This window comes from Pinus tabuliformis, chromosome 2_2 (assembly GCF_031772625.1).
Source record: "Pinus tabuliformis cultivar Carrire ecotype Pingquan chromosome 2_2, CPIR1, whole genome shotgun sequence".
NCBI lineage: Eukaryota > Viridiplantae > Streptophyta > Pinopsida > Pinales > Pinaceae > Pinus > Pinus tabuliformis.
The window spans coordinates 471,278,079-471,350,167 of NC_142300.1; positions in this window are offsets into that span (position 1 = coordinate 471,278,079).

Sequence of the window (72,089 nt, forward strand, 5' to 3'; positions counted from 1 at the left end):
CAGCTGTTGTGAATCGCGGAACTGCTGCGACATGCCGTGAGGTCAACACCTGTGCTCCAGAATCTATGGTCATAACATGTTTTAGTGGTTCACATAGGAAAAAACCTCATGACTCTACTTCATTAATTAAATATCCCAAGAGACGAAGAAAGGGAAATTACCTCATAGTTTTACATAGTAAATATACATGAATGTATACAAAAGGGATGAAAAGAGGAGTGGAAATGAAGGAAAAAGATAGGCCGATTTGGTGCCCAAAATATATGCTTGTAATTCCCTTTAAGATTCCATTTCCCAAGCTATAATAAGTTTGTTTATTATGAATGGGAGTGTGTTTTGGCCTTATTTTAAATCTAGTTTCTTTGGGCTTCCCTTGGATAGGTAATTAATAAACCTAAAAAACATGAATAGTTTTTGAAAATAATGTGAAACAACTCTAGAGTTGGTAACTTGATTACTTGGGAGCATTCTCTAATTCACTAAGAACAATTCCAAATGTGTGCCACACACTTTTACTGGTACTTTTTTCTACAATTTCTTGGTTTCTATTGCCATCGTCGACCACTAGATGTAGTCCACTTCTCATGTTATCATCGGTACTACACACTTTCCTTGGCTACTTATACACTTGTCTGTGCAATGTTCTTGGTGAACAGTGTGTTAGTCCTTCAATGCAACAAGAAATATATACTTTCCCATGTTAGTCAAACTATTCCTAGGAGTACAAGATTCTCTAGGTTCTCTACTTCACAACGTTGACTTGTGAATGCCAATAAGGTTAAAAAAAAAATAGTTTTTCCCCTACAAACATATAAACTTTCGAAAGTGGGGCAATTGTCTCTATACAATTTTACTCGGTTCCCATTGACAAGTTCATTGATGGGGTTCTCATTCAATTTCTCCAATTGTACTATCATTTCATTTTTGACATACTAAATAATATACAATCTAAGCCAATGCATCTGAAATTTCCTAGGGTGTTTCAGAAATTCGTTGTCATACAACAACACAAGATCATCAACCTAGGATTTCTTTTTCTTGATATGGAAATCATGCCATGCCTTTTCCCTAGCCTTCACCTCCTAATAGTTCAATATTTTTCACCTCCCGAGTTCAATAAATATGGAGAACTAGAGATGAAAAGGTTTATTACTAAACTACATATCAAAGTATATTTTTAAGAGGAAATCATTTTTCCAAGCACACTTGCAAGCAATATTTCAAAATACAATATTTTCGAACATTTTGTTTTGGTTTGATTTTCTCTACATGAGCATGTAATGTGCAACTTTATAAGTTCAATACATAAAGTTGGTTTTTTACTAAATTGATATATAATTGTATTCTAAAATCTCTCTAAAATGACAATTTGAGATACTAATATTTTGAATAAATTAATGAAATAAATAACACTAATATGATTTTACGGTTATGTAATAGCCATGGGAGATTGTATTAGAAAATCTAAATACCAAACAAACGAACTTAGGAAAAAACAACAAGAAAACAAAAATATAACTCATGGGAGAACCACATTAAAGAAAAAGTCCACTATCTAATTAAACAGAACAACATATACGTTATAGGAAGAAGCTTATCTAAAGAATTTCATTGCAAATAGTAGCACAATAGTCTTTGTGCCATTAATATTTTCTCAAGCAATATTGTCAAGTTAGAAGTGATAGGTTTGATGTTGAAAGTGAGATCACCTAGTGCAATTCTATTCAAGATGGAAAAGTCCAGCTGTCTCCCACCTTATGAAGAAGGATCATCCCTTTATCTTTCATTGCTCCTATCAATATATGTATTTTAAACCTATAGATATGTGTGCAATACTTTATAAACAGAATTTATTTACTTATGATAAAATAAGCACAAAGTGTGAAGTGTAATTGGCCTCTACAAGGCATATTTGGGTGTGGAAGGTTGTGAAAGTTTAACAAATGGGTTAAGTTAAATTATTACAACCATTAAATTATGACTTATACTCGTATTGGCAACAAAATTATCTTCATAGCAAAAATTTGCAATCCAAGATCATGTCCCCACAAAGTGCTTTTTGTTGCACTGGCAGTCAAGAAAAGTGATTTTGTTTTGCAAAGGTGGCAGTCAAGAAAAGCTTGACCATTGAATCCAACCAATATTTGTTTCCGATCCTTGTCCCAATCTTTGCCATTTACGAATCTACTCCTCCTCCTCCCATGGTTACTACGCTTCACTATATGAGTCTTGTCTTGGAGCTCCATGTCATGTATGTTTGTGAGTCTGGTGGTCTCTATATGAGTTTTGTGTAGTGTGGTCTGGTCTCTGTATGAGTTTTGTGTTGTTTGGCATGGTCTGGTCTGGTTTGCGTGTTGTTGTGTTGCGAGGTACAGGGAGGTGAAGGTAAACATACGTCACATCAATTTTCTCAAGGTAGACATACATCACCGGAGCAAAAGGTATATGAATGAGGAGATATCCACCCATATCCTTCTCAATCCCAGGTATGAAAATTTCTGTAGATGTAACCTTCACACAGATGTTAGATCAGATTAGATTAGATGGGCTTAGTAATTAGATTGGCTTAAATGTTAGATTAGATTAGATTGGCTTAGTAATTGGCATACACTGCAAGAATTAGAATTAATATGATTTTGTAATTATTTCATGCAATTAGCTCTGTTCTAGCATATATTGAATTACCAGGCTACACGCGTAAATATGAATGGGCGCTTGCTTCAGTTTTTGAATCCACAGAAATTGCCTAATTATGAAGTGGTACATGCCCTGCTTTAGTTTTTGAATGCACATAAATTTCCAGGCTAAACGTATTTATATGAATTCATATTTGCATGGGATGGGATTCAATCAATTGCAGGTAGATAAGGTGAATTTCTATGCATCGAGTCTCTGTTTTTCTTCTTTTTCTAGTTATAAATTCAAATAGAGTCTCTATTTTTCTTCTTTTTCTAGTTATAGATTTAAATAGAGTCTCTGTTTTTCTTCTTTTTCTAGTTATAGATTCAAATAGAGTCTTTGTTTTTCTTCTTTGGGATCAATGTTGCAGTATGAGGATCGTTCGGCAAGCCCTTTTCAAGCTCTTAATTGGGTGGTGCAATGGCAAACAGAGACTACCCCTGTCTTGTCTTGTCTTGGCTTGGCAGTGCAATGGAAAACAGAGGATGCCCATTTCTTGTCTTTGCTTGGCGGTACCATGGCAAACAGAGACTATCCCTGTCTTGTCTTGGCTTGGCGGTATTGCCTCCTGCGATTGCTACAAAATACTTCACACGCCCTGCCCCTGATTGGCACAGAATTAAATCCTCCCACATCCACATCCACATCCACATCCACATCCTCCTCTCTTCTACTAAAATCCTATATAGTCTCTTTGTTTCAACTTTCTCCATCTTCTTTGGTTAATGTTCATCTGATATGGTCAAATTCTGTATAGTCTCTTTGTTTGTGTGTGTCTTTCTTTTGTTAATTCAATTTTGTTAAATGCATATAAGTAGCTCTCTATTATCAATTTTGTTGTTAAACGCATACAAATAGTAGCTCTGCTCTCTATTTTATATGCAATTCTATATGATAAGGCCATCATTGTGCTTTTACTTATACTGTTTGTGCTTTTGCTTATGCAATTATGGATGATAAGGCTCTATGTTTTTACTCTCCGTTTTATATAAAATTCTGTATGATAAGGCCATCACTGTGCTTTTACTTACACTGTTTGTGCTTTTTCTTATGCAATTATGGATGACAAGGCTTTGTGATTTTACTGTTGAGGATGTAGCATTCCCTTACCTCGTTGGGCTTGGGAAGAAGTCCTTATATATATATATCTCATTAGGGTGCGACACCCTACCTCTGCTCAAGGGAAGAACGCCGATTCAGGTATACACATATTATATGAGAAGTTTCAGAGATACTACATTCAGAGATCATATACCCATCTAATTCTCTCTCCGATTAATTGAAACATATATTTCCATATATTGAGTCTTCGATTGATCTGAATAGGTTCTGTTTGTTTCCTTCCTTCCTGAGAATCAATCTGAATAGGCTCTATCTATTTGTTTCCTTCCTGAGAATCAATCTGAATAGGCTCTGTTTGTTTCCTTCCTGAGAATGCAAGTTTGTCATACACACAGGAAATTCAAGTTGGAGTGGGGACTTGTCGGGAGCTGAGGTATCCCTTAGATCCTGGAACCAACGACACCTGAATTGACCACTTTCAATGTTACGACAAGGTAAATCAGCCTTACTTTTCCCGGACAATGGGAATTCCAATTCTGTGATACAAATAGTAGAATCCAATAATTTTATTTATGACCCCCTTAAAATTGTAATCACCTAAATGTTTTGAATCCAATTTTGGTACAGTATACGAAGGCGTCCTTGAGAGCCTGTGCAGAGAGGCAGGCGGGCGGGCATTTGCTGTCTCTGATCGATCGAGAGACTTGTTCAGCCTCTGCACGGTGTTTCTGTCAAAAAAACAGAGTGACTGTGCTGCATGATGCCACTCTTATTCAACCAGCATAGACAGGTATGAATATTTTTTAATACATATATATTTTTAAGAAATATATATGTAGCAGGCCATTTCCCATTAAATATGTTGTGGCATGCCATTTCCCCTTAAATTTGCAGACAGTAGAATCTTTAAAGCGAATGTAGATGGGTTGCAAATGTAATATTTAGTACCCAATAAATCCTCAACCTCTACTTCAGGGCGTCCAGTGTGATGGTTAAAAATTGATAAGCAGTGCATACTTCACAAACCTTGAAGTGATGGTGAGTTGATCTCCCTCAGCATCGAAGACTACCAGTGAGCATGTGACCTAGGGCTTTGTAAAACCATGTTGATGCTTTCTATATTTGTGATCGATTGGTATTCCATTCCATGTAATGAAATGACCAAAAATATGTGTTTTCTTAGCTTAGATTCGATTGGGTTAAATGGTCAACGACATCTAAACCTTTGTTTATTTGTTTTGAATATATGAACAAATGGAAGGTGGATGACATGGCACCCATCCACTCACACGGTTATATGGAGAACATGAGCAGCGTGGACGACGTGGATCCCTGTGCTAGTGGGACCTAGTGCGTGGATTTACAGGCATGTTCAGCGAGCAGAGCAGCAGCTTCACGCATCAGATTCACTGTGTGTTGTTCATATTCTTCCCAGCGCCAGTCCACTGGATCAACTCCTCATCGATGGGTATATTTTCTTATTTTTCATCTCATTTATAGATAGAAATTTGGATAACCTGCTGAATTTATTTGTTTCGGTAAGTAATTAGATTTCATTGATTTGGATAACCCGTTGAATTTATCTGTTTTGGTAAGTAATTAGATTTCATTGTTTTCTTTTTTCGATGTTGCTTTTTCCATTATAGTTATCTTAAGAAAGATAGTCCCTCCTATAATGTTTGACTTAGGGCTCCATTATTTTACCAAACCAATTCATCCTCTATGTTCTTAATTCTAACATGACTCATTTTATTGTATAGGCCTCCCATACATCTCCTTCAATACCATCCAAATCTAGGAAGTTTGCTTTCTTCCACTCTTGATGCCGTATAGATTTGAATTCTAGGGAGGTTTCCTAATCTAAGTTATAGTTGTTTTCAGGGACTTACTTCTCCACTTCCAACCTTAGGAAGGATTAGTTCCTACCGCTTACTCTTTCTCCATTACCAACTTCCCACAGTGGCCAATTCTGCACAAGAGGGAAGGCTTGGACAATGACCTTCCAACATATCAACAAATTATATTATAAGTATTCTTGGAAGGTCTTTTAATGAATAAGATTCAATGTATTTTTATAGGATAACTTGGCTTCATAGACCCTTATTTGATATGAGCCTCCATATGCCTCTAGCTACCAAAGCCTTCCCAAAATTAGGCATATTCTAGTAAGCCCCAACTCCTTCACCTTCTTAAATCTCAACTTCTTCATCACTTTTGATTTTTAACTATGTTCATGTTCCAACATTTGCATTTTCTCTTCTTACAATCAAGGCTACTAAATGAGTCAATTTCAGTGAATTAGTATTTTTTTTTAATCTCATTATTATAGTAGAGTCTAGACTATTTAATTTTCAAACTTATTTTCATCTAAATGATTTTTTCCCTTTTGAAGTCAAAGTACATGCTCCAATACTAATGCTCAATATGTAGCAAGGTTTCTCTTTAGTCAAGTTAAGAAGATGATTAACATCAATTTATGCTAGTCACTTTCTTAAATGATAAATCAGTTTATGCATTTTTTGTTCCACTATATAGAAAGCATGGATTTTCACTGAATTTTAAAATATATTATTTTTGCAGAGAATCATTGGGATATGTGCATGGCCACGGCATACAAAACATTTACATGTCCATCATGTTCATGACAAAAGACATGAAATGATTAAGACATTAATCGCTTTCAAAAGAAATTGACGTTTATTTATTCATTGTGTTGTAATTACTCGCGGAAAACTCATAATAATAATAATAAAATATTTCTTTTTGAAGGGGCTAAAAAGCCCCTTCTCAATGCCCTTAAGAACGAACCATGGTCATTCTTAAGGGTTTGTGCATCCTCTCTCCTTTTCCACTTCTTAGTTTTTACTTTTCCTTAGATTTGGTTATGTCTAATAGTAGTTAGCATCATAGATTTTAAGCTAATAACTTTTAATGATATATCAATCTACATTATGGAACATACTTGAAATTTGAAATCCAAAATCAACTTCTTATTTGTTAATGTATGCTTTACACATTTTAAATTCTTAAATGCGTTAAAACAATTTTTGTTTATGTATTGATGTGTATTCATGTTATTTTAATGTAATGTTTGATGACATTTTGTACTTTGTTTATGATTGTCTATGATAATGTTTGTTGTTTGAGTTTTAATGGTTGTATCTACAATGGATATGTATGGCATGTTATGTATTTTGAAATGTTTGTGTGTGTGTTTGTCTCCTTTAGCAATGACCATTCACAACATGTTTTTTGTGATGATTAAAATTTGATGTGTGATATGTGTGTATTTGCAATATTTTATGTGTGGTGATCAAAATTTGATGGGTGATATTTGTATGTTTTAGTATTTACAATATTATTTATGTATGGTGATCAAGATTTGATGTACATTCATGATTGTAGCAATATTTTTGGTTTTAGTTTCATTAGTATGGTTGTTTATTTGCAATGATTGTGTATGACATTTGGATCTTATGCATTTACAATATTTTTAGGGTGTAATTGATATGTGATGTTTCTATGTAAATTGTATATGCTTGTATTTTGACGTGTATTCATAATTGTAGCAATGTTTGTGGTTTTTATTTCATTCGTATGATTGTGTACGACATTTGGATATGTACTTTGAAATGTGTGAAATTTCATTTGGCAATGCTTCGCATCTCCACGTGCTTGTATCTTATGCATTTACAATATTTTTAGGGTGTCATTGATATGTGATGTTTCTATGTTTGTGTATTCTTGTATTTTGATGTGTATTCATGATTTTAGTAATGTTTGTGGTTTTAGTTTCATTTGTATGGTTGTGTATTTACAATGATTGTGTATGACATTTGGATATGTACTTTGGAATGTGTATGAAATTTCATTTGGCAATGCTTAGTATATCCATGTGCTTGTATCTTATGCATTTGAAATTTTTTAGGGTATAATTGATATGTGATGTTTCTATGTTTGTGTATTCTTGTATTTTGATGTGTATTCGTGATTGTAGTAATGTTTGTGGTTTTAGTTTCATTTGTATGGTTGTGTATTTACATCTATTGTGTCTAACATTTGGATATGTACTTTGGAATGTGTATGAAATTTCATTTGGCAATGCTTAGTATCTCCATGTGCTTGTATCTTATGCATTTACAATATTTTTAGGGTGTAATTGATATGTGATGTTTCTATGTTTGTGTATTCTTGTATTTTGATGTGTATTCATGATTGTAGTAATGTTTGTGGTTTTAGTTTCATTTGTATGGTTGTGTATTTACAATGATTGTGTATGACATTTGGATATGCACTTTGGAATGTGTTTGAAATTTCATTTGGAAATGCTTAGTATCTCCATGAGCTTGTATCTTATGCATTTACAATATTTTTAAGGTGTAATTGATATGTGATGTTTCTATGTTTGTGTATGCTTGTATTTTGAGTTTGATTTGAATAGTATTTACAATTATATTGTATGACTTGTATTTTAAAGTGTGTGTGAATTTCTTTTGCCAATGTGTAAAGTTTACATAGGCTTATATGTTTATGCATTTACAACATTTTTTGTGTTTGACATGTAATGTTTGTATGTTTGACAATTTTTGGGGTCTGTGTATTTACAATTTCTTTGCTTGCAATAATTAAAACTTTGATGCTTATTTTTTGTAATAATCAAAATTTTACGCATAATGTTTTTATGTTTGCAAAATTTGATCTGCAATCATATAATAATGGAAATTTGATATGCATTGATGATTGTGTATAATATTTATTATGTTGTTTCCTTTATATCTATGTATTTAGAATGAATGTGGATGACATATTTTATGTAATTTAAAATAGAAGGTGGGGTTTGGGGAGTGATGAGTGTAGTGTAATTATAGGCTAGAAGTGAGGGGGGAGGCCAGATGAGATTCTACCTTCACGTGGTTGGCCTCGTTAGTAGAGAATTTATGATTCTTGAAGCTAAGAGAAGCTCTCTATGTAAATACACACATGCAAGAATTAGAGCCCAATTTTTATCATCCTCCACTATATATATGATGATGATGATGATGAAATTTGATGTTTAATGTTTTTATATTTATGTGAATAATCTAGAAATAGTAGAACAAAATCACTCCTCACAAAAGCCCCCACTTTGAGAATATATTTGATCATATTTATACAATTTATTAAAACTTCAATAATAATAATATTTGCATACCATTAAAAATTTATGTTGATTTTTTATAGTAATTTAATATTAATATTAATATTAAAAAGATATTTGTTATTTAAAGTTTATATATGATAAATGTGTAAAATAGTTTTAATTTAATTCATATGGTTATATATTTTAATATTTATATATAAATTTAATAATATTTTATATTTAAATATTTATTATATATTTATTAAAAATAATACTATATAATTATATAATATCGAAATATCATCTAATCAATATTAATAACATTAGAACATGTATAATATTATTTTTTTCGAATAATATTAATAACATTAGAACATGTAATATATTATTTTTAAAACTTGATGAATAATGTTGTGTGTATTATTAAAAAATTATATTGATTTATTATAATATTATTTTATAATAATTAAAATTTAACTAAAATTTATTTTTTAAAGTTTAAATTTTTTTTTTTTATCAAACAAAAATAAAATTATATCATGCCTCACTTTTTGGCACAATCTTCCTTGTATTAATGATATCTAAGTAGGGATGAATGATATTGAGAGTAACAAAGAAGACATAAAGGGATAAAATAAACAATTAGACAGATGGATCACTCAAATAAGGGCTCATCCGCAAGCATATATATATCTATATATATATATATATATATATATATATATATATATATATATATATATATATATATATATATTTTGTTTACATAGTATATACAATAAATATTTATATTTTCATATATATAAAAATAAAATGAGTATTTGTGTTTATTTATTGTTTATATATTATATCTCGATGGGGTGTTTTAACGCAAAAGTGAACTTCAAAACACAAGATATCACTTGATCATGTAAAATCACACAATCCATCACTTGCTAATCGAGGGGCAAGGGTGAAGCCAACTAATGAAAAATATGAACACATCAACCACCTATACTTAGCACAAAAAAGTAAGGGAGAATGATGTTGTAGTTGCCATGCACAGAGCCAAGACAAACATTCTCCCTGCTAGGGGAATTTACTTTGAAAATGCAGCACTGAAGGATTTCCTTCAATGCATTGAGTTTTCCAATTCAGTGCACTCTACTAGCAGAATGAATTCAAAAAGGTTATCATTTTCATATGATATAAAAATCCATGAAGGAATGGTGCCAAATCAATGAGAGAAGCTATATCATCATCTTTGTTATGAAAATCTTGCATGTTGAAGGACCATGCCCCCTAATTTAATCTATGTGAACTCCCCCATTGTTGATACTCCTCAAAACTTCACTCTTAGTAGCCCTACATGTGACAAGTTCTCCAGATATATTGTCTCATCTATGTTCACCTCATTCACCCTTTGGTCCACCCTATAGTTGTAATATCCATTGTTTCACCCTATACTCCCTTGCCATTTCTCGCTCTAGCTTGTTTCCATGATTTTTCCTTTCTGAGAGTCCTAATCGCCCTTATTTTAGTCTCAAATTTCTAGCTTCTTGTGTCTTTCTCGAACATAGTTCTCTCATCTACTTTTATTTGGTTTAGGCTCTGCCCATGATGCCAAGAGAACGAGCCTGAGTTAAGACATTTTTTCTTGACAAGCTATGAAATATTCCATATTGTTGTAGTTATACATACGCCAATATCGGTCCACCAAAAAACAAATCTTACTGCACATGTCAAAATACTAAATTAACCATCCAAGGGTATCACCCACCTATTGCCATTTTCACCATCTGTTGTGTCATTATCATTGCTCATTTTTAATAAAATTTCCTCCAAATATGATATGATATAACCCAGTTCATCCACCAGATGTTGAATTCTAGTTCGAAGGTGTTGCATGTTTCGAAATATATCAGATAATTATTGATGCATGGCTTTCATTACATAATCACAAAATCTATCATTGCCACCGCGAGCCATGATAGTTTTCACCACCATTGTTAAGATGAAACACTGACCTGAGCATAGACATAACTGAAATCATATACAAACCACAAGAAAAGAGAGTGTTACATAAAGAATAAACCCAATAACCACCTTAGGAACATTGAATATCAGAGAGAACCAAAATAGTAAACTGGAAATAGGGCCTTCAAAGAACACTATCCAAATCTCCACTTCGAAATTAAGTGAAACCCACAACAAGTTAAGATTAATTTATGTCATAAAACCTCCAATCATAAGCTATGAGAAGCACAAAAGTGACCTCCAAGAGAGAAACACAAAATACTAATGTATGTAAGGATCAAGTGAACAAGATAAATGATCATATAAATCCAGCGAGCCTACCTCACCTCAAAATCTTGAATTTCTAGTGTACAGTTCAAATCCACCAACATAAACCAATCCAAAACCTTCATGGACACAAAATCAAGAGGCTAAAAGTCCCAAATAAATCAATATAATTTTTTAATAATATACACAACATTATTCTTCAAGTTTTAAATAGTGTACACATATGTTCAAATATATTGTAAATTTCTTTAACAAATATATTAAACATTATATATTTAAATTTTAAATATTTTAATCAAATTATTATATATGTTAATATATATATATATATATATATATATATATATATATATATATATATATGTATATATATATATGTATATATATATATGTATATATATATATATATATATATATATATATATATATATATATATATATATATATATATATATATATACTTTATACTTTATTTTTTACTAAGGAATATGGGTTAACTCACTCTAGCTAGCATTAATTCATGAAATTGTGAAGTATATTTAAAAATAATAATATTATACATGTTCTAATATTATTATTATTGATTACATCATATTTCGATATTATATAATTATATAATATTATTTTTAATAAATATATAATAAATATTTAAATATAAAATATTATTATTATATATATATATGTATATATTAAAATATATAATCATATGAATTAAATTAAAACTATTTTACTCATTTATCATATATAAAATTTAAATAACAAATATCTTATTAATATTAATATTAATATTAGTATTAAATTACTATAAAAAATCAATATAAATTTTTAATGGTATGCAAATATTATTATTTTTGAAGTTTTAATAAATTGTATAAATATGATCAAATATATTTTCAAAGTGAGGGCTCTTGTGAGGAGTGATTTTGTTCTACTATTTCTAGATTATTCACAAAAATATAAAAACATTAAGCATCAAATTTCATTATATCTATATCTATATATATATATATATATATATATATATATATATATATATATATATATATATATATATATATAGTCGGGGATGTTAGCCCCAAGGGTTAGCTCAGTTGGTCAAAAACCGTGCCTCGCCATTGGGAGGTCACAGGGTTGAATATGCCCGAAGCCCTTGGGGTTAGGTCTTGCCAGTAGGCCAAGGGGCGATTAGCCCAGATTTTTCCATGGACGTAGTGACCACTCACTAACCAGGGTGTTCGTGAACCACACTTAAAAAAAATAATATATATATATATATATATATATATATAGTGGGGGATGATAAAAATTGGGCTCTAATGCTTGCATGTATGTATTTACATAGAGAGCTTCTCTTAGCTTCAAGAATCATAAATTCTCTACTAACGAGGCCAACCATGTGAAGGTGGAAGCTCATCTGGCCTCCCCCCTCACTTCTAGCCTATAATTAAACTACACTCATCACTCCCCAAAGCCCACCTTATATTTTAAATTACATACAACATGTCATCCACATTCATTCTAAATACGTAGATATAAAGGAAACAACATAATAAATATTATACACAATCAGCAATGCATATCAAATTTCCATTAATACATGATTGCAGATCAAATTTTGCAAACATAAAAACATTATGTGTAAATTTTGTTTATTACAAAAAAATAAGCATCAAAGTTTTAATTATTGCAAGAGCCAACCATGTGAAGGTGGAAGCTCATCTGGCCTCCCCCCTCACTTCTAGCCTATAATTAAACTACACTCATCACTCCCCAAAGGCCACCTTATATTTTAAATTACATACAACATGTCATCCACATTCATTCTAAATACGTAGATATAAAGGAAACAACATAATAAATATTATACACAATTAGCAATGCATATCAAATTTCCATTAATACATGATTGCAGATCAAATTTTGCAAACATAAAAACATTATGTGTAAATTTTGTTTATTACAAAAAAATAAGCATCAAAGTTTTAATTATTGCAAGCAAAGAAATTGTAAATACAGAAACCACAAAAATTGTCAAACATACAAACATTACATGCCAAACACAAAAAATGTTGTAAATGCATAAACATACAAGCCTATGTAAACATTACACATTGGTAAAAGAAATTCACACACTTTAAAATACAAGTCATACAATATAATTGTAAATACTATGCAAATCAAACTCAAAATACAAGCATACACAAACATAGAAACATCACACAGTAATTACACCCTACAAATATTTTAATTTGCAAAAGATACAAGCACATGGATATACTAAGCATTGCGAAATGAAATTTCATACACATTCCAAAGTACATATCCAATTGTCATACACAATCATTGTAAATACACAACCATACAAATGAAACTAAAACCACAAACATTACTACAATTATGAATACACATCAAGATACAAGAATACACAAACATAGAAACATCACATATCAATTACACCCTAAAAATATTGTAAATGCATAAGATACAAGCACATGGAGATACTAAGCATTGCGAAATGAAATTTCATACACATTCCAAAGTAGATATCCAAATGTCATACACAATCATTCTAAATACACAACCATACAAATGAAACTAAAACCACAAACATTACTACAATCATGAATACACATCAAAATACAAGAATACACAAACATAGAAACATCACATATCAATTACACCCTAAAAATATTGTAAATGCGTAACATACAAGCACGTGGAGATACTAAGCATTGCCAAATGAAATTTCACACATTTCAAAGTACATATCCAAATGTCATACACAATCATTGTAAATACACAATCATACAAATGAAACTAAAACCACAAACATTGCGACAATTATGAATACACATCAAAATGCAAGCATATACAATTTACATAGAAACATCACATATCAATTACACCCTAAAAATATTGAAAATGCATAAGACACAAGCACATGGATATACTAAGCATTGCCAAATGAAATTTCACGTGCATTCCAAAGTACATATCCAAATGTCATACACAATCATTGTAAATACACAACCATACAAACGACACAAAAACCCCAAACTTTGCTACATTCATGAACACACATCAAAATACAAGAATACAAAAACATATAAACATCACCCTAAAAATATAGTAAATGGATAAGATACAAGCACATGGAGATACTAAGCATTTCCAAATGAAATTTCCCACACATTCCAAATTACATATCCAAATGTCATACAAAATCATTGCAAATAAACAACCATACAATTGAAACTAAAACCAAAAATATTGCTACAATCATGAATGCACATCAAATCTTGATCACCATACATAAATAATATTGTAGATACAAAAACATACAAATATCACCTATCAAATTTTGATCACCACACATAAAATATTGCAAATACACACATATCACACATCAAATTTTAATCATCACAAAAAACATGTTGTGAATGGTCATTGCTAAGGGAGACAAATAGACACACAAACATTTCAATACATATCAACATGCCATACATATTCATTGTAAATACAACCATTAAAACTCAAACAACAAACATTATCATAGACAATCATAAACAAAGTACAAAATGTCATCAAACATTACATTAAAATAACATGAATACACGTCAATACACAAACAAAAACTGTTTTAATGCATTTAAAAATTTAAAATGTGTGAAGCATACATTAACAATTAAGAAGTTAATTTTGGATTTCAAATTTCAAGTACGTTCCATAATGTAGATTGATGTATCATTAAAAGTTATTAGCTTAAAATCTATGATGCTAACTACTATTAGACATAACCAAATCTGAGGAAAAGTAAAAACTAAGAAGTGGAAAAGGAGAGAGGATGCACAAACCCTTAAGAACGACCATGGTTCGTTCTTAAGCGCATTGGGAAGGGGATTTTTAGCCCCTTCAAAAAAAAAAAATTATTATTATTATTATGAGTTTTTGAGAGTAACTACAACACGATGAATAAATAAATGTTAATTTCTTTTGAAAGCGATTAATGTCGTAATCATTTCATGTCTTTTGTCATGAACATGATGGACATGTAAATGCTTTGTATGTCGTGGCCATGCACATATCCAAGTCATTCTCTGCAAAAATAATATATTTTAAAATTCAGTGGAAATCCATGCTTTCTATATAGTGGAACAAAATATGCATAAATTGATTTATCATTTAAGAAAGTGACTAACATAATTTGATGATTGAAATCATCTTCTTAACTTGACTAAAGAGAAACTTTGCTACATATTGAGCATTAGTATTGGAGCATGTACTTTGACTTCAAAAGGAAAAAGATCATTTAGATGAAAATAAGTTTGAAAACTAAAAAGTCTAGACTCTACTATAATAATGAGATAAAAAAGGTACTTATTCACTGAAATTGGCTCATTTAGTAGGCTTCATTGTAAGAAGAGAAAATGCAAATGTTGGAACATGAACATAGTTAAAAATCGAAAGTGATGAAGAAGTTGAGATTTAAGAAGGTGAAGGAGTTGGGGCTTACTAGAATATGCCTAATTTTGGGAAGGCTTTGGTAGCTAGAGGCATATGGAGGCTCGTATCAAATAAGGGTCTATGAAGCCAAGTTATCCTATAAAAATACATTGAACCTAATTCATTAGAAGACCTTCCAAGAATGCTCATAATGTAATTTGTTGATATGTTGGAAGGTCATTGTCCAAGCCTTCCCTCTTGTGCAGAATTGGCTACTGTGGGAAGTTGGTAATGGAGAAAGAGTAAAGGGTAGGAACTAATCCTTCCTAAGGTTGGAAGTGGAGAAGTAAGTCCCTCAAAACAACTATAACTTAGATTAGGCAACCCCCTAGAATTCTAATGTATATGGCATCAAGAGTGGAAGAAAGCAAACTTCCTAGGTTTGGATGGTATTGAAGGAGATGTATGGGAGGCCTATACAAGAAAACTGAAAATGAGTCATGTTAGAATTAAGAACATAGAGGATGAATTGGTTTGGTCAAATAATGGAACCCTGAGGCAAATATTATAGGAGGGACTATTTTTCTTAAGGTAATTATAATGGAAAAAGCAACATCAAAAAAAGAAAATGGTAATGGTGAGCACCTGTGTATCTTGAAGCCCATCAGTGGTTTGCTTCCTGCATCCCATTCTTGCTGAGAACTTGTCACACAGCAGCTGAAAATGAATCCCACAATAATGGAATCCAATTACTTACCAAAACAGATAAATTCAGCGGGTTATCCGAATTTCTATCTATAAATAAAATGAAAAATAAGAAAATATACCCATCGATGAGGAGTTGATCCAGCGCACTGGCGCTGGGAAGAATATGAACAACACACAGTGGTTAGACATTATTTTGATTTGTGACACTGATGCCTGAAGCTGCTGCTCTACTCACTGAACATGCCTGTAAATCCAAGCACTAGGTCCCACTGGCACAGGGATCCACCTCCTCCACGCTTCTCGTGTTCTCCATATAACCGTGCGGGTGGATCAGTGCTAGGTCATCCACCTTCCATTTGTTCATATATTCAAAACAAATAATCGAAGGTTCAGATGTTGTTGACTATTAAACCCAATCGAATCTAAGCTAAGAAAACCCATATTTTTGGTCATTTCATTACATGGAATGGAATACCAGTTGATCACAAATATAGAAAGCATCAACATGGTTTTACAAAGCCCTGGGTCACATGCTCAGTGGTAGTCTTCGATGCTGAGGGAGATCATCTCACCATCATTTCAAGGTTTGCGAAGTATGCACTGCTTATCAATTTTTAACCATCACACTAGATGCCCTGAAGTAGAGGTTGAGGATTTATTGGGTACTAAATATTACATTCGCAACCCATCTACATTCGCTTTAAAGATTCTACTATGTTATGAAACCAGCTCAAGAAAAGATAGCAAAGATAGATCAATGCCTTAGAATTCAGCCTCTTCGAGGGGGCAACCTCCTTTACATTACATAAATGAACAATTCTTGGATGATACAAATGAAAAGACCTCCTTTCTATATATAGAAGTCTAAGGGGTCATAACATAATCAGAGCCGACATAACAATAATAATGTAAGGGCACAATAATAACAATAGTGGGCTTCTATGGGGCACAAGTAACAATATGGGCACTGCATGGGTACATCAATATAATAAGTGGGTTATACTAATAACAATAAGGGGTTACACTAGTAATATAGGGGCCTAACATGCCCCTCTCCTTTAAAAAGCGTTGTCCTCAACGCTTGAGTAGTTCTTGATGATTTTGTATAAAATTCTTGTCCTCCCATGTGGAATATTCAGTGGATAAGTTCTTCCACTTTATGAGATACTCTGAAATTTATCGATTTCGTAGTTGTCGGGTTCTTATTTCTGTGACTGCTCCAGGTTCCAATATGATTTTTCCTTCCTCTTCAATTTTTGGCAATATTGTTTGAATTGGGATCTTTTGAAACTTTTGAATAAGTGGCCATACTTCTTCATCCTTCTTCCATTCATCCCTTGCTTCGTTTATCCAATCTGGTTGGATAATATAAATAGCACAAAACAATGCTTCCACATCCTCATCCTTGAAGAGTCTTCTCATTCGGTAAGGTCACCATTTTGTAAGTGCATGTAGTATTGCCAACATTTCCTTCTCATAAATAGCTTGCTTGTGATGTAGCAGTAAAAATACCCAATCACCTACATCAAAACGTTTTTCACTACGATGTTGATCTACCTGTTGTTTTGTTTGATTTTGCACCGAAGTGGCGTTATCCTTTAAAAGTTGGAGAACTTGTTGTTGATGCTCGATGTGATCTTTCACTGCTTGAACCTTTTTCTTCTTGATATGTCCTTCTATCTCTAGAGTTTGAGGAGTGGTAATTTCTTCCAATCCTTTACAAGATATGGTCGGATTCATTTCTTGATGCTTGATGTGATCTTTCACTTCTTGAACATTTTTCTTCTTGATACGTCCTTCTATATTGATAGTTTGAGGAGTGGTAATTTCGAACAATGAATTACAAGATATGGTTGGATTCATTTCTTCTTTCTCGATGTGATCTTTCACATCTTGCACCTTTTTCGTCTTGATATGTCCTTCTATCTTGAGAGTTTGAGGAGTGGTAATTCTTGCCAATGCTTTACAAGATATGGTCTGATTCATTTCTTCTTTCTCTGGGGTGGGGTCCTGGTGTATATCTTCTTCTTTTGATGTTTCTTGATCCTTTTCTTCCTCCTCTTCATATTCTATGTAAAATAATTTCTTCTCAGCGCACTTATGACCTTTAGTGCATTTGCTATCACAATTGTAACAAAGCCCTTTTTCTCTTTTTTCTTCCAATTGTTGTGGTGTAACCCTTGTAGGTTGTGGAAGGCTAGGAGAAACAACACTTCCATCTTTATAGTTGTGAGGGGTACGCTTCCTGGTTTCCATAATTTTGCTTTCCACTATGTCACAAAGCCCTTTTACTCTTTCCAATTGTTGCGGTGTTGCTCTAAAGAAGGTGTTGCTCTTTGTATCCTCATAATGTGCTATCATTTCCTCCGTGAAAATTGACCACGTAACAAGTTGTTTACGAGAACAAAGCCCTTTGTACCATAAAAATTGATCTCGTTCTAAATATGAAGATGCAATACATACCTTTTGTAACAGTTGTACACCATGTAGATCAAAATATTGCTCCATCTGAAGTATCCAATTTACCGGATCCTTGCCATCAAACTTCCTCATCTTGCTTTTTCTTGATTTTAGGAGCTCGACCTTGAAATGAATGACTCTGTACTTTCAGATCTTTAAGTTATGAAATTGTGAACTATAGTAGCCCTCTATGTCCTCTTTCCAATGCCACCAGTCTGATCCAAATTGGATTCTCTAAGAAAGAGTTATGCACAATCTCCCAAGATGACCTGATTCTAGACCTTTCCAGAAGAGCGAAATTGTGTGAAGTGCCACGTGTCATTGTTTCGACCTTTGGATCTAAAAAATGCATACAAGAAACTACAGTCCATCCTCTTTTTGTACCTTCTTACAAAAATTCAATCTGATCCCTAGAGAGAAAGTTATGACGATGTTCCCCAGGTCACCTGTTTGGAATGTAATTTAGGAGTCTGCAAAAAGATCAACTTCCTCAGATCATATCTCCGCAAATATAGCGCAAAAGCTCTGAAATTTGGACCCAAGGTTCAGCACGATTTCTTCTCAAATGGGTTTTTTTTGCAACTTCTGAAACGTCGCAGAAAAAAAGTTATAGTGAAAATGCCACGATGACCTATTTGTAGTAGCGAAACCCTAGAATCCAAAGCTCTGATACCAAATGTTGTGAAACCAACTCAAGAAAAGATAGAAAAGATAGATCAACGCCTTAGAATTCAGCCTCTTCGAGGGGGCAACCTCCTTTACATTACATAAATGAACAATTCTTGGATGATACAAATGAAAAGACCTCCTTTCTATATATAGGAGTCTAAGGGGTCATAACATAATCAGAGCCGACATAACAATAATAATGTAAGGGCACAATAATAACAATAGAGGGCTTCTATGGGGCACAATAGTAACAATATGGGCACTACATGGGTACATCAATATAATAAGTGGGTTATACTAATAACAATAAGGGGTTACACTAGTAGTATAGCGGCCTAACATACTGTCTGCAAATTTAATGGGAAATGGCCTGCTAAATATATATATATATATATATATATATATATATATATATATATATATATATATATATATATATATATATATATATATATATGTATTACAAAATATTCATACCTGTCTGTGCTGGTTGAATAAGACTAGCATCATGCAGCACAGTCACTCTGTTTTTCAACAGAAACACCGCGCAGAGGCTGAACAAGTCTCTCGATCGATCAGAGACAACAAATTCCCGCCCGCTCGCCTCTTTGCACGGGCTCTCAAGGACGCCTTCGTATACTGTACAAAAATTGGATTCAAAACATTTAGGTGATTACAGTTTTAAGGAGGTCATAAATAAAATTATTGGATTCTATTCTACTATGTGTATCACAGATTTGGAATTCCCATTGTCCGGGAAAAGTAAGGCTGATTTACCTTGTCGTAACATTGAAACTGGGCAATTCAGGTGTCATTGCTTTCAGGATCTGAGGGATACCTCAGCTCCCCACAAGTCCCTACTCCAGCTTGAATTTCCTGCATGTATGGCAAACTTGCATTCTCAGGAAGGAAACAAACAGAGCCTATTCAGATTGATTCTCAGGAAGGAAACAAACACACAGAGCCTATTCAGATTGATTCTCAGGAAGGAAACAAACAGACAGAGCCTATTTAGATTGATTCTCAAGAAGGAAGGAAACAAACAGAACCTATTCAGATCAATTGAAGACTTAATCTATGGAAATCTATGTTTCAATTAGTTGGAGAGAGAATTAGATGGGCATATAATCTTTGAACGTAGTATCTCTGAAACTTCTCATATAATCTGTGTATACCTGAATCGGCGTTCTTCCCTTGCGCAGAGGTAGGGTGTCGCACCCTAATGAGATATATATACTCTTTTTTTCTCCTTCCAGCCTTATAGTTATCGGTGCATAAGGACTTCTTCCCAAGTAAGGACTTCTTCCCAAGCCCAACGAGGTAAGGGAATGCTACATCCACAATAGTATAATCAGAGAGCCTTGTCATCCATAATTGCATAAGCAAAAGCACAAACAGTATAAGTAAAAGCACAATGACGGCCTTATCATAAACAATTGCATATAAAACAGAGAGTACAAACACAGAGCCTTATCATCCATAATTGCATAAGAAAAAGCACAAACAGTATAAGTAAAAGCACAATGATGGCCTTATCATACAGAATTGCATATAAAACAGAGAGCAGAGCTACTACTTGTATGCATTTAACAACAAAATTGATAATAGAGAGCTACTCATATGCATTTAACAAAATTGAATTAACAAAAGAAAGAGACAGAGAAACAAAGAGACTATACAAAAGTTGACCATATCAGACGAACATTAACCCAAGAAGACGGAGAAAGTTGAAACAAAGAGACTATACAGGATTTTACCAAAAGAGAGGAGGATGGGGATGACGATGTGGATGTGAGCGGATTTAATTATGTGCCTCTATTTAAATCTATAACTAGAAAAAGAAGAAAAACAGAGACTCTATTTGAATTTATAACTAGAAAAAGAAGAAAAATAGAGACTCGATGCATAGAAATTAACCTAATCTACCTGTGATTGATTGAATCCTATCCCATGAAAATATGAATTCATATAAATACGTTTAGCCTAGAAATATATGTGCATTCAAAAACTGAAGCAGGGCATGTACCAATTCATAATTAGGCAATTTCTGTGGATTCAAAAACTGAAGAAGGTGCCCATTCATATTTACGCGTTTAGCCTGGTAATTCAAGATATCCTAGAATAGAGCTAATTGCATGAAATAATTACAAAATCATATTAATTCTAATTCTTGCAGTGTATTCCAATTACTAAGCCAATCTAATCTAACATCTGTGTGAAGGTTACATGTACAGAAATTTGCATACCTAGGATTGAGAAGGATATGGGTGGATATCTCCTCATTCACATACCTTTCACTCCGGTGATGTCTGTCTACCTTGAGAAAATTGATGTGATGTATGTTTACCTTCAACTCCCCGTACCGCGCAACACAACAACACGCAAACCAGACCAGACCATACCAGACAACAAGAAACTCATACAGAGACTAGACCAGACTACAAAAAACTCATACAGAGACCACCAGACTCACAAACATACATGACATGGAGCTCCAAGACAAGACTCATATAGCGAAGTGCATTAGCCATGGGAGAAGGAGGAGTAGATTCGTAAAAGGCAAAGATTGGGACAAGGATCAGAAACAAATATTGGCTGGATTCAATGGTCAAGCTTTTCTTGATTGCCACCTATGCAAAACAAAAGCACTTTTCTTGACTTCCAGCACAACAAAAAAGCACTTTGTGGGGACATGACCTTGGATTGCCAGTTTTTGTGAAGATAATTTTGTTCCCGACTCAACGAAAAAGCACTTTGTGGGGACATGATCTTGGATTGCCAATAGGAGGAGTATATGTCATAATTCAATGGTTGTAATAATCTAAGTTTAACCTCTTTGTTAAACGTTCACAATCTTCAGCGCTCAAATATGCCTTGCAGAGGCCAATTACACTTCACACTTCGTGCTTACTTTATCATAAGTAAATAAATTATGTTTATAAAGCATTACACACATATTTATAGTTTTAAAGTACATATATTACTAATTTATAATTTAGCAAGAATGTATATTTTAGGTGAGTGTAATAAAAGTTAAATCTATCTTTTAAAATTATTCTTAGTAAATTGGAGAATGCTCCCAACCAATCAAGTTACCAACTCTAGAGTTGTTTCACAATATTATTGTTTAGGTTTATTAATTACCTATCCAAGGGAACAACTAGATTTAAAATAAGCCCAAAACACACTCCCTTTCATAATGACCAAACTTATTATAGCTTGGGAAAGCGAATTTTAAAGGGAATTACACGCAGATGCACTCAAAAATGTTCATGTTTTCAAACTTATCTTTCTTCATTCATTATCGTATCCATTTATAAAATGTCAAAGAGATTGATTTCATCTTCATTCATTAATTTCCTCCTTAAATACTACTTTCATGGATTTCCATACGGTTAACACATTTGACATGTGATGGGGAGAAGAGAAGCACATATGCCATGCATAATAATATATAATAATTGTCATCGGTAACATAATGAGATTGAGATTTATCATTGAATATATGATAAATGATCATCCACTTCGATGGAATAATTTAAATCATTACAAATAACATCTTAATTATCAACTATTCAACAATTTTGAGAAGGATGAAGTTCAAAACTACTTAGATTTTAATATAAGCAAAACTTTCCAGACTAAATTTAATTCATAGATTAAATTCTCTCTCTCTCTCTCTCTCTCTCTCTCTCTCTCTCTCTCTCTCTCTCTCTTCTAGAAAACATTAAAAATGTTTCACCCAAATTTTATATAATAAAATCACTGAAACTTTATTAAAAAAAATTATGAAACCCTTACCAATTTAAATAATTTGTACAAATATTACTACACATTTTGAATATTAAATGATTAAAAAATATATACTTTTAAATAAATTTCCTTTGCATCTAAACATCCCATGGTCTACCCAAATGGAAAATCTTGTAACCCAGGCTCATCAAATCGATCTTTCTGGTTGTCATTAGATTTCTTTCATTTGATTTGAGAGGTCAAGGGTCAGGTATGATATGCAAAATTAATCACTGAAAGACATCTCACATCCTTCATATAACTGTGTCAAATTTTTCCATTAGGTTTCTTTCATTTGATTTTAGAGTTCAAGAGTTGGATATGTATGCAAAATACACTTCTCCTTCGTATTCATCCAACCAGAGCACCCACAAGGAGATGATTCTAACTCGCCATCTCGAAGAGTTCAGTGGCATTTTCAGCTAATACCTAAAGCATTTCTAGAGAAAAATGAATGACATATTTATTCCTTTCAATTTATGAAACAAAAATCACCCCTATTGTTATGAAGATTTTTGAGACTTTCCAAACATTCAATAAACATCTAGGATGGACTCCAAACAAGGCATTATTCATATGACAGGGTCCCCATACATTCAAGAAATATTTTAAGTGGCTCTCTTGGACTCACCAAGTTTCGACCTTGCGAATTACCATTGGATAATAAACAAATTCATATTGAACTGCATTACAAAGGCCTCCCTGAAATGGCTTTGGTTGGGAGTAGGAATAGAGTCTAGAAGGTTGAGTGACCATGGAGGGAGATTATTATGAAGAAGACCATAATTATGGAACAAGAATTAGGGATGATGTGGAGTGGGAAGTGAAAATGACCATCAGGGGTTTCAACGTGCTATAGGACAAGAATGGTCTATGGAGATGTTCATAAGGGTAATTCACCACTATTATTGACAAGATTCTTGAGAGATTTCCAAATATTCCATAAATAGTTGGACCAGATTTTAGAAAAAACATTCTTGACTTGAAAGTTGAGAGACTCTCCACACATTCCAGAAAGAATCATGCCATAAAAAATTTGGGTCGATTTCCACAGTAAAAAGCATTAAACTAGATGTTTTAGCTTACAAACACTAAAAAGTATGTAAATTGGTGTTGGCTTTGTTTGGAATGTCAGAGGCTTTATTTAATGACCAAAAGTCTACCCTAAATTCATAGGGTTTCGACCTCATGACCTACCACTAGAAAATAAAGAAAATCCTATTGGGATGGATTGCAGATGACTTTGTGAAATAACCTAGACTAGAGGAGCAGGAATCGAGTTAATTGGAAGGTCGGTGACTGATCAAGGGAGCTTGCTATAAGAAAGGCCATAATGATGGAACGATAATTGGGGACAACACGGAAAAGGAAAGGGAATGTGACCATTGAAGATTTCAACGTGTTATGGATTGATAATGGTCCTCAGAGAGGTCCATGATAGGAATTTGCCACTATTATTGAAAAGATCATCAAGACACTTTTCATATATTCAATAAATGGCTAGGCCAAGCTAGAGATGAAAAATCTTATTGATATGAGAGACTCGCCAGATATTCAGGAAAGACTTGAGCCAAAAAAATTCCTTGTTAGTTTCAAAATAGAGATATTAAACTTGATTTTAAAGAAAATGAGCGCTTAAAAATATTAAACTCATTTTTTGCATGTTGTCACCTACGAAGGATTATTTTATTTGGCATGTTAGAGAATTTCTTTTATGTCAAAAAAACTACCCTAAACTCATTGGGATTTGACCTAGTTACTTATCACTAACAAATAAAGAAAATATATTGGAATGGATTGCAGAGTGCTTTATGAAACAAACTAGCCAAGGGGAGAAGAAATATATTCTGGAAGGTTGAGTGTCCTGTCAAGGGAGCTTGCTATCAAAGAGGGATCAAATTATGAACAAGAATTGGGGATGATGTAGAGATGAAAAGGGAAGGAAACTATAGAGGGTTTCACGGTGCTATCGAACAAGAAGTATTTTCTGAAAGGTTCATGAGGGGAATTGAAAGGGAATGGGAACATGAATTTAAAGTGAGGGAAAATGAGGAAAGGTTCAATTTATGAGAAGTTGAAAAGGATAATTGAATCAAAAATAAAATTTAAAGGGAGGGAGAGAAAAGGGGAAAAGGTTCTTTTGATAGGAATAATGAAAGAGAAAGGGATGATCCTTCTTCACAAGGTGGGGAACAACAGGACCTTTCCATCTTGAATAGAATTTCACTTGGTGATCTTACTTTCAACTCCAAACCTATCACTTCCAACTTGACAATATTACTTGAGAAAATATAAATGGCACAAAGACTATTGTGCTACTATTTGCAGTGACATTCTTAAGGTAAGCTTCTTCCTCTCACTTATATGTTGTTCTGTTTAATTCGACAGTTGACTTTTTATTTAATGTGGTTCTCCGAGGAGTTATCTTTTTGTTTGCTTGTCATTTTTTCCTAAGTTTTTTCGTTTGGTGTTTATCTTTTCTAATGCAATCTCCCAAGGCTATTACATAACCATAAAATCATATTAGTGTTATTTATTTCATTAATTTATTCCAAATATTAGTATCTCAAATTGTCATTTTAGAGAGGTTTTAGACTACAATTATATATCAATTTACTAAAAAACCAACTTTATGTATTGAAATTATAAAGTTGCACATTACATGCTCCTGTAGAGAAAACCAAACCAAAATAGAACGTTTGAAAATATTGTATTTTGAAATATTGCTTGCAAGCGTGTTTGGAAAAATGATTTCTTCTTATAAAATTACTTTTATATGTAGTTTAGTAACAAACCTTTTCATTTCTAGTTCTCCATATTTATTGAACTCGAGAGGTGAAAAATGTTGACCTATTAGGAGGTGAAGGCTAGGGAAAAGGCATGGCATGATTTCCATATCAAGCAAAAGAAATCCTAGGTTGATGATCTTGTGTTGATGTATGACAAGGAATTTATGAAACACCCTAGGAAATTTCAAATGCATTAGCTTGGATTGTATATTATGCAGTATGTCACAAATGCAGTGACAATACAATTGGAGAAACTGAATGAGGATCCCATCAATGAGCTTGTCAATGGGAACCGACTAAAATTGTATAGAGACAATTGCCCCACTTTCCAAAGTTGATGTGTTTGTAGGGGTAAAAAATATTTGTTTTTGTAACCTTATTGGCATTCACAGGTCAACATTGTGAAGTAGAGAACCCAAAGAATGTTGTGTTCGTAGGAACAATGTGACTAACTTGGAAAAGTAGATATATATTGTTGCAGTGAAGGGCTAACACAATGTGCACCAAGAACATTGCACAGCCACATGTATAAGCATTCAAGGAAAGTGTGCAGTACCAGTGATAACATGAAAAGTGGACTACATCTAGTGGTCAATGATGCCAATAGAAACCAAGAAATTGTAGAAAAAGGAGCCAGTAAAAGCATGTGCTACCCATGTGGATGGACATTGTGGAAATATATTAAAAGGGACATTAAATTTATTAAAGAAAAATGTGTCCTAGATCAGTGGCAATGTTAGGAAGTTTGCTTGGCATGAATTCTACCATGGATAGAATCACAAACGATGTTCATGCCTAATGAATTTATTATAATATATAACCAAGATTACTAAAAGTTATTGTTCTTGAAAATGTGCACAAGGCATGTAAGTCACTAATACTTCATCTAGTTCTTTACTCATTGTCTCATAGTTGTAAGAGTAAAGTCGAGGCGTGAAGCACAAAACTAATCAAAATGTAGTTGCAGATGAATTTTGTATTTGTTAGATACATATGCAATGGCCTCATCATTAGTTCCCGATAAATCAAGGACAAAAGTCGCTAGTGGTGTGCGGCCTCCACAACTTGTTGGAAAATAAAAAAACTCAGTTGTTGAAAGAGCCAAAGTATAAATTGTTAACACCTTCAATTCTGAAATGTGTTATCAAATCAAGCGGCATGCTCAACATGATCGACAAGCTGAAATATAATGAATGCATTGTCACATACCCCAACAATTTTCCCCAGTTTGCTCAGGTAAAGTACATGACTATCATAGTCCAACCAAGACTTCCACGGGTTTGTGAACCTCAACAATGGACTAAGGGGGTTGATAAATCATGTATTTTAAATTTGTTAGATATCCCCCATTTTGGTCTAGTAATGAAGTGAATATTTGTGTTAAATTACTCTCGGTTGTGTACAAAATAGAGATGTGGCTCTGTGAGCCTATAGAAATTGATTCATAACTCATATCTAGGATTTATGGGTTATCCATTTGATAAAAAGAATGAAAATGATGTTGGTAAGAAGGTGATAGAAAAATATAATGCAGTTTGTGGATGGAGGGGGATATTAATATCCTCTATAAGTGATGAGTAGGTGAATTTTTCCATGCTATTAATTTCTTGTAAGTTTCTTAGGAAGTGCCAAAAGGAGCATTGACCTATAGGAGAAGTGGCTATTGCAACGAAATGTGTCACACATGTCTAGATGAAATGGATCACCTTTCTACTAAATCAATTTATGCAAGATTGTTTGTAGGCGAAGGATAGGAATGTCGAGTTCCATTATGCATGGCTATTGATCCTGATTGCTTTGCAAAAATGGCAGGTCTCTCAGGATACCAACTTTCCTATTCCAAACAAGACAAAATTTATTGCGCTGTGGTTTGGATCACTCTAGTATACTTATGATAAAAAGAGCTAGGTGAATACAAATTTGAAATTTTATATATGGAAATAAGTCATTAATTATGATATTTTCAAGGTATCACACATTTCAGTATAGGTTGTTGAAGTCTGTAAGGAAATCGCAATGCTCCATGCAACTCCTCACCACATGTATATACATGCACATATAGACCCTGACAAGTAATGGTGGAAGTGTTGTTACAAGCTTGATGAGAATTTAGTGTCACAGATAATGAATGATTGGTTGGTGGATTAATGTATACCAACCCCTAATGAGCATCTGTAGGTACATATAATTGACGATGGCACAAAGGGGGAATTCCAAGGACCATAATAAATAAGGTCATCTGCCCCATAACCGAAGGAATGCCTAGAACCTTTGCCATGGGAACCTGAACAAGAGTTTCCCAACACACCCTAATGGGAACCCAAGGAAGAGGAAGTTGTGCTAAGAAGTGATGAGAGGCCATTGGAAGGTAAAAAGAAGGGTGTTAGAAAGAAGCGAAAAGTGAGCAAGACAATAAGCGTTGAAAAACCTTTTATTTTGGAGGAGGAACTAGAGAATTAGTTCAACAAATCAAAGAATTGATGAATCAAGAAGCTTCCCCTATCATCATAGCCATTGAGAAACTTGCACAGGAGGGAATTACAGGATCATGTGTAGCAACAAATAGATAAATCACATCTAATGATCGAGGCATCTAGGACAACTGCTCCTACATCTAGTGCAACAGAGCCAACAACTACGACAAAGGCAACCAATGCACCTCTTATACTGGAGATCTTACCAAAACTATCACAACCATCCTCGAATTTAGCAGAGCATAACACCTTGGTCATCCCCCTAGTTACAGTACACTTCATGGCCACTAATGACCAACAACGGGCTCAAGTGTTTCCCGAGGTGGATCTAATTATTTCTTAGTTACCAATGCATGTTTTACATCCTTAGTAGTAGTCCATTGCCTAGGAAGTATAGTTTCATGCACAAGCAAACTTGGTGGACTTAATCCAACTTAGTAATGAGGACAAGGCTCTGTAAGAAGCAAACACACAGTAGGAAGAAGCAATGAAACAAGGCAAAGGAATAGAAGGGACACTATGACATGCCATCAAGGCATATATAGTAAGATTTCAAGTGTCCCCATGGAAACTAACACTCCCACAAAGGAGAAATTGCCCAATATTGAAGAGGTCGTTCATGGCATAAAAGAAAAGGTAGAATACCTACAATTGGAGATCAATCCCACTATCCTGCCATAAGAAGTAAAAAGAAGGGAAAGGGTTTAGATAGCCTCCAAATATTTTGAGAGTGCACAATATCTTGAAAATGAGTGCACAAATTATATGAGGCAAACATAGATTTATGGAATAAACTACAAGATAATGTCGAGCTCAAAGACATTGGGATGAGGATTCAAACAATGGAGCAACAAAACGAAACTATATGTAGTTATTTGATATCTCTACTCATGGAAAAATGTAGCGTTGCAATTGACAGAAGTGCGGAATTGGGAAGAAAGATTAACCAATTGACAGTGGAGCAACAATAACTGGCTCAAAAAGTGGAAAGTTGCAAGTTGAAGCCATGAAACTCATAGATGATTTCGTTGCAGCAAAAATCACAATGCACAAATTCATTACTGAGAATGAAACTTTGTTCCAAATTTCTCTTATGCCTGTCAAGACTACTGCAAATACTATAGGATTGGTAGAGTAAGTGAAGGAAATCACACACACTACCAAAGAAATGTTTGAAAAGATTGTTGCAAAGGTTTTATAGGTTCTTTCTTCCACTGGTGCATGACCACAACAAATTGGCCCAAGGATGAGCTATGTTTAGTGTTGGGGGACTATTAGGGATAAGAAAGAACAATGAGAAGAGGGAGGAAAAGTTTGAAAATTTTCCTAAGTGTGGAGAAATCACACAGAGGATGCAGGGCACTACACACCACATGCCACAAATGCTCGAAAGACTGCACAGATGTGTGCCAAGGGCTGAAGAGACTACGCCTTAAATGAAATATTCCTTGGTCAACAATGTATCCTTTAACTATGCAGGTTGGTTAGATATGGGCAGTGGTGGTGATTCATCCTAGTTTGGTCCAATGAACATTTGCATCTCAGCATGTACGAGGATAACTCATTAGGGCAAGCTAGCTAGATGAGCTGGTTAGAGATTCCCTGAAGTAGGACATTAAAGAAAAAATATAAAAAATGAGTTGTTTCCAATAGTAGTGGTTTCTTTTTCCCGATTAGTTATTTTTTTCCGCTCTATTTGATGTTATTGTTATGTTGTTGTTAGACAATAATTTTTTTGTTTAGATTATTTTATGATTGTACTATGGATTTGATAGTTTGTTATTCTATTGTCAATATTTACTATGTTTATCATAATGGCATTGGCTAGATAGTGTAATATGAATTAACATAGTTTGAGTTCTTACATTTAAGTATATGGAGCTTGTGTATAGCTTGTGCTAGTGATAGTTAGTATAAATATGAAATTTATAGAGGTTTTATTCCATTTCCATGGTTTTATTTCTTATGTATTTTTTATAAATGGTGGGATCAATGAATGGGTTATATAGACTTAACAAGGTTTGTGGCAATGTTTTGTCTGGATAGTGTATAGTTGAATTGTATTGTAAATAATTGAGTCACTGCATAAATAAATGAACTATAGTTATTTTTTTTGCAATGGAGTTGGATTTTCAATCATACAATGAATTCTTGTTGAATGTTTAATTTTCTAGTTAAACCACATATTATGTTCAAATGATACATGATCAACTCAGTAATGATCATCAATGCCAAGTGTGTCACTAGAACTATATATGATCCTTCAACAACATGTCATACCTCCCAGGACATGAACAATTTTCAGTGTATATTGTTGGTGTCCAGGTATGAAAAAAATATTCACCCCTTTTCCTACATTAATGTATCAATCCGGGTGCGTATTATTTTCAAGGCAACATGCAAGGTATATGCAGGGGCAAGGTTACAATCTGTCAGCGACCAAGGGTTCGTGATTACCAAATAAAAGCATTGTTGTAATAGAAATAGAAACTCAACTGCAGAACTTAAAAAGGTATTCACAGTGATCTAAAGAATCTATAACAACAATCAAGAAATAAACATAGCAATGAACAACACACACATAACAAGAAAACGCGCAACACCCTATCAGAAGGGTAGGCCCTGCTCTCTGATCTGGGCTGCATTACTCACAACAAAAGATAGAACAACAAAAAGGGTTGTATTTTATTAATCTGAACAATGATGTTACAATATAATTCAGGGTCTGGCTAACCGCTCGTACAGGAATGACTCATCTTTTATACAGTACAAAGGGGAGTAACATCTCTCCCCAAAACCTGGAAACTTTATTCCCAAAGATATACAACAGTTCAACACAACACCAACGCCGAGAGAGAAAGAATAGAAATGATCCAAAACGGGTTGAGAACATCTGCAAATCAGTTATGTTGTTCCATCGTGGTCGATCAACGACTGTGAATTGCGGAACTACTGCGACATGCCTTGAGGTCAACACCTGCGCTCCAGAATCTGTGGTCATAACATGTTTTAGTGGTTCACATAGGCAAAACCCTCATGACCCTACTTCATTAATTAAATATCCCAAGAGACGAAGAAAGGGGAATTACCTCATAGTTTTACATAGTAAATATATGTGAATGAATACAAAAGGGATGAAAAGACGAGTGGAAATGCAGGAAAAAGATAGGTTGATTTGGTGCCCAACATCTCCCCCCAACTAGCCTTCTGCACGCTCTCGTGCAGATCACCGTCTCCGCAGGTCTAGGCTGGATAGGCTGTGGGCTTCATGAAGTCGAACGAGATCGTATTCCCCGACCATTTCTGTTCCTGAAACCTTAAACCCTTATGAGAGAAGAACTTCCTTCCACCAATCATTTGGTACATTATATGATGCAGTGTAGTGCTCTGCTGGCAACCAAATGACAGGGTACTGAAACCGAATTGCCATCCACCGGACCCCACATGTTTGGATGCATGCCACATATCTTGGCACCCTCCTGAGTGCTCGTGCAAAATTTGGTGCTCCAAACAGTTCTCTGTTCCGGAAAGATGTGGGTGACATCATCCACATTTTCTGACAACTATCCAAGGCCTCTGCTTGAAACGTGACTAATTTCTTGACACAGAGATCAATCCACCACTTTTGTGTCTTCAACATCCGTTCCCCGTTTCCCACAATTTCTAAAAATGTATTGTGCTTATTGTACATAGTCACTGATCTCTCGGGTTCTCCTCTTACCATAAAAGGCTTCGTGACCTAATTTGACTCAAACGTATTAGAAGCCTTCTGCCAGCTTATCTGATTGAAAGTGTAAGAGGTGAGGGCCCTCAAATGAATGTCCCCCACATATGGAACCAGATTAAATTCTCTATCAACATGTAGGAGATACTCATGCATGTAAAGCTCATACATCAAATGTTGAGTTGGCACATCATGGGCTCTCGATATCTGGAAGAACTGTACACCATCCTCAATCTCATGATTAATTTCTCTCTTGATTCTTTCCAAATAGAAGAAAAGAAAACGTTCATGAAAAAATAAAGAATCACTCGAAGCAGGAGGGCAACATGCCATCACCTCCTATGCTAAATTGAGAATTTGTTCTTTGTCGGCATTCAATTCTGCCACTTGCCTTTCCAGCCACTCCACCTTGAGTTGTTGCTTTGCATACCTCAATCGCATTATATCTATGTGCTCCACATATTCAAAGATAGCTGTGGATGCTCATTCTTGGGCTCTATTCACTTCGTTTTGATATCGCGCCACGGTGGATTTCCAAGTTTGTACTTCAACCGTCAAAGAAAACTCACGGCCTTCAAATAAATACCCGATAGGGTCTATCTGAGTGGCAATAGAGGTTGTTTCCACTTCATCTACCTGTGTCTCTACTTCGGCCATCGTGACTTTGGGCTTCTTAGCCTGCCACTTATATTTCTTCACTTGTTTCTTCAATCGGTGCACCTGCCTTCTCAGCCTCTTGACCTCTGCTTTGAGCTGTATTGTTTCTTTGAATTGCAGCCAATATTTTTACTTAACAGGAAGCCTCCATTGCTCACACAACTCTATCCATTCTTGTGTGACCACCACCTCATCTGGTATTGTAGCCAGTTCGACTGGTGGTGGATTACTCGAGGCAGTATCCACAGGGTTAATCGACGGGGCTTCTTTGCTTTGTCTCTCTTCCTTGGTAGCAACCGTTTCCTTACTGACTCCTGCCTTGACCAGCTGTGAAGCTATCTCGATAGGTGACAGACTCACTTGATGGGTGTCCATCGGTGTTTCAGCCAAAATTTCCCCTCCAGGTTCCCTTGTTTGAGAAACACCTGTCTCTTCCTCTCTTTGGGTTTCCTGGGAAAGGTCTCTCTAGAAGTCTGCCGCCAACAAACCTCTAGCAGCTGGTCCCTTATTCGACCCATCAAACTTCAAAATCGGGGGAATGACAACATCCTCCCCAGCATGTCAGGAAGAGCGAGACACCCTCACCCCTTTTGGAATGGAGAAGTAAGAGGAAAATTGAAATAATTTTCCTGCCTGATCTATCTCAGCCTCGACTGTGACCTCGAGCTCTTTCCCTTTGTCTGCAACATCTCCGCTCTGGGTTAAAACCCATGTCTGTGCAGTCCCCCGTTCCGAGTTTGACGTTGGTTCTTGTCGAGCAACATCAGTCTCAGCATCTAATTCCTCTGCAATCTCAAGGGCTAAACGAGTTGATGGTGGTTCTTGTGTAACACCACCTTCCGTATCCAACAATTCTTGATCAGACAGTTCTAGCAGTGTTTCTTCCAGGACGACATTGATAAAAATGGATTCTTGCATCATTATGTCAATTCCATCCATTATACCTATAACCTCTCCTTCTATTGGCCCCATGGTCCTTTCAGCTTCGGGCCCCTCTCGTCCTGGTTCATCTTGCTCCATCAATTCCACGGTCGAGGGTGGTCCTTGTGGGACACCCTCAGCCACAATATTAATGAATTCTTCCACCTCAGCTTGATGTGGTACCTCTTATCTTGTTATAGTGGTGCTGATTTGCTCCACTGGCTCCATAGTCAAGGCTGGTTCTTGTGAGACAGCTTCGGTTGTGGTGCTGGTGAGCCTTTCTATATCGGCCCCTTGCTGCAACACTTCTTCTTCCATCGATTCTGCGGTCGAGGTTGGTTCTTGTGGAGTAGCCTTGACTATCCTCTCTGGTTCACACTCCCGATTTTGTTCCAGCCCCTTGGGTTCCATCTCCATTTCTTCTGGTTCTTCTTGGTCTACGTGTTCATCCTCTGCTCCGGGTTCTTCATCCATCGCTTTCGGCTCTTCTTCTTTAGTGGCTCTAGTAGTTATTATCTCTACTTCTGTAGAATCCCAGAATGTTTCCCACGGGATTTGAAGTCGATCGATTGCATGCATGACTAACAGTCGGACCAACCTATGGCTAGTAATGACTACCGCAACTTGTCGTGAACGCCGAGTAGATTGCACCATTAGCTGGAGAATTTTTAATAGGAAGAAAGGCATGTTCAATGAGAAGGCTTTCGACTGTGGGAACCGGAGGTGAGCCAAAATTCTGAAATGATATTTAAACACAGTGGTATACCTCCCCTTGCAGGTTATGTATCTCACTACAAAACCTACTACCTCACCCCATGGGTGTGGTAATGAATTCTGGTCATACCCCCTACCTTTCTGAACAACATTCTCTCTGGCTTGCAAAAATGCTTCGGGGAACTCCAGGAGGGAGGTTCTTCGCAAAAGCCATCTCTGCCCCTGTTGCGATAGCCCGCTGACCTCTACAATGGTTTCCTCTGTAACAAGGACTTCTATCCCCTAGACCCGAGAGCTCCCTTACTCTAAATTGAGTGAAAATTCAATCGCAATTGCCTCATTAAACCCCTGCAACCTGTCGAGATAGACTTTCCACCCTGCATTTTCAAAAACTGGCCATACTTCCTAATTATTTTGGACCATTGTTGTATCCTCCAGCTCATGGTGCACAACCAACCCACCCATCACTATAGGAATTTGATCGACACGATGGATACAGTCGGTTGGTAGGGGATGTAGGAATTTACAGGGTAAGTTCCTCAGACAGAACACCAAAGGACACCTCTCACAAACAAATCATAGATTAATACACCAGTATTGTTGACGTGGTTAAAACCATCAAAGAGGGAAACAATCCACGGCATGAGCCAATGTTGCCACTTCAGGCAATTTATTAATAATAGAATGAAAATTTACATAAGCTTCTCTCATGAATGATTACCCTACAAATGACCCTCCAAGCTCTTTAAATAGAGATCATGGAGCAATCGGGTGTTAAGCCACATATCAAGTTTAGGTAATATCGAGGAGATAATGAACCGTCAGATCACTACATATTGTGAATGTCGGATTGTAAGTTACAAAAGTACATAGTAAAGAAACACACTTTACCTAACTCTAAACTAGACCAAGTTATACTTAACTATTTCCTATGTGTTGGAATATCCTAACAGGGGGAGAATAACAGCAATCCAAACTGACGATGGCAATAATGTTAGCATGGTGGCCGTGGGATAAAAGAATGGTAATAATGACTGGTACACCTCGAAAAACACAGTAAATAATGGCAGGGTATGAAAGTACAAGTGAATGATTATGGTGATTGAATACAACATACTGGGGAAATGACTGATAAGGTTTTTGGCATACGATATCAAATTCCAATGCGTCAGAATCATGATTACAAAATCGCAATATTTTTGGTTTCCGTTCGCATTAGATTTGGTAATGATGTAATATAATTACAATTTTAGGTGCGTCGTCGTTTATTTGTGACGGGACCCCCCAACTAAAATGTGGTCGTCTGCGGCACGTACTGGTCTCTTCTTTGGAATATTTTAATTAAATCCGTAAGAGTCAATGAAAGTGTACCTGGTGACCTACTTGGCGGTGGAGTAACAGCAAAAATAACCAGTGGAGTAATAGCAACGATGGAATAACAACGCTGACGAAGTAACAACACCGGCAGAGTAACAAAATGATGGAGTAACAGCAGCAACAGAGTAACAACAACGTCGGATTAATAACATTGATGGAGTAATAGCAATGACGAAGTAACACCACCTACGGAGTAACAGGAACGACGGAGTAACAGCACTAGCAGAGTAATAGCAACGACGGAGTAACAACACCGGTGGAGTAACAACAACAATGAAGTAACAGCACCGGCGAAGTAACAACAACGACGGAGTAACAACACTGACAGAGTAACAACAACGACGGAGTAACAACATCGGTGAAGTAACAACAATGGCGGAGTAACAACACCGGCGGAGTAACAACAACGACTGTTACTTGGAAAATTTCTCAGTTTCTCCTTGTCATAATTCGGTTCTTATTCCTGTAAAAGACAAACAAATAAGTAGTAACAACGCACACACACACACACATATATATATTAACAGAAGGTAGAGAGAGTATTCTCTACACCAACAACCATTAAACCAGACGTATCAGAAAGATGTTTGATGAAGGCATCCTTAGAAGTTGGATGGTGATATAACATCAGACAGTGTCTGTTCACTAAGAAGGAAGTACGATTTTCATCTATTGTAACCAATCTGACTGTTCCATTGTCGAATACAACGTCCACTTCATAGGGTCTCATCCAACGAGTACGAAGCTTTCCTTTAAAATCTTTGAACTAGGAGTCATAGAGAAATGCCTAGTCCCCTATATGAAACACTTTATTCTTGATAAATTTATCATGCCATTTCATTCTCTGTTGTTGGATAGAAGTGTTTCCCTGGACATCTACTGAATGAATCTCGTCTAACTCATTGAGTTGTTCCAGTCAGTGTTTTTGGGCCTCTGATAAGTCTAACCCCACTTCCAAAGCTACCCTGAGCGTACTGATCTCGAACTCTACTGGAAACAAGGGGGATTTCCCATAGACTAGCTCAAATGGTGAAAACCCGATTGTATTCCGCCATGTCATCCTATACTCCTAAAGAGCTTCTGGAAGTTTCTGCGACCAATCCCAGTGATGACTTGCTATAGTTTTTGTCAAGATATTTTCTGATACCTTGTTTGTACTTTCTATCTGTCCATTCGCTTGGGGATAAGGATTTGTCACTCTGTGTTTAACCCCCTATTTCTGCATAAGCCTCCCTATCATGTGGGATGTGAACTGTGCTCCTCCATCCGAAACAATTTCTCTTGGGGTACCATATCGGGCAAAAATATCTTCAAAAAGGAAATCTGCAACCACCTGTTCTGTTGCTTTCGCAACTGCATTAGCTTCCACCCACTTAGTCACATAATCGGTGCAGACCAAGATGTGAACCTTCTAGTGAGAAGGCGGGTTGAAGGGCCCAATGAAATCGATGGCCCACTTCTCAAAAGGTTCAAGGACTATCTGGGGCTGTAGTGGAATTTCATCTGATTTCCCAGGTTGTCCCATCTATTGACAGGTGTCACATCTTTGGACATAATCTCTAGCATCACGAAATATAGAAGGCCTGTAGTATCCCAATTGCAGCACCTTGTGGCCTGTTCTTTTATCTGTAAAATGTCCTCCACAAGGTCCACCTTGGGCAGCCTTCAATATCTCATAGATATCATCCTCTGATACACGGCACTGAATCTATTACTCAACCCCTCTATGAAAGTGGTATCCTACCATCCATGAATATCGGGTACTATGATTAATAATTTTCCGTTGATCCTTATATGACAAATGACGAGGTACCTTCCCTGTAGCAAGTTAGTAAGCAATATCTGCATACCACGGAGTGTTAGCGGAAATTGCAATGAGAGATTCATATGGAAAGCTATCTTCGATAGATATACCTTCGGCATTATTTTCTAACCTTGACAAAAAATCAGCAACCACGTTGTCCTTCCCTGGTTTATCTACTATGGTAGTGTCAAATTCTTGAAGTAACAAAATCCATCTTGTAATACGACTAGGAGTAATGGGTTTATTCATCAGGTAACTGATGGCTGCATGATCAGTATGCACAAAGGTGGGGTAACCAGTGATATAGTGTCGGAACTTGTTGATGGAGTAGATTACAGCAAGGAATTCTTTTTCAGTCACTGTGTAGTTTAACTCAGTAGGAGCCAAGTTCTTACTAACATAGTAAACTGCATATGGTACCTTATCCATTTGCTGCCCCAAAACTGCTCCAACTGCTATCTGGGAAGCATCAGCATGAATATGGAATGGTAATGCCCAGTCTGGCCCTTTAAGGATCAGAGCACTATAGACCAGTTCCTTGATCTTCAAAAAGGCTGCATCACAGTCATTTGTCCACACAAAGTCTGCATTTTTCATCAGTAATTGAAAAAGCGGATGTGATGTCTTAGAAATTTTTTCTATAAAGCGCCTGTAATAACCAGCGCAACTGATAAAGCTACATACCTGTGTGGGTGTTCTGGGTATTGGAAAATGTTGTATTACCTTTATCTTAGCTGGATCCATCCGGATTCCTACAACCCAAAGCAAGTGTCCCAGGACTATTCCTTCGTTCATCATCATATGGCATTTTACCGTACTTAAAGAGACACGCACCTGCTTGCATCTTTCAAGAACTTTTTCTAGCTTCCCCAATGCTTCTTCGAATTAATCTCCATATGCCATGAAATTGTCCATATAAATCTCAACACTATCATCCATCAGATCAGAGAAAATCCCTAAGATTACCCTCTGGAATGTTGTAGGTGCATTACAGAGGCCAAATTGGAGGACCCGCTATGCGAACATTCCCCAAGGGCATGTGAAAGTGGTCTTATCCTGATCTTCAGGAGCTATATGGATCTGGTTGTACCTGCTAAATCCGTCCAAGAAGGAGAAAAACTTCTTCCCAACCAACGTATCCAAGAGTTGGTCAATGAAGGGTAATGGAAAATGGTCTTTGTGAGTTGCCTTATTTATTTCTCTGTAATCCATGCATATCCACCATTTATCATTTTTCTTAGGGACCATTACCAATTGGAAAACCCATTGGTTGTCTGAAATGGGGTAGATAAATCCCATGTCCAACAGATTTTGAAGCTCGTCCTTAACAATGTTTTTCAGAGCGGAATTCATTCTCCTCTGGGGTTTCCTCACAGGACGACAGTCCTCCTTAGTGTATATGTGATGGGTGCATAGATTAGCAGGAATCCCATTCATATCTTAGTAGTCCCAGGTGAAGGCTTCTTTGTGTTTCTGAAGAACATCCAAGATTTGTTTCTTCTGGGACTCTGACAGATCTCGATTGATATTCAGGGCTTTTCCTAGTTCTATTTCCACAGAAATACTTTCATGGGGCGCAGTTGTAGATAGCTCATCAAATCCATCTGTTGTTCCAACACTTTCCTGTGTCTCACAACTCAAGGCAGACTCCCAGATTTGCTGATTTAAATCTGAAACAGAACAGGGATCACTAATAAAGGTAATAATTGTGTCATCTTCCGTTTCTGTTTTCAGCTGGAGGGCCTGTCCAGTAGTAAGAATTGGTCTTAATTCCTCATTTTCTGATTCAGACTCTTTCCTCAGTAAATATTTCCTACGGCCTGTTGGTTTTGCTGATGGATTAGGTTCCGTGGGAGGATATAATACTAAATTCTTAGTGTTTTTTCCATTTTAAATGATCATATGTCCATACCGACACCCAATATAAGCGTCTGCAGTTGCTAGCCACGGTCTTCCCAGAATCAGGGGATGGCCTCCAGCTGGAGATTGCATTTGGAGTACTAGGAAGTCCACAGGGTACTGCCATGAATCAACTGAAATTGTGATATCTTTAAACTTCCCTACAGGTTTCACTGTAGATCGATCTGCCAGCTCTAGCACTGTAGGTGTGCGTTTCAAGTAATAAGACCTAATGCATGCATAGTTTCAACAGTGATGACATTTATGGCAGCACCCAAATCTACCAGTACATTTTGAATTTCTACCCTATTAATTTGCACAATTAAAATTGGGTTCCCGAGATCTCCATACTTTACAGGCATGGACCTTCCCATCATAAAATCTGATAACTTCCCCGTTACATGAATGGTGAGCGGGTCTATTGATTTCTTTTTAGGCTTCTTAGCACAATATTCCCTAAGAGTTTTTTGTGTATATAGGTACGTCCCTCATAGCTTGCAGCAAGGGAATCTTGACAAATAAATTCCGTAACTCCCCTAACAGGTCAAACTCATCTTGACGGTTTGTTTACTCAAAGCCAACCTTTCTGGATATGGCGGTTCAGCTTGGCGTTTTTGAGTAACTAGCGGTTGAGGAGGTGTATGATTTTTGTTGACCCAGTTTGATTCCTCTTCAACCAATTCTGGTTCCTTTTCCTCACTGTCAATTTGTTCAATGATAACTAGTGAGGGTTGAGCATCTACTGTCCACTGAGATCGTAAATTCATCTCATAGAATTTCGCAGTAGAGATGTTGTATGAAGGTAGGTTGAGGGTGTCAACTTGCTGAGCCCCTTTATTGTTAGGATTTGGATTGGGTTGGATGGGAAGTTGGGGATGAATAGGCTGATTACCAGGAGGCACATTAGAGGGTAACTGAAGTTGTTGTTGTGGAATTGACTGGGGAAACTGCCCAAGAGGAGAAGGTCCCCGCCAGTTCGGAGCCCACGAGGAACTCGAACTAGCTTGAGGAGCCCACTATTACCAAGGTGGAAGCTGGTATTGGGGCCACATGGGCGGATAAGGCATGGACTGGGGACCCATATTAAAATTACTAAAATATTGAGATGGATCCGGAAACATACCTTGATTTCCCATTGACGACCAAGGTTTCCATGGCTTTTTAGGTCCCATAAAGTACAACTTCTCCATCTCTTCTCCCGTCCCTTGAAAAAATGCTTTCAGTCCTAGCAGGGATGGGCATGAACTTGTCACAAGATTCAACTCACATATTGCACACTCCTCTACAGAGTTTAATGGACATTCCCTCTGTAGGTGTTTCTTCCTGCATGTTGGGCAAAATACAACCATAGTTCTTTCCAATTCTAGTTGTTTCTATTTTACTTGCAGCGTGTCTATTTGTTCAGACAAGGTACTCAGGATATCAGTCCTCAGTCTGTCCAACAGGTTTCCAATTTCTACTTTTGTGACACCTCCACCAGATACTTTGTTGATTGAATCCCTTGTTTATTCCTTGCAACTCCCCTTGAGCATTGTATGCACAACTCATAGATGTTGTCAAAGTTCTCCTTTGATATATCTCCCTTTCTGACTATACTTAACAATTCCAAAGAGTCCTCTCGGAAGGACCGGAGAAGGATAATTTTCAAAATGTCCTTATCCAGTTCAGAGTGACTCGATCTTTGCAATGTGTATTTAAAGCGTTCCACAAAGTCTTCCATATTTTCATCCTCTTTTTGTGTAAATTTGAAAAATTCTTCCTTAATATCCCGTGCTTTACAATAGTCCTGGTACTTCTCCAAGAAATTAGTTCTCATCTCCTCCCATGTGGTGATAGACCTTCCCCTAAGACCCATAAACCACCGCAGGGCTGTCCCTTTTAGTGTAGCAGGGAAGGTTTTCAATTTCTGAGCATTCGTTATATAATCATATCCTCGACACATAATGTCAAATTCAAACAAAAATGTGTCGGGGTCTTCTGAAGTAACCCTTTGGAGACTGGGTAAAGTTGTTAAAGGAATGGGCTTTGTTGGTGCGCCAGTCCCAAGATCCCCAATTTGGAAGTCAATAGTAGATGTTGTAGGTGCCATGAATATCCTCCAATACTCATTGGGGATTTCAACAGGCTCCGCAGGAAGGGCTCTTATCACAAGGGTTCGAGTTGCCTTAACAACGCTCCCTCTATCCTTTGGTGATAGAAGTGTCTCTACAATTTCTTCCTCCCTGTCACAGTGGCTTGACCCTTCAAATCTCCTCTTTGCAAATTGCTCTTCCCTACTGGGATGAACCATTTCCTCGGATGCTTTAATTGCAACATCCTCTTCTTCTGTTACAAGCAATGGTACCCCTTTATCAAGTGTACTGTTGCTTGTCTCTCCGGTTGTTGGAAGGGCCTGTTGTATCGAATTAGCAGGGGGTGCTGTGGACAACACTGGTTGATCTATAGATTGTCCCTCAGATCTTGTCCACGCACCTGGTCTCACGGCTACACGGGAAGACGCCTCTGATTAAGCTTTTGTAATGATTTGCTGGATATAAGTATTCCTTCCCAAATCTTGTCCTCCCTTCTTTGGGGCTCTCCCTCTGCCCCTTTTATTTGGCTCTTTGTTCATACAAGTTGGTGTGACGAAAGATGTTGATACCAAATCATAGTGCCCAAGACCTGGAGTAGGGCGTCAAAAGACCATTCCCTCTCCATTACGAGAGATCACGTTGAAAAGAGAACAGTTAACAAAAAAAAGAAAATAGGAACCTAGGGTTCAGGGCCTGGAGCAAGGCATCAAAGGACTCCTCCCTCCCCAAGACGAGAAACCAAACAAGAAAAATAACACACGCACGAGAAAATGTAACACTTCAAGACTTGAAGTAGGGCGTCAAAGGACCCCTCCCTCCCGAGGGCGAGAGATTGGGTTTCTCAAAACCAAAACAACAAAAATGCTAGAGAACTCTAAGCTCAGGGCCTGGAACAGGAAAACAAGAAAAACACAAAACAAAAGAAATACCTAGACTCAGGATCTGGAGCAGAGTGATAAAGCTTGTTATCTCCCCAAGACAAGAGATTGACCCTCTAGTTGATACATATCATGTCTTGCACCTTGTTAGCCTCCCCGGAAACAATGCCAAAATGTTGGTGTCCAGGTATGAACAAATTATTCACCCCTTTTCCTACATTAATGTATCAATCCAGGTGCGTATTCTTTCCAAGGCAACATGCAAGGTATATGCAGGGGAAAGGTTACAATCTGTCATCAACCAAGGGCTCATGATTACCAAATCAAAGCATTGTTGTAATAGAAATAGAAACTCAATTGCAGAACTTAAAAAGGTATTCATAGTGATCTAAAGAATCTATAACAGAAATCAAGAATTAAAGACAACAATGAACAACACACACATAACAAGAAAACACAGCACCTGATTAGAAGAGCGGGCCCAGCTCTTTGATCAGGGCTACGTTACTCACAGTGAAAGATAGAACAACAAAAAAGGTTATATTTATTAATCTTAACAATGCTGTTACAATACAATTCAGGGTCTGGCTAACCCCTCATACAGGAATGACCCATCTTTTATACATTACAAAGGGGAGTAACATCTCTACCCAAAACCTAGCAACTATATGCCCAAAGATATACATCAGTTCAACACAGCACTAGCGCCGAGAGAGCAAGAACATAAATGATGCAAAACGGGTTGAGAACAGTTGCAAATCAGTTATGTTGTTTCATCTTGGTCGATCAACTGTTGTGAATTGCAGAACTGCTGCGACATGCCAGAGGTCAACACCTACGCTCCAGAATCTGTGGTCATAACATGTTTTGTTGGTTCGCATAGGAAAAACCCTCATGACTCTACTTCATTAACTAAATATCCCAAGAGACAAAGAAAGGGAAATTACCTCATAGTTTTACATAGTAAATATATGTGAATGAATACAAAAGGGATGAAAAGAGGAGTGGAAATGAAGGAAAAAGATAGGCCGATTTGGTGCCCAACATATATGCTTGTAATTCCCTTTAAGATTCCATTTCCCAAGCTATAATAAGTTTGTTTATTATGAATGGGAGTTTGTTTTGGCCTTATTTTAAATCTAGTTGCTTTGGGCTTCCCTTGGATAGGTAATTAATAAACCTAAAAAACATGAATAGTTTTTTAAAATAATGTGAACCAACTCTAGAGTTGGTAACTTGATTGGTTGGGAGCATTCTCTAATTCACTAAGAACAATTCCAAATGTGTGGCACACAATTTTGCTGGTACTTTTTTCTACAATTTCTTGGTTTCTATTGCCATCATCGACCACTAGATGTAGTCCACTTCTCATGTTATCATCGGTACTACACACTTTCCTTGGCTGCTTATACACTTGTCTGTGTAATGTTCTTGGTGCACAGTGTGTTAGTCCTTCAATGCAACAAGATATATCTACTTTCCCATGTTATTCACACTCTTCCTAGGAGCACAACATTCTCTGGGTTCTCTACTTCACAACATTGGCTTGTGAATGCCAATAAGGTTACAAAAAAAATAGTTTTTCGCTTACAAACATATAAACTTTCGAAAGTGGGGCAATTGTCTCTATACAATTTTACTCGGTTCCCATTGACAAGTTCATTGATGGGGTTCTCATTCAATTTCTCCAATTTTACTATCATTTCATTTGTGACATACTAAATAATATACAATCTAAGCCAATGCATCTGAAATTTCCTAGGGTGTTTCAGAAATTCGTTGTCATACATCAACACAAGATCATCAACCTAGGATTTCTTTTTCTTGATATGGAAATCATGCCATGCCTTTTCCCTAGCCTTCACCTCCTAATAGTTCAACATTTTTCACCTCCCGAGTTCAATAAATATGGAGAACAAGAGATGAAAAGGTTCATTACTAAACTACATATCAAAGTATTTTTTTAAGAGGAAATCATTTTCCCAAGCACACTTGCAAGCAATATTTCAAAATACAATATTTTCATACATTTTATTTTGGTTTGATTTTCTCTACACGAGCATGTAATGTGAAACTTTATAAGTTCAATACATAAAGTTGGTTTTTTACTAAATTGATATATAATTGTATTCTAAAATCTCTCTAAAATGACAATTTGAGATACTAATATTTTGAATAAATTAATGAAATAAATAACACTAATATGATTTTACGGTTATGTAATAGCCATGGGAGATTGTATTAGAAAACCTAAATACCAAACAAACGAACTTAGGAAAAAACAACAAGAAAACAAAAAGATAACTCATGGGAGAACCACATTAAAGAAAAAGTCCACTATCTAATTAAACAGAACAACATATACGTTATAGGAAGAAGCTTACCTTAAGAATGTCATTGCAAACAGTATCACAATAGTCTTTGTGCCATTAATATTTTTTGAAGCAATATTGTCAAGTTAGAAGTGATAGGTTTGGGGTTGAAAGTAAGATCACCATGTGTAATTCTATTCAAGATGGAAACGTCCAACTGTCCCCACCTTATGAAGAAGGATCATCCCTTTATCTTTCATTGCTCCTATCAATATATGTATTTTTAAAGCTATAGATATGTGTGCAATACTTTATAAACATAATTTATTTACTTATGATAAAATAAGCACGAAGTGTGAAGTGTAATTGGCCTCTGCAAGGCATATTTGGGCGCGGAAGGTTGTGAAAGTTTAACAAAGGGGTTAAGTTAAATTATTACAACCATTAAATTATGACTTATACTCGTATTGGCAACAAAATTATCTTCATCGCAAAAATTCGCAATCCAAGATCATTTCACCACAAAGTGCTTTTTCGTTGAGGCAGGAACAAAATTATCTTCACAAAAACTGGAAATCCAAGATCATATCCCCACAAAGTGCTTTTTGTTGCGCTGGCAGTCAAGAAAAGTGATTTTGTTTTGCAAAGGTGGCAGTCAAGAAAAGCTTGACCGTTGAATCCAACCAATATTTGTTTCCGATCCTTGTCCCAATCTTTGCCATTTACGAATCTGCTCCTCCTCCTCCCATGGCTACTGCGCTTCACTGTATGAGGCTTGTCTTGGAGCTCCATGTCATGTATGTTTGTGAGTCTGGTGGTCTCTATATGAGTTTTTTGTAGTGTGGTCTGGTCTCTGTATGAGTTTTGTGTTGTCTGGTATAGTCTGGTCTGGTTTGCATGTTGTTGTGTTGCGCGGTACAGGGAGGTGAAGGTAAACATACGTCACATCAATTTTCTCAACGTAGACATACATCACCGGAGTGAAAGGTATATGAATGAGGAGATATCCACCCATATCCTTCTCAATATTAGGTATGCAAATTTCTGTACATGTAACCTTCGCACAAATGTTAGATTGGATTAGATTAGATTGGCTTAGTAATTAGATTGGCTTAGATGTTAGATTAGATTAGATTGGCTTAGTAATTGGCATACACTGCAAGAATTAGAATTAATATGATTTTGTAATTATTTCATGCAATTAGCTCTGCTCTAGCATATATTGAATTACCAGGCTACACGCGTAAATAAGAATGGGCGCATGCTTCAGTTTTTGAATCCACAGAAATTGCCTAATTATGAATTGGTACATGCCCTGCTTCAGTTTTTGAATTCACATAAATTTCTAGGCTAAACGTATTTATATGAATTCATATTTGCATGGGATGGGATTCAATCAATCGCTGGTAGATTAGGTGAATTTCTATGCATCGAGTCTCTGTTTTTCTTCTTTTTCTAGTTATAAATTCAAATAGAGTCTCTGTTTTTCTTCTTTTTCTAGTTATAGATTTAAATAGAGTCTCTGTTTTCCTTCTTTTTCTAGTTATAGATTCAAATAGAGTCTCTGTTTTTCTTCTTTGGGATCAATGTTGCAATATGAGGGTCTTTCGGCCGACCCTTTTCAAGCTCTTAACTAGGCGGTGCAATGGCAAACAGAGACTACCCCTGTCTTTTCTTGGCTTGGCTTGGCAGTGCAATGGCAAATAGAGGATGCCCATTTCTTGTCTTGGCTTGGCGGTGCCATGGAAAACAGAGACTACCCTTGTCTTGTCTTGGCTTGGCAGTATTGCCTCCTACGACTGCTGCAAACTACTTCACATGCCCTGCACCTGATTGGCACAGAATTTAATCCTCCCACATCCACATCCACATCCACATCCTCCTCTCTTCTGCTAAAATCATGTATAGTCTCTTTGTTTCAACTTTCTACATCTTCTTTGGTTAATGTTCATCTGATATGGTCAAATTCTGTATAGTCTCTTTGTTTGTGTGTATCTTTCTTTTCTTAATTCAATTTTGTTAAATGCATATAAGTAGCTCTGTATTATCAATTTTGTTGTTAAATGCATACAAGTAGTAGCTCTACTCTCTATTTTATATGCAATTCTGTATGATAAGGCCATCATTGTGCTTTTGCTTATGCAATTATGGAAGATAAGGCTCTGTGTTTATACTCTCTGTTTTATATGCAATTCTGTATGATAAGGCCATCATTGTGCTTTTACTTATACTGTTTGTGCTTTTGCTTATGCAATTATGGATGACAAGGCTCTGTGATTGTACTGTTGTGGATGTAGCATTCCCTTACCTCATTGGGCTTGGGAAGAAGTCCTTATACACCGAAAACTATAAGGTTGGAAGGAGAAACAAAGAGTATATATATCTCATTAGGGTGCGACACTCTAACTCTGCTCAAGGGAAGAACGCCGATTTAGGTATACACAGATTATATGAGAAGTTTCAGAGATACTACGTTCAGAGATCATATGCCCATCTAATTCTCTCTCCGATTAATTGAAACATAGATTTCCATAGATTAAGTCTTCGATTGATCTGAATAGGTTCTGTTTGTTTCCTTCCTTCCTGAGAATCAATTTGAATAGGCTCTGTCTCTTTGCTTCCTTCCTGAGAATCAATTTGAATAGGCTCTATTTGTTTCCTTCCTGAGAATGCAAGTTTGTCATACACGCCGAAAATTCAAGTTGGAGTGGGGACTTGTGGGGATCTGAGGTATCCCTCAGATCCTGGAAGCAACGGAACTTGAATTGACCACTTTCAATGTTACAACAAGGTAAATCAACCTTACTTTTCCTGGACAATGGGAATTCCAAATCTGTGATACAAATAGTAGAATCCAATAATTTTATTTATGACCCCCTTAAAACTGTAATCACCTAAATGTTTTGAATCCAATTTTGGTACAATATACGAAGGCGTCCTTGAGAGCCCGTGCAGAGAGGTGGGCAGGCGTGCATTTGCTGTATCTGATCGATCAAGAGACTTGTTCAGCCTCTGCATGGTGTTTCTGTATTCTTGCATTTTGATGTGTGTTCATGTATGTAGCAAAGTTTGTGGTTTTTGAGTCATTTGTGTGGTTGTGTATTTACAATGATTGTGTATGACATTTGGATCTTATGCATTTACAATATTTTTAGGGTGTAATTGATATGTGATTTTTGTATGTAAATTGTATATGCTTGTATTTTGATGTGTACATAATTGTAGCAATGTTTGTGGCTTTTGTTTCATTCGTATGATTGTGTATTTACAATGATTGTGTATGACATTTGGATATGTACTTTGAAATGTGTGAAATTTCATTTGGGAATGCTTAGCATCTCCACGTGCTTGTATCTTGTGCATTTACAATATTTTTAGGGTGTAATTGATATGTGATGTTTCTATGTTTGTGTATTCTTGTATTTTGATGTGCATACATGATTGTAGTAATGTTTGTGGTTTTAGTTTCATTTGTGTGGTTGTGTATTTACAATGATTGTGTATGACATTTGGATATGTACTTTGGAATGTGTATGAAATTTCATTTGGCAATGCTTAGTATATCCATGTGCTTGTATCTTATGCATTTGCAATTTTTTAGGGTATAATTGATATGTGATGTTTCTATGTTTGTGTATTCTTGTATTTTGATGTGTATTCCTGATTGTAGTAATGTTTGTGGTTTTAGTTTCAGTTGTATGGTTGTGTATTTACATTTATTGTGTCTGACATTTGGATATGTACTTTGGAATGTGTATGAAATTTCATTTGGCAATGCTTAGTATCTCCATGTGCTTGTATCTTATGCATTTACAATATTTTTAGGGTGTAATTGATATGTGATGTTTCTATGTTTGTGTATTCTTGTATTTTGATGTGTATTAATGATTGTAGTAATGTTTGTGGTTTTAGTTTCATTTGTATGGTTGTGTATTTACAATGATTGTGTATGACATTTGGATATGCACTTTGGAATGTGTTTGAAATTTCATTTGGCAATGCTTAGTATCTCCAGGTGCTTGTATCTTATGCATTTACAAGATTTTTAAGGTGTAATTGATATGTGATGTTTCTATGTTTGTGTATGCTTGTATTTTGAGTTTGATTTGAATAGTATTTACAATTATATTGTATGACTTGTATTTTAAAGTGTGTGTGAATTTCTTTTGCCAATGTGGAAAGTTTACATAGGCTTATATGTTTATGCATTTACAACATTTTTTTGTGTTTGACATGTAATGTTTGTATGTTTGACAATTTTTGGGGTCTGTGTATTTACAATTTCTTTGCTTGCAATAATTAAAACTTTGATTCTTATTTTTTGTAATAATCAAAATTTTACGCATAATGTTTTTATGTTTGAAAAATTTGATCTGCAACCATATATTAATGGAAATTTGATATGCATTGATGATTGTGTATAATATTTATTATGTTGTTTCATTTATATCTATGTATTTAGAATGAATGTGGATGACATATTTTATGTAATTTAAAATAGAAGGTGGGGTTTGGGGAGTGATGAGTGTAGTGTAATTATAGGCTAGAAGTGAGGGGGGACGCCAGATGAGCTTCCACCTTCATGTGGCTGGCCTCGTTAGTAGAGAATTTATGATTCTTGAAGCTAAGAGAAGCTCTCTATGTAAATACACACATGCAAGAATTAGATCCCAATTTTTATCATCCCCCACTATATATATATATATATATATATATATATATATATATATATATATATATATATATATATATATATATATATATATATATATATATATATATATATATATATATATATATGATGATGATGATGATGAAGAAATTTGATGTTTAATGTTTTTATATTTATGTGAATAATCTAGAAATAGTAGAACAAAATCACTCCTCACAAAAGCCCCCACTTTGAGAACATATTTGATCATATTTATACAATTCATTAAAACTTCAATAATAATAATATTTGCATACCATTAAAAATTTATGTTGATTTTTTATAGTAATTTAATATTAATATTAAAAAGATATTTGTTATTTAAATTTTATATATGATAAATGTGTAAAATAGCTTTAATTTAATTCATATGGTTATATATTTTAATATTTATATATAAATTTAATAATATTTTATATTTAAATATTTGTTATATATTTATTAAAAATAATATTATATAATTATATAATATCGAAATATCATCTAATCAATATTAATTACATTAGAACATGTATAATATTATTTTTTTCAAATATACTTCACAGTTTCATGAATTAATGCTAGTTAGAGTGAGTTAACCCATGTTGCTTAGTAAAAAATAAAGTGTATATATATATATATATATAGATATAGATATAATTTTAAAAATATATAATAATTTGATTAAAATATTTAAAATTTAAATATATAATGTTTAATATATTTGTTAAAGAAAAATGTTTAAAATAAAAATATTTACAATATATTTAAACATACACTATTTAAAACTTGATGAATAATGTTGTGTATATTATTAAAAAATTATATTGATTTATTATAATATTATTTTATAATAATTAAAATTTAACTAAAATTTATTTTTTAAAGTTTTTTTTTTTTTTTTTTAATCAAACAAAAATAAAATTATATCATGCCTCACTTTTTGGCACAATCTTCCCTGTATTAATGATATCTAAGTAGGGATGAATGATATTGAGAGTAACAAAGAAGACATAAAGGGATAGAATAAACAATTAGAAAGATGGATCACTCAAATAAGGGCTCATCCGCAAGTATATATATATATATATATATATATATATATATATATATATTGTTTACATAGTATATGCAATAAATATTTATATTTTCATATAAAAATAAAATGAGTATTTGTATTTATTTATTGTTTATATATTATATCCCGATGGGGTGTTTTAATGCAAAAGTGAACATCAAAACACAAGATATCACTCGATCATGTAAAATCACACAATCCATCACTTGCTAAGTGAGGGGCGAGGGTGAAGCCAACTAAAGACAAATATGAACACATCAACCACCTATACTTAGCACAAAAAAGTAAGGGAGAATGATGTTGTAGTTGCCATGCACAGAGCCACATACAAACATTCTCCATGCTAGGGGAATTTACTTTGAAAATGCAGCACTGAAGGATTGCCTTCAATGCATTGAGTTTTCCAATGCAGTGCACTCTACTAGCAGAATGAATTCGAAAAGGTTACCATTTTCATATGATATAAAAATCCAGGAAGGAATGGTGCCAAATCAATGAGAGAAGCTATATCATCATCTCTGTTATGAAAATCTTGCATGTTGAAAGACAATGCCCCCTAATTTAATCTATGTGAACTCCCCCATTGTTGATACTCCTCAAAACTTCACTCTTAGTAGCCCTACATGTGACAAGTTCTCCATATGAACTTCTATCTTGTCTCATCTATGTTCACCTCATTCACCCTTTGGTCCACCCTCTAGTTGTAATATCCATTGTTTCACCCTATACTCCCTTGCCATTTCTCGCTCTAGCTTGTTTCCATGATTTTTCCTTTCTGAGAGTCCTAATCGCCCTTATTTTAGTCTCAAATTTCTAGCTTCTTGTGTCTTTCTCGAACATAGTTCTCTCATCTACTTTTATTTGGTTTAGGCTCTGCCCATGATGCCAAGAGAGCGAGCCTGAGTTAAGACATTTTTTCTTGACAAGCTATGAAATATTCCATATTGTTGTAGTTATACATACGCCAATATCGGTCCACCAAAAAACAAATCTTATTGCACATGTCAAAATACTAAATTAACCATCCAAGGGTATCACCCACCTATTGCCATTTTCACCATCTGTTGTGTCATTATCATTGCTCATTTTTAATAAAATTTCCTCCAAATATGATATGATATAACCCAGTTCATCCACCACATGTTGAATTCTAGTTTGAAGGTGTTGCATGTTTCGAAATATATCAGATAATTATTGATGCATGGCTTTCATAACATAATCACAAAATCTATCATTGCCACCGCGAGCCATGAGAGTTTTCACCACCATTGTTAAGATGAAACACTGACCTGAGCATAGAAATAACTGAAATCATATACCAACCACAAGAAAAGAGAGTGTTACATAAAGAATAAACCCAATAACCACCTTAGGCACATTGAATATCAGAGAGAACCAAAATAGTAAACTAGAAATAGGACCTTCAAAGAACACTATCCAAATCTCCACTTCGAAATTTAGTGAAACCCACAACAAGTTAAGATTAATTTATGTCATAAAACCTCCAATCCGAAGCTATGAGAAGCGCAAAAGTGACCTCCAAGAGAGAAACACAAAATACTAATGTATGTAAAGATCAAGCGAACAAGATAAATGATCATATAAATCCAGCAAGCCTACCTCACCTCAAAATCTTGAATTTCTAGTGTACAGTTCAAATCCACCAACATAAACCAATCGAAAACCTTCATGGACACAAAATTGAGAGGCTAAAATTCCCAAATAAATCAATATAATTTTTTAATAATATACACAACATTATTCTTCAAGTTTTAAATAGTGTACACATATGTTCAAATATATTGTAAATATTTTTCTTTAACAAATATATTAAACATTATATATTTAAATTTTAAATATTTTAATCAAATTATTATATATCTTAAAAATTATATATATGTTAAAAATTAAGCACTTTGTGGGGACATGATCTTGGATTGCCAGTTTTTGCGAAGATAATTTTGTTCCCAGCTCAATGAAAAAGCACTTTGTGGGGACATGATCTTGGATTGCCAATTTTTGTGATGAAGATAATTTTGTTGCCAATAGGAGTATATGTCATAATTCAATGGTTGTAATAATCTAAGTTTAACCTCTTTGTTAAACGTTCATAATATTCAGTGCTCAAATATGCCTTGCAGAGGCCAATTACACTTCACACTTCGTGCTTACTTTATCATAAGTAAATAAATTTTGTTTATAAAGCATTACACACATATTTATAGTTTTAAAGTACATATATTACTAATTTATAATTTAGCAAGAATGTATATTTTAGGTGAGTGTAATAAAAGTTAAATCTATCTTTTAAAATTATTCTTAGTAAATTGGAGAATGCTCCCAACCAATCAAGTTACCAACTCTAGAGTTGTTTCACAATATTATTGTTTAGGTTTATTAATTACCTATCCAAGGGAAAAACTAGATTTAAAATAAGCCCAAAACACATTCCCATTCATAATGACCAAACTTATTATAGCTTGGGAAAGCGAATTTTAAAGGGAATTACACGCAGATGCACTAAAAAGTGTTCATGTTTTCGAACTTATCTTTCTTCATTCATTATCGTATCCATTTATAAAATTTCAAAGAGATTGATTTCATCTTCATTCATTAATTTCCTCCTTCTTAAATACTACTTTCATGGATTTCCATACGGTTAACACATTTGACATGTGATGGGAAGAAGAGAAGCACATATGCCATGCATAATAATATATAATAATTGTCATCGGTAACATAACGAGATTGAGATTTATCATTGAATATATGATAAATGATCATCCACTTCGATGGAATAATTTAAATCTTTACAAATAACATCTTAATTATCAACTATTCAACAATTTTGAGAAGGATGAAGTTCAAAACTACTTAGATTTTAATATAAGCAAAACTTTCCAGACTAAATTTAATTCATAGATTAAATTCTCTCTCTCTCTCTCTCTCTCTCTCTTCTAAAAAACATTAAAAATGTTTCACCCAAATTTTATATAATAAAATCACTGAAACTCTATTAAAAAAAATTACGAAATCCTTACTAACTGAAATAATTTGTACAAATATTACTACACATTTTGCATATTAAATGATTAAAAAATATATACTTTTAAATAAATTTCCTTTGCATCTAAACATCCCATGGTCTACCCGAATGGAAAAGGTTGTAACCCAAGCTCAACAAATCGATCTTTCTGGTTGTCATTAGATTTCTTTCGTTTGATTTGAGAGTTCAAGGGTCAAGTATGATATGCAAAATTAATCACTGAAAGACATCTCACATCCTTCATATAACTGTGTCAAATTTTTCCATTAGGTTTCTTTCATTTGATTTGAGAGTTCAAGAGTCGGATATGTATGCAAAATACACTTCTCCTTCGTATTCATCCAACCAGAGCACCCACAAGGAGATGATTCTAACTCGCCACCTCGAAGAGTTCGGTGGAATTTTCAGCTAATACCTAAAGCATTTCTAGAGAGAAATGAATGACATATTTATTCCTTTCAATTTATGAAACAAAAATCACCCGTATTGTTGTGAAGATTTTCAAGACTTTCCAAACATTGAATAAACATCCAGGATGGACTCCAAACAAGGCATTATTCATATGACAGGGTCCCCATACATTCAAGAAAGATTTTAAGTGGCTCTCTTGGACTCACCAAGTTTCGACCTTGCGAACTACCATTGGATAATAAAGAAAATCATATTGAACTGCTTTACAAAGGCCTCCCTGAAATGGCTCTGGTTGGGAGTAGGAATAGAGTCTAGAAGGTTGAGTGACCATGGAGGGAGATTATTATGAAGGAGGCCATAATTATAGAACAAGAATTGGGGATGATGTGGAGTGGGAAGTGAAAATGACCATCAGGGGTTTCAACGTGCTATAGGACAAAAATGGTCTATGGTGATGTTCATAAGGGGAATTCACCACTATTATTGACAAGATTCTTGAGAGATTTCCAAATATTCCATAAACAATTGGACCAGATTTGAGAGAAACATTCTTGACTTGAAAGTTGAGAGACTCTCCACACATTCTAGAAAGAATCATGCCATAAAAAATTTGGGTCGATTTCCACAGTAAAAAGTATTAAACTAGATGTTTTAGCTTACAAACACTAAAAAGTATGTAAATTGGTGTTGGCTTTGTTTGGAATGTCAGAGGATTTATTTAATGACCAAAAGTCTACCCTAAATTCATAGGGTTTCGACCTCATGACCTACCACTAGCAAATAAAGAAAATCCTATTGGGATGGATTGCAGATGACATTGTGAAATAACCTAGACTAGAGGAGCAGGAATCGAGTTAATTAGAAGGTCGGTGACCGATCAAGGGAGCTTGCTATAAAAAAGGCCATAATGATGGAATGATAATTGGGGACAACACGGAAAAGGAAAGGGAATGTGACCATTGAAGATTTCAACGTGTTATGGATTGATAGTGGTCTTTGGAGAGGTCCATGATAGGAATTTTCCACTATTATTGAAAAGATCATCAAGACCCTTTTCATATATTCAATAAATGGCTAGGCCAAGCTAGAGATAAAGAATCTTATTGACATGAGAGACTTGCCAGATATTCATGAAATACTTGAGCCAAAAAAATTCCATGTTAGTTTCAAAATACAGATATTAAACTTGATTTTAAAGCAAATGAGCACTTAAAAATATTAAATTCATTTTTTGCATGTTGTCACCTACGAAGGATTATCTATTTGGCATGTTAGAGAATTTCTTTTATGTCAAAAAAACTACCCTAAACTCATTGGGATTTGACCTAGTTACTTATCACTAACAAATAAAGAAAATATATTGGAATGGATTACAGAGTGCTTTATGAGACAAACTAGCCAAGGGGAGAAGGGATATATTCTGGAAGGTTGAGTGTCCAGTCAAGGGAGCTTGCTATCAAAGAGGGATCAAATTATGAACAAGAATTGGGGATGATGTAGAGATGAAAAGGGAAAGCGACTATAGAGGGTTTCACGGTGCTATCGAACAAGAAGTATTTTTTCAAAGGTTCGTGAGGGGAATTGAAAGGGAATGGGAACATGAATTTAAAGTGAGGGAAAATGAGGAAAGGTTCAATTTATGAGAAGTTGAAAAGGATAATTGAATCAGAAAGAAAATTTAAAGGGAGGGATAGAAGACGTTCTTTTGATAGGAATAATGAAAGAGAAAGGGATGATCCTTCTTCACAAGGTGGGGGACAACAGGACCTTTCCATCTTGAATAGAATTTCACTTGGTGATCTTACTTTCAACTCCAACCCTATCACTTCCAACTTGACAATATTACTTGAGAAAATATTAATGGCACAAAGACTATTGTGCTACTGTTTGCAATGACATTCTTAAGGTAAGCTTCTTCCTCTCACTTATATGTTGTTCTATTTAATTAGACAGTTGACTTTTTCTTTAATGTGGTTCTCCGAGGAGTTATCTTTTTGTTTGTTTGTCCTTTTTTCCTAAGTTTTTTTGTTTGGTGTTTATCTTTTCTAACGCAATCTCCCAAGGCTATTACATAACCATAAAATCATATTAGTGTTATCTATTTCATTAATTTATTCCAAATCTTAGTATCTCAAATTGTCATTTTAGAGAGGTTTTAGACTACAATTATATATCAATTTACTAAAAAACCAACTTTATGTATTGAAATTATAAAGTTGCACTTACATACTCCTGTAGAGAAAATCAAACCAAAATAGAACGTTTGAAAATATTGTATTTTGAAATATTGCTTGCAAGCATGTTTGGAAAAATGATTTCTTCTTATAAAATTACTTTTATATGTAGTTTAGTAACAAACCTTTTCATTTCTAGTTCTCCATATTTATTGAACTCGGGAGGTGAAAAATGTTGACCTATTAGGAGGTGAAGGCTAGTGAAAAGGCATGGCATGATTTCCACATCAAGCAAAAGAAATCACAGGTTGATGATCTTGTGTTGATGTATGACAACGAATTTATGAAACACCCTAGGAAATTGCATATGCATTAGCTTGGATTGTATATTATGCAGTATGTCACAAATGCAATGACAGTACAATTGGAGAAATTGAATGAGGATCCCACAATGAACTCGTCAATGGGAACCGACTAAAATTGTATAGAGACAATTTCCCCACTTTCCAAAGTTGATGTGTTTGTAGGGGTAAAAAATATTGTTTTTGTAACCTTATTGGCATTCACATGTCAACGTTGTGAAGTAGAGAACCCAAAGAATGTTGTGTTCGCAGGAACAATGTGACTAACTTGGAAAAGTAGATATATCTTGTTGCAGTGAAGGGCTAACACACTGTACACCAAGAACATTGCACAGCCACGTGTATAAGCATTCAAGGAAATTGTGTAGTACCAGTGATAACATGAAAAGTGGACTACATCTAGTGGTCAAGAATGCCAATAGAAACCAAGAAATTGTAGAAAAAGGAACCAGTAAAAGCATGTGCCACCCATGTGGATGGGCATTGTGGAAATATATTAAAAGGGACATTAAATTCATTAAAGAAAAATGTGTCCTAGATTAGCGGCAATGTTAGGAAGCTTGCTTGGCATGAATTCTACCATGGCTAGAATCACAAACGACGTTCATGCCTAGTGAAGTTATTATAAGATATAACCAAGATTACTAAAAGTTATTGTTCTTGAAAATGTGCACAAGGCATGTATGTCACTAATACTTCATCCAGTTTTTTTCTCATTGTCTCATATTTGTAAGAGTAAATTCGAGGCGTGAAGCGCAAAACTAGTCAAAATGTAGTTGCAGATGAATTTTGTATTTGTTAGATACATATGCAATGGCCTCATCATTAGTTCCCAATAAATCAAGGACAAAAGTCTCTAGTGGTGTGCGGCCTCCGCAACTTGTTGCAAAATAAAAAACTCAGTTGTTGAAAGAGCCAAAGTATAAATTGTTAACACCTTCAAATTGAAATGTGTTATCAAATAAGGTGGCATGCTCAACATGATCGACAAGTTGAAATTTAATGAACACATTGTCACATACCCCAACAATTTTCCCCAATTTGCTCAGGTAAAGTACATGACTATCATAGTCCAACCAAGACTTCCACGGGTTTGTGAACCTCAACAATGGACTAAGGGGGTTGATAAATCATGTATTTTAAATTTGTTAGATATCCCCCATTTTGGTCTAGTAATGAAGTAAATATTTGTGTTAAATTACTCTTGGTTGTGTACAAAATAGAGATGTGGCTCTGTGAGCCTATAGAAATTGATTCATAACTCATATCTAGGATTTATGGGTTATCCATTTGATAAAAAGAATGAAAATGATGTTGGTAAGGAGGTGATAGAAAAATACAGTGCAGTTTGTGGATGGAGGGGGATATTAATATCCTCTATAAGTGATGAGCAGGTGAATTTTTCCACGCTATTAATTTCTTGTAAGTTTCTTAGGAAGTGCCACAAGGAGCATTGACCTGTAGGAGAAGTGGCTATTGCAACGAAATGTGTCACACATGTCTAGATGAAATGGATCACCTTTCTACTAAATCAATTTATGCAAGATTGTTTGTAGGCAAAGGATAGGAATGTCGAGTTCCATTATGCATGGCTATTGATCTTGATTGCTTTGAAAAAATGGCAAGTCTCTCGAGATACCAACTTTCCTATTCCAAACAAGACAAAATTCATTACGCTGTGGTTTGGATCACTCTAGTATACTTATGATAAAAAGAGCTAGATGAATACAAATTTGAAATTTTATATATGGAAATAAGTCATTAATTATGATATTTTCAAGGTATCACACATTTCGGTATAGGTTGTTGAAGCCTATAAGGAAATCACAATGCTCCATGCAGCTCCTCACCACATGTATGTACATGCACATGTAGACCCTGACAAGTAATGGTGGAAGTGTTGTTACAAGCTTGATGAGAATGTAGTGTCACAAATAATGAATGATTGGTTGGTGGATTAATGTATACCAACCCCTAATGAGCATCTGTAGGTACATATAATTGACGATGGCACAAAGGGGGAATTCCAAGGACCACAATAAACAAGGTCATCTGCCCCATAACCGAAGGAATGCCCAGAACATTTTCCATGGGAACCTAAACAAGAGTTTCCCAACACACCCTAATGGGAACCCAAGGAAGAGGAAGTTGTGCCAAGAAGTGATGAGAGGCCATTGGAAGGTAAAAAGAAGGGTGTCAGAAAGAAGTGAAAAGTGAGCAATACAATAAGCGTTGAAAAACCTTTTATTTTGGAGGAGGAACTAGAGAATTAGTTCAACAAATAAAAGAAGTGACGAAGAAGGAATCTTCCCCTATCATCATAGCCATCGAGAAACTTGCACAGGAGGGAATTACAGGATCATATGTAGAAACAAATAGATAAATCACATCTAATGATCGAGGCATCTAGGACAACTGCTCCTACACCTAGTGCAACAGAGCCAACAACTACGACAAAGGCAACCAATGCACCTCTTATACTGGAGACCTTACTAGAATTGTCACAACCATCCTCGAATTTAGCAGAGCATAACACCTTGGTCATCCCCCTAGTTGCAGTACACTTCATGGCCACTAATGACCAACAACGGGCTCAAGTGTTACCCTAGGTATATCTAATTATTTCTTAGTTACCAATGCATGTTTTACATTCTTAGCAGTAGTCCATTGCCTAGGAAGTATAGTTTCATGCACAAGCAAACTTGGTGGACTTAATCCAACTCAGTAATGAGGACAAGGCTCTGTAAGAAGCAAACACATAGTAGGAAGAAGCAATGAAACAAGCCGAAGGAATAGGAGGGACACTATGGCATGCCATCAAAGCATATATAGTAAGATTTCAAGTGTCCCCATGGAAACTGACACTCCCACAAAGGAGAAATTGCCCAATATTGAAGAGGTTGTTCATGGCCTAAAAGAAAAGGTAGAATACCTACAATTGGAGATCAATCCCACTATCCCGCCATAAGAAGTAAAAAGAAGGTAAAGGGTTTAGATAGCCTCCAAATATTTTGAGAGTGCACAATATCTTGAAAATGAGTGCACAAATTATATGAGGCCAACATAGATTTATGGAATAAATTGCAAGATAATGTCGAGCTCAAATACAATGGGATGAGGATTCAAACAATGGAGCAACAAAACGAAACTATATGTAGCTATTTGATATCTCTACTCATGGAAAAATGTAGCGCTGCAATTGAAAAAAGTGCGGAATTGGGAAGGAGGATTAACCAATTGAGAGTGGAGCAGCAATAACTGGCTCAAAAAGTGGAAAGTTGCAAGTTGAAGCCATGAAACTCATAGATGATTTCGTTGTAGCAAAAATCACAATGCACAAATTCATTACTAAGAATGAAACTTTGTTCCAAATTGATCTTATGCCTGTCAAGACTACTGCAAATACTATAGGATTGGTAAAGTAAGCGAAGGTAATCACACACACTACCAAAGAAATGTTTGAAAAGATTGTGGTGAAGGTTTTATAGGTTCTTTCTTCCACTGGTGCATGACCACAACAAATTGGCCCAAGGATGAGCCATGTTTAGTGTTAAGGGACTATTAGGGATAAGAAAGAACAATGAGAAAAGGGAGGAAAAGTTTGAAAATTTTCCTAAGTGTGGAGAAATCACACAGAGGATGCAGAGCACTATGCACCACCTGCCACAAATGCCCGAAAGACTGTGCATATGTGTGGCAAGGGCTGAATAGACTACGCCTTAAATGAAATATTCCTTGGTCAACAATGTATCCTCTAACTATGCAGGTTGGTTAGATATGGGCAGTGGTGGTGATTCATCCTAGTTTGGTCCAATGAAAATTTGCAACTCAGCATGTACGAGGATAACTCATTAGGGAAAGCTAGCTAGATGAGTTGGTTAGAGTTTCCCTGAAGTAGGACATTAAAGACAAAATATAAAAAATGAGTTGTTTCCAATAGTAGTGGTTTCTTTTTCCCGATTAGTTATTTTTTTCTGCTCTAATTGATGTTATTGTTATGTTGTTGTTAGACAATATGTTTTTTGTTTAGATTATTTTATGATTGTACTATGGATTTGATAGTTTGTTATTCTATTGTCAATATTTACTATGTTTATCATAATGGCATTGGCTAGATAGTGTAATATGAATTAACATAGTTTGAGTTCTTACATTTAAGCATATGGAGCTTGTGTATAGCTTGTGCTAGTGATAGTTAGTATAAATATGAAATTTATAGAGGTTTTATTCCATTTCCATGGTTTTATTTCTTATGTATTTTGTATCAATGGTGGGATCAATGAATGAGTTATATAGACTTAACAAGGTTTGTGGCAATGTTTTGTGTGGATAGTGTATAGTTGAATTATATTGTAAATAATTGAGTCACTGCATAAATAAATGAACTATAATTATTTTTTTGCAATGGATTTGGCTTTTCAATCATACAATGAATTCTTCTTGAATGTTTAATTTTCTAGTTAAACCACATGTTATGTTCAAATGATACATGATCAACTCAGTAATGATCATCAATGCCAAGTGTGTCACTAGAACTATATATGATCCTTCAACAACATGTCATACCTCCTGGGACATGAACAATTTTCAGTGTATATTGATGGTGTCCAGGTATGAAAAAATTATTCACCCCTTTACCTACAATAATGTATCAATCCAGGTGCGTATTATTTTCAAGGCAACATGCAAGGTATATGTAGGGGCAAGGTTACAATATGTCATCGACTAAGGGTTCGTGATTACATAATCAAATCATTGTTGTAACAGAAATAGAAACTCAACTGCAAAACTTAAAAATGTATTCACAATGATCTAAAGAATCTGTAACAGCAATCAAGAAATACACATAGCAATGAACAACACACACATAACAAGAAAACGCGCAACACCTGATCAGAAGACCGGGCCCATCTCTCTGATCAGGGCTGCATTACTCACAACAAAAGATAGAACAACAAAAAGGGTTGTATTTTATTAATCTGAACAATGATGTTACAATATAATTCAAGGTCTGGCTAACCCCTCGTACAGGAATGACTCATCTTTTAAATAGTACAAAGGGGAGTAACATCTCTCCCAAAAACTTGGAAACTATATTCCCAAAGATATACATCAGTTCAACATAGCACCAACACCGAGAGAGAAAGAACAGAAATGATCCAAAATGGGTTGAGAACATCTGCAAATCAGTTATGTTGTTTCATCATGGTCGATCAGCTGCTGTGAATTGCGGAACTGCTGCGACATGCTGTGAGGTCAACACCTGTGCTCCAGAATCTATGGTCATAACATGTTTTAGTGGTTCGCATAGGCAAAACCCTCATGACTCTACTTCATTAATTAAATATCCCAAGAGACGAAGAAAGGGGAATTACCTCATAGTTTTACATAGTAAATATATGTGAATGAATACAAAAGGGATGAAAAGAGGAGTGGAAATGCAGGAAAAAGATAGGTTGATTTGGTGCCCAACATCTCCCCCCAACTAGCCTTCTGCACGCCCTCGTGCAGATCGCCATCTCCGTAGGTCTGGGTTGGATAGGCTATGGGCTTCATGAAGTCGGGCGAGATCGTATTCCTCGGCCATTTCTGTTCCTAGAACCTTAAACCCCTCTGAGAGAAGAACTTCCTTCCACCAATCATTTGGTACATTATATGTTGGGGTGTAGTGCTCTGCTGGCAACCAAATGACAGGGTACTAAAACCGAATTCCCATCCACCGGACCCCACATGTTTGGATGCATGCCACATATCTTGGCACCCTACTGAGTGCTCGTGCAAAATTTGGTGCTCCAAACAGTTTTCTGTTCTGGACAGATGTGGGTGACATCATCCACATTTTCTGAGAACTATCCAGGGCCTCAGCTTGAAACATGACTAATTGCTTGACACAGAGATCAATGCACCACTTTTGTGTGTTCAACATCCGTTCCCCGTTTCCCACAATTTCTAAAAATGTATTGTGCTTATTGTACATGGTCACTGATCTCTCGGGTTCTTCTCTTACCATAAAAGGCTTCGTGACCTGATTTGACTCAAACGTATTAGAAGCCTTCTACCAGCTTATCTGATTGAAAGTGTAAGAGGTGAGGGCCCTCAAATGAATGTTCCCCACATATGGAACCGGATTAAATTCTCTATCAACATGCAGGAGATACTCATGCATGTAAAGCTCACACATCAAATGCTGAGTTGGCACATCATGGGCTCTCAATATCTGGAGGAACTGTACACCATCCTCAATCTCATGACTAATTTCTTTCTTGATGCTTTCCAAACAGAAGAAAAGAAAACGTTCATGCAAAAATAAAGAATAACTGGAAGCAGGAGGGCGACATGCCATCACCTCCTATGCTAAATTGAGAATTTGTTCTTTGTCGGCTTTCAATTCTGCCACTTGCCTTTCCAGCCGCTCCACCTTGAGTTGCTACTTTGCATACCTCAATCGCATTATATCTATGTGCTCCACATATTCGAAGATAGCTGTGGATGCTCATTCTTGGGCTCTCTTCACTTCGTTCTGATATCACGCCACGGTGGATTTCCAAGTTTGTACTTCACCCGTCAAAGAAAACTCACGGCCTTCAAATAAATACTCGATAGGGTCTATTTGAGCGGCAATAGAGGTTGTTTCCACTTCATCTACTTGTGTCTCTACTTCGGCCATCGTAGCTTTGGGCTTCTTAACCTGCCACTTATATTTCTTCACCTGTTTCTTCAATCGGTGCACCTGCCTTCTCAGCCTCTTGACCTCTGTTTTGACCTGTATTGTTTCTTTGAATTGTAGCCAATATTTTCGCTTAACACGAAGCCTCCATTTCTCACACAACTCTATCCATTCTTGTTTGACCACCACCTCATCTGGTACTGTAACCGGTTCGACCGGTGGTGGATTACTCAAGGGAGTATCCATAGGGTTAATCGACGGGGCTGCTTTGCTTTGTCTCTCTTCCTTGGTAGCAACCGCTTCCTTACTAACTCCTGCCTCGACCCGCTGTGAAGCTATCTCGATAGGTGGCAAACTCACTTGATGGGTGTCCATCGGTGTTTCAGCCAAAATTTCCCCTCCAGGTTCCCTTGTTTCAGAAACACCTGTCTCTTCCTCACTTTTGGGTTCCTGGGAAAGGTCTCTCTAGAAGTCTACCGCCAACAAACCTTTGGCAGCTGGTCCCTTATTTGACCCATCAAACTTCAAAATCGATGGAATGAAAACATCCTCCCCTGCGTGTCAGGAAGAGCGAGACACCCTTGCCCCTTTTGGAATGGAGAAGTAAGAGGAAAATTGAAATAATTTTCTTTCCTGATCTATCTCAGCCCCGGTTGTGACCTCGAGCTCTTTCCCTCTATCTGCAACATCTCTACTCTGGGTTAAAACCCCTATCTGTGCAGTCCCCTGTTCCGAGTTTAACGTTGGTTCTTGTCGAGAAACATCAGTCTCAACATCTAATTCCTCTGCAATCTCCACGGGTGGATGGGTTGATGGTGGTTCTTGTGTAACACCACCTTCTGTATCCAACAATTCTTGATCAGACGATGCTAGCAGTGTTTCTTCCAGGACGACATTGATAAAAATGGATTCTTGCATCATTATGTCAATTCCGTCCATTATACCTATAGCCTCTCCTTCTGTTGGCCCCACGGTTCTTTCAGCTTCGGGCCCCTCTCGTCGTGGTTCATCTTCCTCCATCGGTTCCACGGTCGAGGGTGGTCCTTGCGGGACACCCTCGGCTGCAATATTAACGGATTCTTCCACCTCAGCCTGATGTGGTACCTCTTATCTTGTTATAGTGCTGCTGATTTGCTCCATTGGCTCCATAGTCAAGGCTAGTTCTTGTGAGACAGCCTCGGTCGTGGTGCTGGTGACCCTTTCTATATCGGCCCCTTGCTGCAACACTTCTTCCATCAGTTCTGCAGTCGAGGCTGGTTCTTGTGGAGCAGCCTCGACTATCCTCTCCAGTTCACGCTCTCGATTTTGTTCCAGCGCCTTGGGTTCCATCTCCATTTCTTCTGGTTCTTCTTGGTCTACGTGTTCATCCTCTACTCCGGGCTCTTCTTCCATCACTTTTGGGTCTTCTCCTCTAGCGGCTCTAGTAGCTGTTATCTCTTCCTCTGTAGAATCTCGGAACGCCGAGCAGATTGCACCATCAGTTGGAGACTTTTTAAAAGGAAGAAAGGCATATTCAATGAGAAGGCTTTCGACTGTGGGAACCAGAGGTGAGCCAACATTCTGAAATGATATTTAAACACGGTGGTATACCTCCCCTTGCAGGTTATGTATCTCACTACAAAACCTGCTACCTCACCCCATGGGTGTGGTAATGAATTCTGGTCATACCCCCGACCTTTCTGAACAACATTCTCCAGGAGGGAGGTTCTTCGCGAAAACCATCTCTGCCCCTGTTGCGATAGCCCGTTGACCTCTACAATGGTTTCCTCTGTAACAGGGATTTCTATCCCCCAGACCCAAGAGCTCCCTTACTCTAAATTGAGTGCAAATTCAATCACAATTGCCTCATTAAATCCCTGCAACCTGTCGAGATAGACATTCCACCCTGAATTTTCAAAAACCTACCATACTTCCTGATTATTTCGGACCATTGTTGTATCTTCCAGCTCATGGTGCACAACCAACCCACCCATCGCTATAGGAACTTGATCGACACGATGGATACAGTCGGTTGGTAGGGGGTGTAAGAATTTACAGGTTAAGTTCCTTAGACATAACAACAAAGGACACCACTCACAAACAGATCACAAATCAATACACTAGTATTGTTGACGTGGTTAAAACCGTCAAAGAGGGAAACAATCCACGGCCTGAGCCAATGTGGCCACTTCAGCCAATGTATTAATAATAGAATGAAAATTTACATAAGCTTCTCTCATGAACGGTTACCCTACAAATGACCCTCCATGCTCTTTAAATAGAGATCATGGACCAATCGGGTGTTAAGACACAGATTAAGTGTCGATAATATCGAGGAGAGAATGAACCGTCAGATCAATACATATCGTGAATGTCAGATTGTAAGTTACAAAAGAACATAGTAAAGAAACACACTTTACCTAACTCTACACTAGACCAAGTTATACTTAACTATTTCCTATGTGTCGGAATATCCTAACAGGGGGAGAATAACAACAATACAAACTGACGATGGCAATAATGTTAGCATGGTGGCTGTGGAGTAAAAGAGTCGTAATAATGACTGGTACACCTCGAAAAACACAGTAAATAATGGCAGGGTATGGCAGTACAAGTGAATGATTATGGTGATTGAATACAACATATTGGGGAAATGACCGATAAGGTTTTTGGCGTACGATATCAAATTCCAATGCTTCAGAATCATGATTACAAAATCGCAATATTTTTGGTTTCCGTTTGCATTAGATTTGGTAATGATGTAATATAATTACAATTTTAGGTGCGTCGTCATTTATTTGTGACGGGACCCCCCCCCCCCCAACTAAAATGCGGTCATCTGCGGCACATACTGGTCTCTTCTTTGGAATATTTTAATTAAATCCGTAAGAGTCAATGAATGTGTACCTGGTGACCTACTTGGCGGTGGAGTAATAGCAAAAATAACCAATGGAGTAATAGCAACGACGGAATAACAACGCCGACAAAGTAACAACACCAGGAGAGTAACAAAATGATAGAGTAACAGTAGCGACGGAGTAACAGCAACGACAGAGTAAGAACATCGATGGAGTAACAACAACGACGAAGTAACACCACCTACGGAGTAACAACAACGACGGAGTAACAACACTAGCGGAGTAATAGCAACAATGGAGTAACAACACTTGCACCAACAACCATTAAACTAGACATATCAGAAAGATGTTTGATGAATGCATCCTTAGAAGTTGGATGGTGATATAACTTCAGATAGTTTCCGTTCACTAAGAAGGAAGTATGATTTCATCTATTGTAGCCAATATGACTGTTCCATTGTCAAATACAACTTCCACTTCATAGGGTCCCATCCAACGAGTGCGAAGCTTTCCTTTAAAATCTTTGAACCAGGAGTCATAGAGAAATGCCTAGTCCCCTATATGAAACACTTTATTCTTGATAAATTTATCATGCCATTTCATTCTCTGTTGTTGGATAGTAGTGGTTCCCTGGATATCTACTGAATGAATGTCGTCTAACTCATTGCGCTGTTCCAGTCGGCGTTTTTGGGCCTCTGATAAGTCTAACCCCACTTCCAAAGCCGTCCTAAGCATACCGATCTCGAACTCTACTGGAAACAACGGGGATTTCCCATAGACTAGCTCAAATGGTGAAAACCCGATTGTATTCTGCCATGTCATCCTATACTCCTAAAGAGCTTCTGGAAGTTTCTGCGACCAATCGTGGCGATGATTTGCCATAATTTTTGTCAAGATATTTTCTGATACCTTGTTTGTACTTTCTACCTGTCCATTCGCTTGGGGATAAGGATTTGTCACTCTGTGTTTAACCCCGTATTTCTGCATAAGCCTCCCTATCATGTGGGATGTGAACTTTACTCCTCCATCCAAAACAATTTCTCTTGGGGTGCCATATCGGGCAAAAATATCTTCAAAAAGGAAATATGCAACCCCCTGTTCTGTTGCTTTGCAACTCCATTAGCTTCCACCCACTTAGTCACATAATCAGTGCAGACCAGGATGTGAACCTTCTAGTGAGAAGGCGGGTTGAAGGGCCCAACGAAAAATGGCCCACTTCTCAAAATGTTCAAGGACTATCTGGGGCTGTAATGGAATTTCATCCGATTTCCCAGGTTGTCCCATCTATTTACAGGTGTCACAACTTCGTACATAATCTCTAGCATCACGAAAGATAGAATGCCAGTAGTATCCCAATTGCAGCACCTTGTGGCCTATTCTTTTATCTGCAAAATGTCCTCCACAAGGTCCACCTTGGGTAGCCTTCAATATCTCATAGATATCATCCTCTGATACACAACACTGAATCTGTTAATCAACCCCTGTATGAAAGTGGTATCCTGCCATCCATGAATATTGGGTACTATGATGAATAATTTTCCATTGATCCTTTTATGACAAATGACAAGGTACCTTCCCTGTAGCAAGATAGTAAGCAATATCTGCATACCACGGAGTGTTAGCGGAAATTGCAAAGAGATATTCATATGGAAAGCTATCTTCGATAGATGTACCTTCGGCATTATTTTCTAACCTAGACAAAAAATCAGCAACCACGTTGTGCTTCCCTGGTTTATCTACTATGGTAGTGTCAAATTCTTGAAGTAACAAAAGCCATCTTGTAATACGACTAGGAGTAACGGGTTTATTCATCAGGTAACTGATGGTTGCATGATCAGTATGCACAAAGGTGGGGTAACCAGTGATATAGTGCCGGAACTTGTTGATGGCATAGATGACAACAAGGAATTCTTTTTCAGTCATTGTGTAGTTTAACTCAGCAGGAGCCAAGTTCCTACTAACATAGTAAACTGCATATGGTACCTTATCCATTTGTTGCCCCAAAACTGCCCCAACTGTTGTCTGGGAAGCATCAGCATGAATATGGAATGGTAATGCCCAGTCTGGCCCTCTAAGGATCAGAACACTACAGACCAGTTCCTTGATCTTCACAAAGGCTGCATCACAGTCATTTGTCCACACAAAGTCTGCATCCTTTGTCAGTAATTAAAAAAGCGGATCTGATGTCTTAGCAAAATTTTCTATAAAGCACCTGTAATAACTAGCGCAACCGATAAAGCTACATACCTGTGTGGGTGTTCTGGGTGTTGGAAAATGTTGTATTACCTTTATCTTAGCTGGATCCATCTGGATTCCTACAACCCAAAGAAAGTGTCCCAGGACTATTCCTTCGTTCATCATCATATGGCATTTTTCCGTACTTAAAGAGACATGCACCTGCTTTCATCTTTCAAGAACTTTTTCTAGCTTCCCCAATGCTTCTTCGAATTAATCTCCATATGCCGTGAAATTTTCCATATAAATCTCAACACTATCATCCATCAGATCAGAGAAAATCCCTAAGATTGCCCTCTGAAATGTTGTAGGCGCATTACAGAGGCCAAGTGGGAGGACCCGGTATGCGAACGTTCCCAAAGGGCATGTGAAAGTGGTCTTATCCTGATCTTTAGGAGCTATATGGATCTATTTGTACCTTCTAAATCCGTCCAAGAAGTAGAAAAACTTCTTCCTAGCCAACGTATCTAAGAGTTGGTCAATGAATGGTAATGGAAAATGGTCTTTCTGAGTTTCCTTATTTATTTCTCTGTAATCCATGCATATCCGCCATTTACCATTTTTCTTAGGGACCATTACCAATTGGAAAACCCACTGGTTGTCTGAAATGGGGTAGATAAATCCCACATCCAGCAGATTTTGAAGCTCTTCCTTAACAATGTTTTTCAGAGCGGGGTTCATTCTCCTTTGGGTTGCCTCACAGGACGCCAGTCCTCCTTAATGTATATGTGATGGGTGCATAGATTAGCAGGAATCCCATTCATATCTTAGTAGTCCCAGGTGAAGGCTTCTTTGTGTTTCTGAAGAACATCCAAGATTTGTTTCTTCTGAGACTCTGACAGATCTCGATTGATATTCAGGGCTTTTCCTAGTTCTATTTCCACATAAATACTTTCATGGGGCGCAGTTGTAGGTAGCTCATCAAATCCATCTGTTGTTCAAATACTTTCCTGTGTCTCACAACACAAGGAAGACTCCCAGATTTGCTGATTTAAATCTGAAATAGAATAGGGATCACTAATAAAGGTAATAATTGTGTCATCTTCTGTTTCTATTTTCAGCTGGAGGACCTATCGAATAGTAAGAACTGGTCTTAATTCCTCATTTTCTGATTTAGACTCTTTCCTCAGTAAAGATTTCTTGTGGCCTGTTGGTTTTGCTAATGTGTTAGGTTCTGTGGGAGGATATAATACTAAATTCTTAGTGTTTTTTCCATTTGAAATGATCATATGTCCAGACCGACAACCAATATAAGTGTCTGCAGTTGCCAGCCACGATCTTCCCAGAATCAGGGGATGGCCTCCGGCTGGAGATTGCATTTGGAGTACTAGGAAGTCCACAGGGTAGTGCCATGAATCAACCGAAATTGTGATATCTTCAAACTTCCCTACAGGTTTCACTGTAGATGATCTGCCAACTCTAGCACTGTAGGTGTGCGATTCAAGTAATAAGACCTAATGCATGCATAGTTTCAACAGTGATGACATTTATGGTAGCACCCAAATATACCAGTACATTTGGAATTTCTACCCCATTAATTTGCACAGTTAAAATTGGGTTCCTGAGATCCCCATACTTTACAGGCATGGACCTTCCCATCATAAAATCTGATAACTTCCCCGTTACATGAATGGTGAGCAGGTGTCTTGATTTCTTTTTAGGCTTCTTTCCACAATATTTTCCCTAAGAGTTTTTGTGTATATAGGTACATCCCTCATAGCTTGCAGCAGGGGAATCTTGACAAATAAATTCCGTAACTCCCTTAACAGGTCAAACTCAGCTTGAAGGTTTGTTTACTCAAAGCCAACCTTTCTGGATAAGGTGGTTCAGCTTGGTGTTTTTGAGTAACTGGCGGTTGAGGAGGTGTATGATTTTTGTTGACTCGGTTTGATTCCTCTTCAACCATTTCTGGTTCCTTTTCCTCACTGTCAATTTGTTCAATGATAACTGGTGAGGGTTGAGCATCTACTGTCCACCGAGATCGTAAATTCATCTCATAGAATTTTGCAGTAGAGATGTTGTATGAAGGTAGGTTGAGGGTGTCAGCTTGCTGAGCCCCTTTATTGTTAGGATTTGGATTGGGTTGGATGGGAAGTTGGGGATGAACAGGCTGATTACTAGGAGGCACATTAGAGGGTAACTGAAGTTGTTGTTGTGGCATTGACTGGGGAAATTTACCAGGAGGAGAAGGTCCCCGCTAGTTCGAAGCCCACGAGGAACTTGAACTAGCTTGAGGAGCCCACTACTGCCAAGGTGGAAGCTAGTATTGGGGCCACATGGGCGGATAAGGCATGGACTGGGGACCCATATTAAAATTACTAAAATATTGAGATGGATCTGGAAACATACCTTGATTTCCCATTGACGACCGAGGTTGCCATGGCTTTTTAGGTCCCATAAAGTACAACTACTCCATCTCTTCACCTGTCCCTTGAAAAAACCACTTTCAATCTTGGCAAGGATGGGCATGAACTTGTTTCATGATTCAACTCACATATTGCACACTCCTCTACAGATTTTAATGGACATTCCCTTTGTAGGTGTTTCTTCCTGCATGTTGGGCAAAATACAACCATAGTTCTTTCCAATTCTAGTTGTTTTTGTTTTACCTGCAGTGTGTATATTTGTTCAGACAAGGTACTTAGGATATCAGTCCTCAGGCCGTCCAACAGATTTCAAATTTCTACTTTTGTAACACCTCCACCAGATACTTTGTTGATTGAATCCCTTATTTATTCCTTGCAACTCCCCTTGAGCACTGGATGCACAACTTGTAGATGGTATCAAAGTTCTCCTTTGATATATCTCCCTTTCCAACTATACATAACAATTCCAAAGAGTCCTCTCAGAAGGCCCAGAGAAGGATAATTTTCGAAATGTCCTTATCCAGTTCAGAGTGACTTGATCTCTACAATGTGTATTTAAAGCGTTCCACAAAGTCTTCCATATTTTTGTCCTTTTTTTTGTGTAAATTTGAAAAGTTCTTCCTTAATATCCCGTGCTTTGCAATAGTCCTGGTACTTCTCCAAGAAAGTAGTTCTCATCTCCTCCCATGTGGTGATAGACCTTCCCCCAAGAGCCATAAACCACCACAGGGCCGTCCCTTTTAGCGTAGCAGGGAAGATTTTCAATTTCTGAGCGTTTTTTATATAATCATATCCTCGACACACAATGTCAAATTCAAACAAAAATGTGTCGGGGTCTTCTGAAGTAAGCCCATGGAAACTAGGTAAAGTTGTTAAAGGAATGGGCTTTGTTGTTGCGCCAATCCCAAGATCCCCAATTGAGAAGTCAATAGTAGATGTTGTAGGTGCCATGAATATCCTCAAATACTCACTGGGGATTTCAACAGGCTCCGCAGGAAGGGCTCTTATGACAAGGGTTCGAGTTGCCTTAACAACGCTCCCTCTATCCTTTGGTGATAGAAGTGTCTCTACAATTTATTCCTCCTTGTCACAGTGGCTTGACCCTTCAAATCTCCTCTCTGCAACTTGCTCTTCCCTACTGGGATGGACCGTTTCCTCGGATGTTTTAATTGCAACTTCTTCTTCTTTTGTTACAAGAAATTGTACCCCTTTATCAAGTGTAATGTTGCTTGTCTCTCCGACTATTGGAAGGGCCTGTTGTATCGAATTAGCAGGGGGTGCTGTGGAAAACAATGGTTGATCTACAGATTGTCCCTTAGATCTTATCCGCACACCTGGCCTCACGGTTACACGGGAAGATGCCTCTGATTAAGCTTTTGTAGTGATT